General features: G+C 31.7%; 6 protein-coding genes across 7 annotated transcripts; 5 read left to right on the top strand and 1 right to left on the bottom strand.

Moving 5' to 3' along the window:
- Positions 1-39,972: 39,972 nt before the first annotated feature.
- On the bottom strand, positions 39,973-47,463 carry LOC111318119 (protein CHROMATIN REMODELING 19-like). Its single transcript, XM_022920780.2, has 12 exons — positions 46,643-47,463; positions 46,125-46,242; positions 44,985-45,025; positions 44,654-44,904; positions 44,373-44,553; positions 43,651-43,836; positions 43,348-43,521; positions 43,093-43,245; positions 41,332-41,409; positions 41,099-41,235; positions 40,657-40,875; positions 39,973-40,515 (listed from the first exon to the last, which is right to left on the bottom strand). The coding sequence occupies exons 1-12, from the start codon at positions 47,144-47,146 to the stop codon at positions 40,353-40,355; spliced, it is 2,205 nt and encodes a 734-aa protein (XP_022776515.1). The 5' UTR covers positions 47,147-47,463; the 3' UTR covers positions 39,973-40,352.
- A 1,177-nt stretch (positions 47,464-48,640) lies between these two features.
- LOC111318118 (plant UBX domain-containing protein 7-like) lies at positions 48,641-53,881 on the top strand. 2 transcript variants are annotated; one of them, XM_022920778.2, is made up of 10 exons: positions 48,641-49,066; positions 49,464-49,591; positions 49,688-49,798; positions 50,050-50,245; positions 50,774-50,851; positions 50,972-51,040; positions 51,574-51,717; positions 51,878-51,980; positions 52,363-52,631; positions 53,245-53,881. In XM_022920778.2, the coding sequence occupies exons 1-10, from the start codon at positions 48,965-48,967 to the stop codon at positions 53,407-53,409; spliced, it is 1,365 nt and encodes a 454-aa protein (XP_022776513.1). In that variant the 5' UTR covers positions 48,641-48,964; the 3' UTR covers positions 53,410-53,881. The 2 variants fall into 2 exon arrangements, with proteins under 2 accessions (XP_022776513.1, XP_022776514.1); XM_022920779.2 differs by having other exon boundaries at positions 48,818-49,066; positions 52,372-52,631.
- Positions 53,882-56,860: 2,979 nt separating this feature from the next.
- LOC111317537 (uncharacterized) lies at positions 56,861-59,073 on the top strand. The gene is made up of 2 exons (XM_022919970.2): positions 56,861-57,697; positions 58,582-59,073. Exons 1-2 carry the CDS (start codon positions 57,055-57,057, stop codon positions 58,890-58,892), a joined length of 954 nt encoding a protein of 317 aa, XP_022775705.2. The 5' UTR covers positions 56,861-57,054; the 3' UTR covers positions 58,893-59,073.
- A 1,422-nt stretch (positions 59,074-60,495) lies between these two features.
- LOC111317536 (defensin Ec-AMP-D2-like) lies at positions 60,496-61,562 on the top strand. Its single transcript, XM_022919969.2, has 2 exons — positions 60,496-60,655; positions 61,161-61,562. The coding sequence occupies exons 1-2, from the start codon at positions 60,592-60,594 to the stop codon at positions 61,328-61,330; spliced, it is 234 nt and encodes a 77-aa protein (XP_022775704.2). The 5' UTR covers positions 60,496-60,591; the 3' UTR covers positions 61,331-61,562.
- Positions 61,563-65,031: 3,469 nt separating this feature from the next.
- On the top strand, positions 65,032-66,594 carry LOC111317535 (lignin-forming anionic peroxidase-like). The gene is made up of 4 exons (XM_022919968.2): positions 65,032-65,344; positions 65,462-65,653; positions 65,753-65,918; positions 66,010-66,594. The coding sequence occupies exons 1-4, from the start codon at positions 65,111-65,113 to the stop codon at positions 66,402-66,404; spliced, it is 987 nt and encodes a 328-aa protein (XP_022775703.2). The 5' UTR covers positions 65,032-65,110; the 3' UTR covers positions 66,405-66,594.
- Positions 66,595-69,336: 2,742 nt separating this feature from the next.
- Positions 69,337-70,973, top strand: LOC111317534 (lignin-forming anionic peroxidase-like). Its single transcript, XM_022919966.2, has 4 exons — positions 69,337-69,645; positions 69,770-69,961; positions 70,092-70,257; positions 70,359-70,973. The coding sequence occupies exons 1-4, from the start codon at positions 69,433-69,435 to the stop codon at positions 70,751-70,753; spliced, it is 966 nt and encodes a 321-aa protein (XP_022775701.2). The 5' UTR covers positions 69,337-69,432; the 3' UTR covers positions 70,754-70,973.
- The last annotated feature ends 848 nt before the right edge of the window (positions 70,974-71,821 follow it).

The raw sequence follows: 71,821 nt of genomic DNA, 5'->3' as shown, positions 1-71,821 counted from the left end.
ATCTGGTAGAACTCTTTAAAAAATATTTTTTCACTTCAAGAGTATTCAAGAATCTCATTTGACTATTTGAAGAGGCTCTGTCATCAAAAAAATATTAATTTTTATTTTTTTTATTTTTTAAATTTTTTTATTGAAAATATATCTAATTATTCTACAATTTAGGCCAAAATAGAAATATTTTCTCTTTTAAATTTCTAAATTTTTCATCATTTGAGCCTATTTAAAATTTTTTTTCTTTTATTTTATTGGATTTCTAAATTTTTCACCATTTGGGTCAATTTAGAAATATTTTCTTTTTTTTTTTAATTTCTAAATTTTCTATAATTTGAGCCTATTTAGAAATTTTTTTTATTTCTTTATATATATTTTTTGTTTTTGGAAAGAAAATAATATGATAATTATTTTTTATTGAAATTTCATTTAAATTCTTTCACTATTTAGAATAAATTTAAAAAAATTTCTCACATAGAGATTTTTTAGGAATCTACCATTTAAAATTTCTAAAAATATCATCATTGGATAATTATCAAATATTTTCAACCAAATTTGGAAAAGAATACAATTACTTTTATTAAAATTTCATCTAAATTATTTCATAATTTGGGATAAATTTAGAGAAATTTCTCACCTAGAGATTTCTTAAAAATTTAGTATTTGAAATTTTTAAAAATCTCATCCTTGGGTAATTTGTACTTAATTCCAAAATTTTTATCAAAATTTTTTATTTTTATTTTTTTTTTTGTTTTGAAAATAAATATTAATTATTATTATTAAAATTTTATTTAAATTATTCCACCATTTGGGATAAATTTAGATAAAATTTCTCACCTAAAAATTTATTAAAAATTTACCATTTGAAATTTTTATAAATTTCATCATTGGATAATTAATATTTATTCCCAAAATTTATTTTTTTACCTTTTTAATTTTTATTTTTTGCTAAAATTTAATCACGCAAAAATACTCAAAAAAATAAATAAAGTAAAGTGAAAAAAATACCAAAAACAGGAGGTGACTTGACTTGGCTCAGTTGTAGGAAGAAAAGCTAGAACGACTCAAAAAGTGGCTGGCTTGGCTCGGCTTGAGACAAAGACTGAAAAAAGTCACTAAAATCTAGGAATTTTCTAGATTTTTCTAAAAAAAAAAATTTTTTTTTTAAACCTCGAAAAATCTTTGAAAAATTTTCTTGATTGCTTTCTCTGATTTTTGCCTTTCTCTTTATTTTTGTTTTTTTTTTTTTTTTGTGTTTGTGTGATCTATGTGGGCATGTATTTTTAGGGTTCTGAATTTGAAAACTTGAATCCAACAAGGAATCCCAATTTTCTTTGAATTTCGAACTTAAATCCAACTCTAACTTTACAACCAATTATAATAATTTCACACAAACTCAACTACTTTTTTCTTATTTTTTTTGTTTTTTTATTAGCAAAAATTAAAAGTAAATCCTTAGATAGATTGGGGTGTCTATAAGAAGTTTTAACAGTAAAAAAAAATCATAAATTTTATTTGTGTTAATGTGATTTTTCATCTAACCATCAATAAAACACTCTTAATATTGAAAAAAAAGATAAGCCAAATCTTTGTTTAAAACCCTTTTGCTATGAGTAATGATAATATTAATCACGTTAACCCAAACATAGCACTAGATAGTTATTAAAACAGTTTAATGACAAGCTAGTCTACCAATTCATTAGTAATTATAAGTATTTCAATTCACAATAATAGTATTCCTTTAAAAAAAATCACAATAATTGGATATTGCAATTAAACCAACAATTATTATTCGGTCGGTTAAGTAGATCAGTAAATGGTGCATTTCGCCTCACAAATTTTTAACTAGCTAGTGTGTTGATAAAATAATTTGTCATAATTTTTTTGTTATATTAAATAATTTCTAATTAAAACTTTGTGTAGATGCTATATTCATATTGATATTACTTTCTTATCTTTGATACAAATTATTCATAACTTATTGAGTTTATTAACATGTCATTTTTGTTCCTAATTGTAGTTTTTTATTACTCTTAATTAAAAGTTTATGAATTTATTTATTATGAACATATGGGCATCATGCATTTAATTTCTTCTTTGTTTTGAGATCTTGTAGAAAAATATATATTGTACGTATACACATACACATACTTATATTGGGGTACAAATATTTATAGCATAATATTTATTTATTTATTACTATAAACCATTCTTTTGATCAAAAGAATACTATCTTAGGATTCATTGACAATACATTACATGAACTACACTAAATGTATAAGGGATCACTACCCTATATATTAATGGAGTTTGTAGATTGGACAAGTATGTATATGGGGTTTTGACATATCCAAATTAATAGTTATGTTAATTTATTATTGTTTATATTAATTAAGAGATAATGAAGACTTCAACCTAGTTCTTTGAAAAGAAAGAAATATACACAAACGAGTAAGATGATTGGATGTACTAATTTATTTAATCAATACGTAGAATCATGTAACGATGTAATAAACTTTAATATATGTGATAATTTTTGTAGTTACCTAATTTAATTCAGGGTCCAAATTAATTATATCTGATTTAATTTCAGTATCAAAGGCACAAATCAATTGGGCTTAGATTTGATCCAAGCCTAATTATCAAATTTATGTTTTTACTTTGTTTATCTATATATTTTTTATTTATCCTTATTATTTTATTTTATTACTTATTTTACCTTACTTATTTATTTTTTTATCTTTAATTGTATTTGATTAATTTTTTTATATTTATCTAATTATTTTAAATTTATCTGGTTATTTCACAAAAAAAAGATAATTGCAAAAAAAAGAATGAATGGCCATAAATTAAAGAGGATTGACTAGTGATAATGTAATTTTATTATGATTAAATTTAAAGTTAAACATTTTAAAGATAAATTTTATTTTTTTCATGATAATCCTAATTTTTGGAGTTAGAATAAATATGAAACTCTCCTTATTGTGCCCTATAAATAGACTTTTAAATCACAAAATAAAGGACATAACAATCAAAAAGTAATTGGAAAGAAAAATAAAGGAAAAAGTGATAGCAAGAGTTTGACAGCAATTGTGTGTTTTGATTCGGGTAAAAATTTTGTTTTAGGAGTAGTTTTGAGTTTAATTCAAAGAAGATAGTGGGTCAAATGGATTTGAAAGACTGAAGTTCGCAAGAAAGGAATTTTTGCAAATTTTCTAAAATCAGTTGAATTTTTTGATCAAGTTCATATTTTTCGATGAAATTCTAACATAATTATCTAAATTCCGATGACTAATCTCAAAATCTAGCAACCCATGCTTAAGTCGAGCCGAGTTGCTTTCTAAGCCTTTTCAACTAGTTTTGTGCCTATAGCTGAGCTCTGCTTTAGCCACTAAGCTGAGCTGTGGTGTTTTAGTATTATTTTCTTTTTTTTTTTTATTTTTTATGAGTTTTGTTTATTTAATTTTTATTATTTATTTATTTATGATATATTTCATTTGATTTTTTTAAGAAAATTGTTATGGAAGTTAATTTTAAATTATAATAAATATAAAATAAAATTTTAATAAGATTTTGAGAATAAATAATAATTATCCAATGATGAGATTTTAGAAATTACAAATAATTAATTTCTAGAAAATTTTTAGTTGAGAAATTTTTTTTCTAAATTTGACTTAAATTGAGGAAAATTTTGGATAAAGTTTCAATAACAATAATTAATGTTTATTTTCAAATTTAAATAAAAAATCTAAATAAATGTAATAAAATTCTTAGAAATGAGTTAACAATTATTCCAATGATGAGATTCTTAGAAATTTCAAATGATAAAGTTTTTAAGAAATCTCTAAATGATGAATTTTTCAAAATTTAACCCAAATGGTGAAATAATTTAGATAAAATTTCAATAAAAGTAATTATATTCCTTTCTAAATTAAAAATTAAAAATATGACTTTAAAAAAAGTTGGCGTGAAAATATATAATGATTATCCAAAAATGAAGTCTTAAGAAAAATCATAAATGGTTGAATTTCCATAAGATTTCTAAGTAAAAAGTTTTTTTTTTTTTCTAAATTTAACTTAAATGGTGGTAGGATTTAGATGAGATTTCAAAAAATAATTATCATGTTATTTATCTTTTTTAAAGGATAAATGATGAATAAATAGAGTATAAATTTTAGGAAAGATATTTCTAAATATGGCTTAAACAGTGAAAAATTTAGACATAAAACTAGTAAAATAAAAAATAAATCCCAAGGATGCAATTCTTAGTAACTGTAAATGGATGATTATCTAAGACATTTCTAAGTGAGAAAATATTTTTAATTTATGCCCAAATAGTGAAAAAATTAGATATATTTTTAATAAAACAAAATTTTAACAAAAAAAAAAGTAAATGATTAAATTTTTTTTTATGATGGAGCCTCTATAATAAATAGAATTTTTTAATACTTTTAAGGTAAGGAAGCCTTTTTAGGATTTCTGCTAGATTGATGGAGAAATCTTAGAAATTATTTTTAATATTTTAAATACTAAATTTAAAAAAAAAAACCATTATAACCAAAAATCTTTAAGATAATTTAAAATCAAATGATACTATCATTTGGACGGCATATGGGGGTGCTATAACTTTCTTTATGCATAACAGAACTTTCGAACCCTATTTTGATTAGTAAACTAGAACATATTCCTTAGGAACCCTTAGTTAAGCTTAAGATATCTTAAAAAGGATAAATTTACCTAAGTGACCAATCACACCTTAATAAAAGGTTGCTAACAACTCTTTTAGGTTGTGTCTAGTTATAAGCCTATAAATTTATACGTTATGACAGTTTAGCAACTCCATTAAGGACTTTGAAAGTCAAGTTATTAATTAATTTTGAATTATCCTAATTTTTGGTTTGCTTAGTTTTAAATTATTGATCGTTTTTGTTTGCATTTATTTTTATTATTTTTTATTCTTTGACTTGGTTTGTGAAAATTATGAATAAAGACTGTCGTAACGTCTAGATCCGGGGATCTATCGCTAGACATTGACTTTAGGGAGTCGCCACCAATCTTTTTTGTCTAGGTGCGATTGGCCACCTAAGGAATCTGTCCTTTCAGGGAACACCTAAGTTTAAGGGCCCCTAAAAGAATAGGTTCAGGTCTACAAACCAGAACAGGGTTCGGGAGTTCGGTTACGTGTGAGGAAGGTTATAGCACCCTCACAACGCCCATCAAAAGATGGTACCAGCTTAAATTTGTGTTATCCAAAAGTCTTAAAATTTTACCAAGTAATTAATTATTGGAAATTTTCTCAATTGACTCTAATACTTTTAGCAGAAAATTGAGAAAATTCCCTCACCTCAAGAGTATGCAAGAAAAACTACTGTTTCACTTGCAGAGGCTCCGTCGTCGGATTATTTAAAGAAAAAAAAAAAACAAAATCAAAATTAAGATAGAAAAGAAGGAAAGAATGAATTTTTTTTAGGGAAAATTGATACTTTCAACTTTTCCCCAAAAATATTTTTTGGAAATTTCGATTTTCAAGGAAAATTGATACTTTCAACTTTTCCTTAAAAACCCTTTTTTTGAAAATTTATTTCTAAGGAAAATTGATACTTTCAACTTTTCCCCAAAAATACTTTTTTTGGAAATTTATTTTTCTTTTAAGGAAAATTGATAATTTCAACTTTTCCCTAAAAATATTTTTTGGAAATTTATTCTTAAGGAAAATTGATACTTTCAACTTTTCCCTAAAAATATTTTTTTTTTGAAATTTTTTTCTGAGGAAAATTGATACTTTCAACTTTTCCCCAAAAATATTTTTTGGAAATTTATTTCTAAGGAAAATTGATACTTTCAACTTTTCCCTAAAAATATTTTTTTAGAATTTTTGTATTCTTATTTAAAGAAAATAAAATGATAAAAAATAAATAAAAAGAATATTACATAAACCTAATCTAATAAATAAAAAATAAAAAATAAAATAAACAAATAAACAAAGAAATAAAAAAAAAAAAAAAACCTGGAGCGGCTCGGATCGCGGCTCGGCTCGGCTCGGCTCAAGGAAGAGAAAACGGCTCGGGGGAGCGGCTTGGCGGCTTCGCTCGGCTCGGCTTGGAGGGGGCTGGCACGCGCGGGTCAGAAAGCGGGTCGACGCCCGGGTCGGGTCGGGTTGCGGCAAAACGCGCGGATCCTCTGGGTTACTTAAGGCCAAAACGACGTCGTTTTGGGAGGGTATAAAAGGCACCTTCCTCCGTTTTTCGGCAGAACGCTCCTCCCCCTCTCTCTCTCTTCTTCCTTTTTCTCTCCCTTCTCTCTAGAAACTGAAGAACACCGGTGCCGGATTCTGGAAAATTTCGCCGGAATCTAGAAATTTCACCGGAAGTTGGTCGGAAAGTCGCCGGTTTCTGGGATTCTTCGCCGAAAACTAGGCAGGTCACCGAAAACTTCAATGTTGGCCGGAATTTTCGCCGAAAAATTCAAACTTCGCCGGAATCTGGAAATTTCCCAGAAATTTCCAGAAAAAATTTTCGCCAAAAATTTCTAAAAAGTTTTTCTCACTCCCAGAACACTCATAAACTTTTCCTAGCTTCCTATACGCCTCCTTTTCTCTTAAATCAGTAGCTTTGCTTACTGTTTTCTGTGTTTTTGAACTGTTCCAGGAGGTGCTTTATATAGGGATTGATCAGGAGTTTCTGATCAATCCCAATTCCTCCTTGGACGGGAATTCAATCTTTAAATCCCACTGGACTCTTCTGATTGAATTTCCACTTCCAATGGGATTCTTCAGCCTTCAATCTCAGCCCTCCAAAATCAAAATAAAAAAAAAACTAGATAATTAGAAAAGAAAATCAAAAATTAAAAATAATATCAGATAATTCAGGAAAAAGAAGATAGAATTAACAGATGATAAAAAAAATAATAATAACAAATAAAATAAGATAAACCCAAAAATATATTACACAAAAAAAAATAATAATATATAACTGTATAAATAAAATACATATAAATCTAATCTGAATAAAAATAAATAAATAAATAAAGATATACATAATAATAATAATAATAATAATAGAATACATAAAATACAAAAGAAGAAGAAAAAAATATACAGGATTGAAATGGGCCTTACCCATTTGGGTCAGGCCCAATTGATCTGGGCCCGGACCCAATTGGATGTCTACAGCTGCCCCTCTTTGCACATTTTCTGTGAAAAAGAAATTGCTCAAAGACGTAGACACCCAATCAAGACTCAACTCGACATTTTTATTTTTGATTTTTTTTTATTTTTGTTTTTATTTTTTTGATTTTTTTGATTTTTTTGATTTTTTTTTGTTTTTGTTTTTTTGTTTTTTTTTTTGGCCGAAGCTCCTCTAAACAGAGACTCAACGACTTTTGAAAGTAAATTGCTCCTCTAAACAGAGGCAACGAACTTTGAAAAGTAAATTGCTCCTCTCAACAGAGGCACCACGACTTTGAAAAGTAAATTGCTCATCTCAACAGAGGTACCACGACTTTGAAAAATAAATTGCTCCTCTAAACAGAGGCACCACGACTTTGAAAAGTAAATTGCTCCTCTCAACAGAGGTACCACGACTTTGGAAAGTAAAATGCTCCTCTAAACAGAGGCAACGGAACTTTGAAAAATAAATTGCTCCTCTAAACAGAGGCAACGGAACTTTGAAAAATAAATTGCTCCTCTAAACAGAGGCAACGAACTTTGAAAAATAAATTGCTCCTCTAAACAGAGGCAACGAACTTTGAAAAAGTAAATACTCCTAGACGATCATGTCCGAAGGAGTTGAAAGTTGTGTTTGAAGGGATTTCAGGAGATTATGCCCAAAGGTCTTATAAATCAACCCCGATACCAAGAGACATCCTATTTCAAGGATTAGGAACTTACCTGACAAGTTTCTTCTCAAACTTGCAAAGTCTTTTCATATCTGTCTTTTTCATGTGAGATGTTGGAACACCCCTGCTTCTTGAATTTGTACACTATATTCTCCTGAAAGTAGTGTATGCTGTGCAATGCATATGAATTTCAATGCATGCCATGCAAATGTTGGCCAATTAATTCCTGTTCAATGTATGGTACTCAAGTTTCTCAAGCTCTTTTTTTCTTGGGTGTCAAGCCCTTTGATTCCTCAAGGATCCAATTGCACTGCTCTTTTAAGATCGAACCAGTGTAGCTCTCAATTGTCTCTTCCACTCACATTCTTCTTGTAAGAAATCTCTTCCTAGATTCAATTTCCTAATTAGGAACTGAACATGTCGATTCTGCCTTTTTCACTCTTGACTCATTCAATGTAATGTAAAAATCTTTCCTGTTGTTATTCATTCATCAATCATTATTTCAAATTCAAAAAGTAAGAATGCATTTGCACATTTCTTCAATGGTGGGGTATTAAGAAGAAAAGAATCTGAATGTTGGGAAACAGTCATAAGAAAAAAGACACAAAGAATGGAATAGAATGTCTCTTATTAGCAAAATGTTGGCAAACTTTGGTCAAGAAAGAATTACAAGGATAGGTATGGGGACAAAGCCCAAAATGAACAATCAGATAATCATGATAACACATCTCAAAGTCTTTTCTGAAAACTCAATCCTCTGATGTATTTAACAACTTGGAACTCTTCCGAACTTGCTAGCCCCTATATCAGCAGACTTTTAAATTCGATGCCGTATCCTCCTTATCTAAGCTGCCTTTTCAGGTTTTTAACTTAGACAACCCCCTATGACTCAAACCGCCCTTTTTGGGTTTTCGCCTTGAGTCCTCCTTTTTCATTCACTTTTTTTCTTTTTTTCCATTTTTTCCATTTTTTTCATTTTTCATCATTTTTCTTTTTTTCCATTTTTTCATTTTTTTTTATTTTTTTATTTTTTATTTTTTTTTGTATTTTTTTTTTCAAGCATAATATTTCTTCACAGCATCAGAATTTACAGGATGGGGTAAATCGTTTCCATCCATCTCAGTCAGTATCAATGCTCCACCCGAAAAAGCCCGTTTCACCACATACGGCCCTTCCCAATTCGGAGTCCATTTTCCTCTACTATCGTGCTGGATTGGGAGAATTCTTTTCAAAACCAACTCTCCTTCTCGAAAGCAACGAGGCCGAGTCTTCTTATCATGAGCCCTCATCATTCTTCTTTGGTATAACTGACCATGGCACAGTGCAGTCAATCTCTTCTCTTCTATGAAATTTAACTGCTCATAACGTTCACGAATCCATTCGGCTTCTTCTAACTCAACTTCTTTTAAAACTCTCAAAGAGGGGATCTCTACTTCCACTGGTAGTACAGCTTCCATCCCATAAACCAAAGAAAATGGGGTTGCCCCAGTAGAGGTGCGAACTGACGTTCGGTATGCATGCAATGCGAATGGTAACTTCTCATGCCAATCTTTGTAAGTCTCGGTCATTTTTTCCAAAATCCTCTTTATGTTTTTATTGGCTGCCTCAACTGCCCCATTCATTTTTGGACGGTATGGTGCCGAGTTATGATGCTTGATCTTATACTGAGCACATATTTCTTACATCATCTTGCTATTCAGATTCTTGGCATTATCTGAAATGATTTTCTCCGGAAGTCCATATCTACAGATGATCTCATTTTTTATGAACTTGCAAACCACAGAGTGTGTCACATTTGCATATGAAGCTGCTTCTACCCATTTTGTGAAGTAATCTATCATCACAAAAATGAATCTGTGCCTGTTAGAAGCCTTTGGGGTAATTGGACCAATGACATCCATGCCCCACATTGAAAATGACCATGGTGGTGCCATAACATGTAAAGCAGACGACGGAGCATGAATCTTATCAGCATATATCTGGCATTTATGGCATTTACGAGCATAATCAATGCAATCATTCTCCATCGTCAACCAGTAATATCCCGCTCTCATAATCTGTCTTGCCATCATATGTCCACTAGTATGTGCCCCACATATTCCATCATGCACCTCTTCAATGATTTTTTTTGCTTCAGTCTCATTTACACACCTCAATAGTACTTGATCCTTGCTTCTTTTGTAAAGGATATCCCCATCCAGGAAAAAGCTCATAGCCAATCTTCGGATGACCCTTTTATCATTTTCTGTTGCATGAACTGGATACTGCTGATCCTTGACATATTGTAAGATGTCATAATACCAGGGTTTTCCATCTTCTTCCCCCTCTACATTAGAACAATACGCTGGTATATCCTTAACATCTAACTTGATGGGCTGAATGTCGGTGTCATCATTAATTCGAATCATTGCAGCCAGAGTAGCCAATGCATCAGCAATCACATTTTCTTCTCGAGGTAAGTGATCGAACTGGACATCTTCAAATTGTTTCGTCAACTCTAGAATATACTTATGATACGGAACGAGTTTTGAATCTCTCGTCTCCCATTCTCGTTTCAACTGGTATATAACTAGAGCTGAGTCTCCGAACACTTTCAGTGCTTTTACTCTTCTTTCTATAGCAGCTTGCAAACCCATAACACATGCTTCATACTCAGCAATGTTATTTGTGCAATTAAAATTTAACCTCGCTGTTACAGGGTAGTACTGTTCTTCTGGAGAAATCAAAATTGCCCCAATTCCATGCCCCAAGGCATTGACAGCACCATCAAAATACATTCTCCAACATTTTTCTCCATGCTCCCTTTCTTCCAGTTGAGAAATAGCCATCAAGTCTTCATCAGGAAATTCTAGCTTCATCGGCTCATACTCTTCAGTAGCACGATCTGCAAGAAATTCTGCTATAGCACCCCTTTTTATTGCTTTTTGGCTCACGTATATAATGTCGTATTCCGAGAGCATTACTTGCCATCTAGCGATTCTCCCAGACAAAGAAGGCTTCTCGAAGATGTACTTAATGGGATCCAATTTCGCTATGAGCCATGTAGTGTGATAGAGCATATACTGTCTGAGTCTTTTGGCAGTCCACGCTAATGCACAACACATTTTCTCCAGTGAAGAATACTTGGATTCATATTCTGTGAACTTTTTACTCAGGTAGTAAATAGCTCTCTCCTTTCGGCTAGCTTCGTCTTGCTGCCCCAGCACACATCCCATTGAACTTTCACATACAGTTAAGTATAAGATTAAAGGTTTCCCTGGAACAGGTGGCACCAACACTGGAGGGTTTGATAAATATTGCTTAATTTTATCAAACGCCTCCTGACATTCTTCGCTCCATTTCCCAGGATTATTCTTACGGAGAAGCTTAAATATGGGATCACATTTGTAAGTAAGCTGAGAGATAAACCGAGAAATGTAGTTCAATCTCCCCAAAAAACCTCGAACTTCTCTTGATGTGCTGGGAGGCGATAAATTCTGGATGGCCTGTATCTTATCGGGATCAACTTCAATTCCTTTTTCACTGACCATGAAACCTAGCAACTTCCCTGACCTTACCCTAAAGGTGCACTTGGCTGGGTTTAATTTTAACTGAAATTTTCTCAACCTCTCAAATAACTTTCTGAGGCTGGTGACATGATCTTCATCCCCACAAGACTTTGCAATCATATCATCTACATACACTTCGATTTCTTTGTGCATCATATCATGAAAGAGTGTTACCATGGCCCTTTGATATGTTACCCCAGCATTCTTTAACCCAAAAGGCATGACTTTGTAGCAGAAAGTTCCCCACATTGTTACAAAAGTAGTCTTTTCCATATCATCTGCAGCCATCTTTATCTGATTATACCCTGAGAAACCATCCATAAAGGAGAAAATCGAATGCTTAGCCGTGTTATCTACTAGTGTGTCAATATGAGGCAAAGGAAAGTTATCCTTTGGGCTAGCCTTATTCAAGTCCCGATAGTCCACACACATTCGTACTTTTCCATCTTTCTTAGGAACTGGGACTATATTGGCTACCCATTCTGGATACTTGGCCACTTGTAGAAAACCTGCATCAAATTGTTTCTTCACTTCCTCTTTAATCTTTAGCAGCATTTCGGGCTTCATCCGTCTCAGTTTTTGCTGAACTGGCTTACATTCTGGCTTTAGGGGCAATCTGTGCTCCACTATCTCTGTGCTCAGTCCTGGCATATCCTGGTAAGATCAAGCGAATATATCTACAAATTCACGAAGTAGATCTGCCAACCGTCGCCTATCTTCAGATGTAAGTGAAGTACCTATTCTGACCTCTTTCTTATTCTCTTCATCTCCTAGATTCACTAAGTCCACTACCTCCTGATGGGGCTCAATTGGCTTATTCTCTTGTTCAACCATCCTCATTAGGTCCGGAGGCATAACATATTCTTCAAAATTCTCTTCATTATCAAGTTCATCAGTATTGATTGAATTCTCAAAGCTAACCTCTTGATTGTTATCATGATTATCTTCATGTTCATTTAAAGACCTGCAATTGAATGAAATGGGGATATGTTGGCAAGATGTGCTTGGAGAGATGAAAAAAATGAAGACACAAGAAGAAATGAATGAAAATGCATACTTCCTAATTTTTATTAAAAATAATAAATGATGAATGGCCCAAACAAAAAAGATCACCTCATAGCCTTGGGCAAAAGCTATTGAGATGTTACTATTACATTGAATCAAAATCAAAAGTCAGAGGCATTTCAATGGCACTCCAATTGTTCAGCTCATAGTCTTGTGGACAAAGGCGAACCCACTCCTCTTGATTAGCTCCCATTTCATCTTCAACAACATTAATGGCTAACTGGGCAAAATCGTCTTCCACACTTTCCTTTGCAACTGGGTACATGAATCCTCCAGGTCTGAAGGTTTCATACAAGTGTGGGATAAACATCAGTCTAGCTATTTTTCTTGATGGCCTTCTTTTGACTTCCCACTCTGCCATCTCATAGCCTAGGCCCACCCTGTCGCTATTGTCTGCTATTGTTGGAGGTTCTTTGATTCCTTGTAAATTTTTGCCTAGCCCTAGTCCTGGACACCAGCCTTTGTTGATGACTTGGCTCACCACTATCTTTGAAAAAGGCTGACTTTGAAATCCTTCACCTACAGTATTGACCAATTCAAAAGATCGATAGGAGCATTCCAATGCTTCTTCGGCAGCTTCTACATATGGAGTGTTCAATGGTTGGGTCACTAGCATGTCTTCCTCCCCAACTACCATTACTAATTGACCTTTCACATTGAATTTGATCTTCTGATGCAAAGTAGAGGGTACAGCTCCTGCCATGTGAATCTATGGCCTTCCTAACAGACAGCTGTAGGATGGAGAGATATCCATCACTTGAAATTTTATATTGAAGGTGCACGGCCCAATTTGTAAGGGCATCTCAATATCCCCCAGGACTTCTTTTCTGGTTCCATCAAAGGCTCTCACAATCATCTGACTATCTCGCATATGAGAATAATCGATGGGTAGCCTTGCCAAAGTTGACATAGGCATGACATTGATGGCAGAACCATTATCGATAAGGACTTTAGCTATGATATGGCTCTGGCACTTTACTGTGATATGCAAGGCATTAGCATTTCTCTTTCCCTCTAAAGAAATCTCATCATCACTGAATGAAATGTGATTTGGCATGACTAAGTTTCCAGCCAAGTGATTCACATATTCGACAGACACGTTATGTGCCACGTATGCCTGATTCAACACTTTCAGCAAGGCATTTCGATGTGGCTCTGAATTCAGCAACAGTGATAACAATGAGATTCGAGCTGGCATTTTATTCAACTGTTCCACAACTGAATATTCACTATGTTTTACCAGCTTCAGGAATTCACAAACCTCCCTTTCTGATACTGGCTTTGGCTGATCTTTTTCAGGCTCTATCTCTGGATTATTTCGTCTTTCTCCTTCTTTAGCCTTCTCTCTTCTAGCCTTTTCTAGCATTTCTGGGGTGTAACATCTCCCACTTCGAGTAATGCCTCCTACACCAGTAATGTTAGAAGCATCGGCTTTGGAGACCTCTTCTTTTTGCCCCTGCACTACAGCGTCACATCCATATCTCCAGGGTACAGCTTTATCATCTTTGTATGGGAAAGGAGTCGGGACTTTAAAAGTTACCGGCCTAGGGAGGAGCTTGTCTATGACTGATTTTGGTTTGTTTCCACACCGAATTGTCACTGGTTTGGGAAACAGCTTTTCAGGCCTATCAGTCATGCACACCTCAGCATTCTTCAAGCTTTCTTTTTCTTCGTAGACCTCCATCTGATGTGAATTCAAAAGTTTTTGCACCTCTCGGTGAAACTGTTTACAGGTCTCAATGGAGTGGCCTCTTGCCCCACTATGATACTTACAACTAGTACCGGCTATATATGCTCCATGATAGCTGTGTGGACTTACCAGTTGTATCATGTCTGCTTTTCGTAAGACATCAAATAATTGATCGGGAGGTGTCTTAATATCTACCACCTCTTTCTTCACTTGGCGTTCATGCTCTTCACCTATAGCATTCACATTATGATTTGGCAAAGGATTGCCACTAACATTTGGTGCAGTCATCCCTCCAGTGTCAAAGCAGATCATCCCATCCTTGATCAAACGTTGCACTTTATATTTCAAAGTAGTGCAATTTTCGGTGGAGTGACCAGTAATCCCATAATGGTAGTCACAGTGGGCAGTGGGATCATACCACTTAGGGTAAGGTGGCTTGAGGGGTTCCAATTTACTTGGAGCAATCAAATGATTGTTGTAGAGCTCCTTGTATAATTCCGTATAGGTCATGGGAATAGCGTCAAAAATAGGTCTTTCGCGAATGGTTCGTTGCTCCCGCGAGCCACCAGCAGGGTTAGTTGGGCGAATTTGTGGTTTTGGGGTAGGTTGAATGTTAGAACTGTACATGGTGTTTTGGGGTCTATGAGAGGTTTGATAGGTTTGGGGGTATGGTGGTTGGTATGGGTGAAAAGAAGTGTTATTTACAGTGGAGTGATAGGGCAGATATTCTGGTGGGGGGTAGGGCGAATAACCCCTAAGTTGCTGTCTATCAAAGCTCACAGCCTGAGCTTCAGTTTCTTTTTTCTTTGGGATTCTTTTGCTAGATGCTTCATTCCCTTCTAGCTTGCCATTCTTGATGGCACTCTCAATGATTTCTCCCGAAATTATCATATCGGCAAAATTCTTTGTTGCATTCCCTATCATCTTTTCATAATAGGGAGGTTTTAAAGTGCTAACAAATAGCACTGTAGTTTCTTTCTCGGTCAGAGGAGGTTGTACCTGAGAAGCAATATCTCTCCACCTCTGGGCATACTCTTTAAAAGATTCGTTTGCCTTTTTCTCCAGATTCTGCAAAGACAAACGATCTGGGGCCAAATCGATGATATGTCGGTATTGACTGATAAGTCATGTGCCATATCGCTCCACGAGCGAATGCGAGTCCTGTCCAGCTGAACATACCATCTGGCCGCAGAGCCAGTAAGACTGTCTTGGAAAACATGCATCAAGAGTTTCTCATCCTGTGCATAAGTTGCCATCTTCCTGCAATACATGGTGATGTGGGTTTTGGGGCACTTTGTACCATCATATTTTTCAAATTTTGGTACCTTGAACTTATGGGGGATAACCACATCAGGAACTAAGCAGAGCCCAGCGGCATCTACTGACCCATAGAAGCTAAATCCTTCCACAGCCCTTAGCCTTTGCTCTAGCATGCTAATCTTGGAACTTTCTTCAGCCTCTACTCTCATCTTTTCCTTCTCTTTCTCTTTTAAATCATCTAGATCAGGAATTGGTTCTACTGCCTTTTCAGTGAAGACAGGATTTATATAGCTATTATACTGCCCGGGGTTGAAAGTCGATGGCATTCCAGGATATGTTGGATATGCGAAGTGTTGTGGTGGGACCTCTTGAGCAGACTGAACTTGAGGTGGGCCAAAACCTGGAGGGTACAGGGGGTCAGCTATTTCTTGTAATGGGGGAATTTGCTGGCTTGTACTTCCTTCAACTCCTTTTCCTTTGTTCATGTTATTAAGAGCCTCCAGAATCTTGCTTAGCTCACCCTCAATCTTCTCTTGGGCTTTCTCTATCTTTTCAAATCTTTGGGAATTTTCCTGCTCCATTTGCCTTACTCTGAATCTGGTGTTGAATCGATGAGTAGGATTTTCGCTAGACGGAGCTATCCTGGAACCTTGAGTACCATATCTTAGAATCAGTAAATTGGCATGATCATCACATGGTTATTTTGTAAGTGTAATGAATGAGAATGCAATGAATGAGAATGTAATGAATGAGAAATGCATGTATGCAAAGAACATTTGCCTCAAAACGGTATTCAACTAAAAAATTTCATTTATTCCAAAAAACTTTGGTCTACATTAAGTTTATCATCCTAGCATTATAGCCATAAAATTGTTTGATCTGTTCATACTGAGCTTTGGCTTCTTCTATGAAGTTCAAGAGACGCTGTCCATGTTCTCCTACTGGGGCCACCACTTGTCTTAATGCCTCTGCCTCTTCCACCATCTCTCTTGCCTTACGCACCCCTTTATGAATTTGGGCTGTTAAGTGCTCAATGTATTTCTGCCTCCCTAGGTTCTCTCTTTTACCACACCAGACTTGGTATGATAATTCTCTATGTTCTCTAACCAATGCAGCAATGTGGTCTCCTTGTTCATCCAACCTTTGACTTAGCCCGCTCAAATAACTGTTTAGCATGTTAATTTCTACCTGTGCTTCAGTACTTTCTTCTTCTAATTCGGCATACTCTTGCTTCAGTCTTGTGTTTTCCTCAGTCAGCTCGACAATGGTTATCCCTTTGGCCCTTTCTCTCACACATAGCCTCTTATGCTCCTGGTGTAACCTTGCTAGATCTTCAGTAGCTGCATCACGTTCTCTAGCAATCTTATGAACTTTAACTTCATAATTTTCAGCTCTACCTTTCCACTGGGCTTTTTCTTCTTGAAGTTCTTGAATCTCTTTCTTTAACTTGATCTTTTCAAATTCAAACTCTTTTGTTGCCAGCTCTAACTCTGATGGTATCTCTTCAAGCTTTTCTTCTGTCGGTGGTTGAGAGACTTCATAAGTGAATACCATTTCCTGTTTTCTCTTTGTTCTCCAAACCAAGTAACCTGGAGTGACTTTTTCAGTGAATGGTCCAGGACTCACTCTTTGGGGATTTTTTCATGCTTTGATCATCCCATTCATCATCTGAAATGCTTTAGGCTCACTATAAGAGAAATCTAACTGATGAAGCCCATAAGTCATAGGAATAAACTGTTCTCCTCCCAATTGTCTCCTCACTAAGAGCGGTGCATAATTCGTCACTCCCCATAAACCTAGAAGTGGAACCACTGTATTATCTCCACATTGGTATAACATAGGCTCTCGATTCATCCATGGGGCTAACCATCTCACCTTGGCACCTTCCAACTTTTGCAAGAAAGTTATCCATTCTTGTTTAGACTTCTGCTTTGACCACCCACTTTCACAGAACTCTTTGATCGGAAAGCGATTACGGACATAAATCTTCGAGAAAGCCCCATTTCCTTGTTCAAAATGGCTTTTCATCCATACGTACAATAGCTGTATGCATCCTATGAAGCGCCCTCCATTCCGACGATAAAAACTCAAAGATCTGATAGTCTCTGCTAATATTACCGTTGAAGGATTACAGCCATTGATCACACTCTCAAAGAAATCAATCACTGCTATCTCAATATGTCCCAAAACCTTTGGAAAGATTACCAGTCCGTATATAGCCAAGGCAAATATGTCTAACCCTCGTTCTTCATTGATGTGTTGCATCAGAAACTCATGAAAGAACTTCCAAGGTAAGCAAACCTGTTCTTGTTTCTTCTTTGTATGAGAATCCACAACTTCCTTGTCTATCCCCATGAGTTGAGCCAGACTTTTACGAAATCCTGACTTATGTTTTTTGACATATATCTTGTCAGGAGTCTTTAGATGGAAACCCAATAAGACCGAATATTCTTCTATGGTGGGAGTCATATCAGCTTCGTTAAAGATAAAACACCTGTATGCAGGATCCCAAAATTGTGTTGCAGCTCTAATTAGTTGATCATCAACAGCCACTGCTAGAAGGTGTACTATATGCCCATGCTTCTGACAAAACTGCCCTTGTCTTGACAGACTCATCTTTTTTCAGATGTCAACCAAATCTTCTAAATTGTTCTGTTTGAGGAGGACAGATGTTTCTTGAGACAGAGTAGACTCATACCCAATTGGCAAGCAATCTTCCATCTTCAATTGAGTCTTTTCTGATAGGGCCCTTACTTCATTAGGTGTCCCACATGGTGCTAATACTGATGAAGAGCAAACTAGGCGTTCATTGGTGTCCATGAAAAAAATTTGTTGAAGACCGTTTTTCAAGCAAATGTTCTTTTATGCAACCTTATGATATGCGTATGAACCAATGCAAAAGAAATAAGAAAAAGGTTAGTATACCCAGAAAAAGAACAAATAACTAAGTAATTTTACACATCACACATCACACAAAGTAAAAGGGATGAATCCTATGCTTTTGGTCAATTCTAAAAAGGGAGAGTGATAGCTCTATCTATAGGTTAGGCATTCTTAAGGTTCACTATATGTGGTTTTAGGGTCAAAGTCTAAAGGTCCTCAAATTGTTCCTTACATCCTTGTCCATCACAGACTAGTAAGGCACCCTAATCCTCACCCATTACAGGCTACAAGCGGAAAATGTTCAATTTGAGTGGGAGTATTTCGCTAGCCACTGCGGAGGCATTAGACCTCACGAAAGCAATAGGTACTTTACTCCCTCCTAGAGGGACGGAGCTCGGGTATAGAGCTCATGTTATGCACATGCACATGAATGACATAATTAACAAGGTAAATAAACAGGAATGAATAATAACACATATATACAAAAATGGTTCAATTTTATTAGGCTTTTGGATAACACAAATTAATTGCTGGCCTGACTCTCAAAGTCCCCAGTGGAGTCGTCAAGCTGTCGTAACGTCTAGATCCGGGGATCTATCGCTAGACATTGACTTTAGGGAGTCGCCACCAATCTTTTTTGTCTAGGTGCGATTGGCCACCTAAGGAATCTGTCCTTTCAGGGAACACCTAAGTTTAAGGGCCCCTAAAAGAATAGGTTCAGGTCTACAAACCAGAACAGGGTTCGGGAGTTCGGTTACGTGTGAGGAAGGTTATAGCACCCTCACAACGCCCATCAAAAGATGGTACCAGCTTAAATTTGTGTTATCCAAAAGCCTTAAAATTTTACCAAGTAATTAATTATTGAAAATTTTCTCAATTGACTCTAATACTTTTAGCAGAAAATTGAGAAAATTCCCTCACCTCAAGAGTATGCAAGAAAAACTACTGTTTCACTTGCAGAGGCTCCGTCGTCGGATTATTTAAAGAAAAAAAAAAACAAAATCAAAATTAAGATAGAAAAGAAGGAAATAATGAATTTTTTTTAGGGAAAATTGATACTTTCAACTTTTCCCCAAAAATATTTTTTGGAAATTTCGATTTTCAAGGAAAATTGATACTTTCAACTTTTCCTCAAAAACCCTTTTTTTGAAAATTTATTTCTAAGGAAAATTGATACTTTCAACTTTTCCCCAAAAATATTTTTTTTGAAATTTTGATTTTCAAGGAAAATTGATACTTTCAACTTTTCCCCAAAAATACTTTTTTTGGAAATTTATTTTTCTTTTAAGGAAAATTGATAATTTCAACTTTTCCCTAAAAATATTTTTTGGAAATTTATTCTTAAGAAAAATTGATACTTTCAACTTTTCCCTAAAAATATTTTTTTTTTGAAATTTTTTTCTGAGGAAAATTGATACTTTCAACTTTTCCCCAAAAATATTTTTTGGAAATTTATTTCTAAGGAAAATTGATACTTTCAACTTTTCCCTAAAAATATTTTATTTTGGAAATTTATTTCTAAGGAAAATTGATACTTTCAACTTTTCCCTAAAAATATTTTTTTAGAATTTTTGTATTCTTATTTAAAGAAAATAAAATGATAAAAAAAAAATAAAAAGAATATTACATAAACCTAATCTAATAAATAAAAAATAAAAAATAAAATAAACAAATAAACAAAGAAATAAAAAAAAAAAAAAAACCTGGAGCGGCTCGGATCGCGGCTCGGCTCGGCTCGGCTCAAGGAAGAGAAAACGGCTCGGGGGAGCGGCTTGGCGGCTTCGCTCAGCTCAGCTCGGAGGGGGCTGGCACGCGCGGGTCAGAAAGCGGGTCGGCGCCCGGGTCGGGTCGGGTTGCGGCAAAACGCGCGGATCCTCTGGGTTACTTAAGGCCAAAACGACGCCGTTTTGGGAGGGTATAAAAGGCACCTTCCTCCGTTTTTCGGCAGAACGCTCCTCCCCCTCTCTCTCTCTTCTTCCTTTTTCTCTCCCTTCTCTCTAGAAACTGAAGAACACCGGTGCCGGATTCTGGAAAATTTCGTCGGAATCTGGAAATTTCACCGGAAGTTGGTCGGAAAGTCGTCGGTTTCTGGGATTCTTCGCCGGAAACTGGGCAGGTCGCCGGAAACTTCAATGTTGGCCGGAATTTTCGCCGAAAAATTCAAACTTCGCCAGAATTTTCGTCGGAATCTGGAAATTTCCCAGAAATTTCCAGAAAAAATTTTCGTCAAAAATTTCTAAAAAATTTTTCTCACTCCCAGAACACTCCTAAACTTTTCCTAGCTTCCTATACGCCTCCTTTTCTCTTAAATCAGTAGCTTTGCTTACTGTTTTCTGTGTTTTTGAACTGTTCCAGGAGGTGCTTTATATAGGGATTGATCAGGAGTTTCTGATCAATCCCAATTCCTCCTTGGACGGGAATTCAATCTTTAAATCCCACTGGACTCTTCTGATTGAATTCCCACTTCCAATGGGATTCTTCAGCCTTCAATCTCAGCCCTCCAAAATCAAAATAAAAAAAAAACTAGATAATTAGAAAAGAAAATCAAAAATTAAAAATTAAAAATAATATCAGATAATTCGGGAAAAAGAAGATAGAATTAACAGATGATAAAAAAAATAATAATAATAAATAAAATAAGATAAACCCAAAAATATATTACACAAAAAAAAATAATAATAATATATAACTGTATAAATAAAATACATATAAATCTAATCTGAATAAAAATAAATAAATAAATAAAGATATACATAATAATAATAATAATAATAATAGAATACATAAAATACAAAAGAAGAAGAAAAAAATATACAGGATTGAAATGGGCCTTACCCATTTGGGTCAGGCCCAATTGATCTGGGCCCGGACCCAATTGGATGTCTACAAAGACATATATGTTCTTTTACACACATTATCACATACATGTACATCACATGAGCTCTATACTTAGGCTATGTCCTCCTTAAGAGGGAGTAAAGTATCTATGCTTTTGTAAGATGATAATCTCTGCAATAACTAGTGAAATGCTCCTACTCAAATTGAATTCTTTTTTTTTATAACCTATGACAGGCGAGATTGGAATGTCTTGCTAGTTTGTGATGGACAATGATATGAGAAAAATTTAAGAACCTTTAGATTTAACCCAAAACACATATAATAAAACATAAGAAACTAACCTTAGGTTAAAGCCATATTTATCCATGATTAGAATATAATCCTAGTTAAGACGTATGCATGGACTTTTTAGCTTCATTTATATCAACTTTATGACAAAATTTATTTGGTCCTTTATTTATTATTAAGTTGTTGTGTGTTTGTATGTTATATTTTAATCCAATATCATTAACATATGTATTCATTCACGTATTGTAATGTGACAAACATCAGTACATGCATTCATACATTATTGTGCATATATTCATGTGTTTATGTATCATAGTTTGTTGTGTCAAGCATTCAATGCATTCATTCATTCATGCATATAGGATTCTTAAAAAATTAGGTTAATTTTTAAAACTTTTTGGCATACACACTTAGTAACATAAACATACTAATTGTGATACATAAAGTTTAAAGATAGCTCGACTATCCAAGAACCTTGCTCAAATAACCCACCATCAATATAACATTAGAGCTTGAACCAAACAAATGGAGTAGAAAAATATAAATCGTTTGGAAAAAATAAAGAAAGCCCAAAAAAAACTCGAAAGAGAGTTGAGTAAAATTTTAAAAGCTTTAAACAAGTTGAACAAAGGAAATGCCATAAAAAAATATGCCAACCCAAAAAACCATCCATCACAGGATATTGTTGATCATTTTTATCTTCTTGGTTATGGCTTATATCAGGTTCAGTCTACCCAAAGCATTCTTTCGTAGTAATTATCATGCCCATCAGGATATACCTACCCAAGAATACCTTATGTATTAACTTAAAGGCATTTTCAAAGCTATGTCAATTATGTATTTATGAAAAAAAGAGTAAAATCAATACAAGTCTCCAACTTAGATGATCTGAAAAAGAGATAAGCTGAGGTCGAAGATGGTTGAGACTTTAGAAGACTCAAAAGCTAAACAAAAGATGAATTTGTTAGAGAAAATATTACAAGCCGCTAAAGGGATGGATTTTTATGGCTCAATAAATATAGTCAACCTTTGCTTAGTGTTGGATGTAGTGATCCCATCAAAATTCAAGGTTTTTGAGTTTGAAAAGTATGATGGTACAAAGTATTTGATAACTCGTGTTATCATATACTATCAAAAAATTACTTTTTACATAAGCAACAAGAAGCTATTAATGTATATGTTATAAGACAGTCTTACTGGTTTTACAGCTAAATGATATGTCTAATTGGACAAAACTCGTAAAATTTCATGAAAAAAATTGACAAAGGCATTCATTATTTAGTACCGACACATTATAAACTTAGTTCTAAACCACATCTCTTTGCAGAGTATAGAGAAGAAAGTCATAAAATATTTTAAAAAATATGCCAAGAGGTAGGGAGATATGGCTGCTTAGGTCTAACTACCTCTTATTGAAAAAAAAAACTATCGTCCTATTTGTTAGCACCCTGAAAGCTCTATATTATGAAAAGATGATAGGAAATACCATTCAGAACTTTGCTGACATGATAATCTTGGGTGAGATTATTGAAAATGCCATTAAGAATGACAAGCTAAGAGGATAAAAGTCAGCTAACACGAAAAAAAGTGAAATGCCTTGAAAGAAAAAGAATAAAGCTCAAGCCATGAGCTATGATAATCAACACCTCAAAGGTTTTCCCCAATACTTACCATCGATGTATCCAATCCATTATCCATTTATGAATAATGTAGTGCCTTGCCTTTATCAATGTGTCCTACCATCTAGTTATCCATATACTTTTTCGTTAACTCATAATTACAACCCCACCATTACACCTATTGTAAAGTTTACCTCAAAACCTGATAATCAGAACAACAATTTGAATGGATCATGAAAAAATAAAAAGAAAGCTTTTTTTTTATTTAATTCATATGACATACAAAGACTTACTACCACTACTAGTGAAACATCATTTGTTAGTCATGTTCATATTAAATCAATGAAACCTTTCTACTTGAAATGGTATGATGTTAATGCTTAATGTGACTACCATTATGAGATCACAAGTAATTCAATAAAAAGTTATGTTGCACTAATACACAAAATAAAATGTTTCATTAATGAGGGGTTGATCAAGTTTGACAATAAAGAAGGGTTGAGCAACAATGAAATCTTTTCACCCAATGATATAGGGTCATGATTTTAAGAAGATATTCTGAGACTTTTAGAAGTAATGAGCTATGGGGCAGTCTTTTATGTTTATCTTGTATTTACCTCGCATTTCAATAAAATGATAGTGCATTTCATTACATATTTTTCTTTTTCTTTTTTTTTATCCCCATTATTATGAATATCCCTTCATATTTCACTCATTCTTACATTTCAAGTAATGAATGTTCAAAAAATTTTAACAATAATTTAAGGTTTAATCTTAGAAATTTTATTCATACTGATAAGATTGATGATTTAGATTCTTAATCTATTGCGGTGAATTAAAATTGGTATGCTAAAGGTAGAAGTAAAGCCATTTTAAGAGAATGTGATCCCTTATATCTAAAAACTTGCTTATATTCAGTATAAGTTTTTCAAAAAAAGTATTTACATTTGAAATGAAAAATGGCCGTCTTCTTTTACCTTTCACAAAAATCAAATCATTCATTTTGCTACCCTTTTCTAGCCTATTATAATTTCTTTGAAAGAAACCCACTAAAGATCACCCTTCATATTATGAGGTAAAGTTTGAAAAAGATCTATTAAAAAAAAGTGAGTAAAAAATGATTGTAGAGGTAAAAAAATAAAAAAAAATCTATTGTGCATGAATCCTTTTTAAAAAGGAAAATTGAAAGGAAAAAATGAGATGAAAGGAAAAATGAAAAAGAGAAAAAATATGAAGGCACTTGATAAATAATAGGGTAAAATGTCAAGGTGCTTTAAGTAATGAGAGATGATCCTTTGGTTTATATCCTTTCAAATATATATTTCCAAGCTTATGTTATCTTTTTTTTTAGCCTTTTACCATAGCTTTAGTTACATGCCTTAAAAGTATATTTTGATCAAATATAAATGCTAAAATTGAAAAATTATATATTGAATTGAGGCATGCTTATAGACAATAAGATTTTGTATTTTTGGGGATTCATATGAAATTGGATGGAATGTAAATGAGGAATGAAAGGAAAAAAAAGAATGAAAAAAATAAAAAAGAAGACTTAAATTAAAAACCCAAAATGATGATTTAATTAAAAAAAGATATATTAGCTGATAGCAAAAATTAGACAGCTTAAGAGTATTCAAAAGTCCAACAGGCTAGGGAGCAAGATTTGGATTTTAAACCTAAGAAGATCAAATGTGTCAATAAAATGAGTTTATAAGAAAAAGTTTTGAATTTGTGTTAAAAATTATCTAAATATTCATTATTTTGGATGTTCAAATCCCATCCAAACACGTATCCTAGTAATATGCTTTGATATTGGCCATCTATCTATGATTTTTTATTAGAGTTGTTCTTGTATTAAGTATCTTTTTTTTTTTTAAACCATTTTATTTCTTGTCATTGTTGTTTCTTCATAACAAGAAAATATGTGATGAATTGTATTTTTCATAAAATTGGAATGATGAGAAATAAATGAGAAAAAACATAACAAATCCTTACATTACTTCAAAATGAAAATCGAATGAAGATATTGTAATGAAAAAAAATTATGAAAATGTTGATTCGCAAAACTTTCAAGAGAAGAAAGTTGCATTTTAGCAAAAGTTTAGGATATTTTGATTCATAAAATGGTTGATAGAAGCTGTGAAAGGTAACTAGTCTTAAAGATTTTTAAGAACTCTTTTTTTTACCACAATTATGGGTGCATTCATTATATCTCATGCATTATATTCATGATATTCATTGCAAATAAGAAGTTTAAATTAGCAAAAGGATAAGAGAATTTTAAACTAGTAAGTCCTTGATCGAGAAAATTTTTTCAAAGATAATCTTTGATTGAGAAAATGATAAGACTTAGTTGAAAAGTTTTCAAAAACATTCATCTATCTCACGAAATGAATAGGATTTATAAGTCCCCCGGGCATAATCTCAAAGTCCTCCAAGTACAATCTATAGGACCTCTGAATATGATCTTTAAAACATGCAGTTGTTATTTTCAAGAACGTTTGATTTTTATTTTTTACCTTAATTCAATTCAGTCATTTTTATTTTTGACTTAGGCTTAGACCTAGTCATTTTTTACTCTGGTTCAGTCTTATCACTTTTATTTTTCTACATTGGTTTAGTCCGATGACTTTTATTTTCGATCCTGGTTCAATCCGTTCATCTTTATTTTTTGATCTTGGTTCAATTCGATCACTTTCATTTTTTATCTTGGCTCAGTCTAGTTATTGTCATTTTTTACCTTGGTTTAGTCTGATCATTTTCATTTTTTATCCTGGTTTAGTTCGATCACCTTCATTTTTTTATCTTAGTTAAGTCCAATCACTTTTATTTTTTATCTTGGCTCAGTCCGATCACCTTCATTTTTTACCTTGATTTAGTTAGATCATCTCTATCTTCAACCTTGGCTCAATCCAGTCACATTCACATTTGGCTTTAGTTTAATCCAAATTATATAATTTTTTTGATTTCGACTAAGACCAAGTCATTTTATTTTTTTCAACTTCGGCTAAGACCAAGTCATTTTGCTTTCCTATTTCGACTAAAATCAAGTCATCATTTTTTAACTTTTGACTCAGTTCAAGTTATCATTATTTGACTTTTAACTCTATCCAAATTGTCCCATCTTGGACTGATTTCACCTTCAAATTCAGACGTAATAAATGTCTATACTTTTGCATAATTTTTATTACACAAAAAATGTGCAAAGAGGGACAATAATAAACACCTAATTTAGTTTATGGTCTAAATCAACTGAGCTCGATTTAATTTCAGAGCCAAAGACATAAATCAACTAGGCTCAGATTTGATATAAGCTTAATTGTCAAATTTGTGTTTTTACTTTGTTTATCGATATATTTTTTATTTATCTTTTTATTTTATATTATTATTTATTTTATCTTGCTTATTTGTTGTTTACCTTTAATTTTATTTATTTAATTTCTTTACATTTATCTAATTTTTTAAAAATTTATCTAGTTATTTAAAAAAAAAAGATAATTGAAAAAAAAATGAATGGCCATAAATTAAAGATAAGTGGCCGGTGATAATGTAGTTTTATCATGATTAAATTTGAAGTTAAACTTTTCGAAGATAAATTTTATTTTTTTCATGATAATCATAATTTTTAACGTTGGAATCAATCTAAAATTCTCTTTATTGTGCCCTATAAATAGACCTTTAAATCACAAAATAACGGGCACAACAATCAAAAAGAAAAATAATGAAAAAAGTGAGAGTAAGAGTTTGGCAACAATTTGACGTTTTGATTCAAGTGAAAATTTTGTTTTAGGAGTGTTTTTTAGTTTAATTTAAGGAGGATAGTGGGTCAAATAGATTCAAAAGATTAAAGTTCACAAGAAAGGAATTTTTTGTAAAATTTTTAGAAATTTTGAGAAATCGATTGAATTTTTTGGCTAAGTTCATATTTTTCCTACAAAATTTTGGCATAATTACTCAGATTCCGACAGCCAATCTCAAAATGTAGCAACCCATGCCTAAGTCGAACCGAACCACTTCCCAAGCTTTTTCAGCCAGTTTCGTGCCTACAATTGAGCTCTGCTCTAGCTACCAAGCCAAGCTATGGTGTTTTGGTATTATTTTTTTTATTTATTTTTTATGAGTTTTTTATTTAATTTTTATTATTTATTTATTTGTAATATATTTTATTTGATTTTTTTTAAAAAAATTGTACGAAAGTTAATTTTAAATTATAATGAATGTAAAATAAAATTTTAATAAGATTCTGAGAATAAATAATAATTATCTAGTGATGAAATTTTAGAAATTACAAATAATTAATTTGTAAAAAATTTCTATGTGAGAAATTTTTTTTCTAAATTTGACCTAAATGTAGGAAAAATTTGGATAAAGTTTTAACAACAGTAATTAACATTTATTTTTAAATTTAAATAAAAAATCTTAATACATTTAATAAAATTCTTGGAAATGAATCAACAATTATTCTAATGATAAGATTCTTAAAAATTTCAAATGGTAAATTTTTTAAAAATTCTCTAGGTAAGAAATTTTTCTAAATTTAACCCAAATGATATAATAATTTTGATGAAATTTTAATAAAAATAATTGTATTACTTTCTAAATTAAAAATTAAAAATATAACTTTAAAAAATTTTGGTGTGAAAATATATGATGATTATCCAAAGATGAAATTTTTAAAAAAATCACAAATGGTTGAATTTTCATATGATTTCTAGGTAAAAAGTTTTTTTTTTCTAAATTCAACCAAAATGGTGGAATGATTTAGATGAGCCTTCAAAAAATAATTGTCATTTTTTTTCTTTTTTAAAAGATAAATGATGAATAAATATGGAGACTAAAATTCAGGAAAGATATTTTTAAATTTGACCAAAACGGTGAAAAATTTAAAAATGAAACTTGTAAGATATTTCTAAATTAAGCCCAATTGTTAAAAATTTAGAAATGAAACTTGTAAAATAAAAAATAAATCCTAAGAACGAAATGTTTAATAATCATAAATGGATGATTATCTAAGACATTTTTATGTGAGGAAATATTTCTAATTTAGGCCAAAATTGTGAAAAAAAAAAATTAGATATATTTTCAATAAAACAAAATTTTAACAAAAAAAGTAAATAATTAAAATTTTTCGATGACAAAACCTATTCAAGAAGATAAATGAGATTTTTAAATACTTTTGAGGTGAGAAAGTCTTTTTAGAATTTCTGTTAGATTAATAGAGAAATCTTAAAAATTATTTTTAATATTTTAAATACTAAATTTTAATAAAAGGCCATTATAACAAAAAATCTTTAAGATAATTTAAAATTAAATGGTATCATCCTTTGGACGGGCTAGTGGGGGTGTTATAACTTTTTCCATATGTAACTAAATTTTTGAACCATGTTTTGATTAATAGATTAGAATATATTCCTTAGGGATCCGTAATTAAGCTTAAGATACTCTAGAATGGATAAATTTGTATAAGTTACCAATCACACTTTAATAAAAAAATTGGTAGTGGCTTTTTATATTACGTCTAGCTATAGATTTATAAATCTATACGTTATGATAATTTTCAAATGTATAAATTATTAATACACATACTAGTATATTTTCTTATTTTTCTAGCAACAAAGTATGGTCAATTACTTTGTTAGTCCCTGGAAATTTAGGGCCATATTCTCATTTTAACTCTTGAATTTTTCAGACTTCCATTTTAATCCTTGAGTTCCGCTTGTTCAAATTTAAGGTAATGTCATGCTTTTTCTTTTTTATTTTTTCATGACCAAATGGATATCTTATATGAAAAAAAAATACATACAAAGTTACTTAAATGAGATCCACATGTTCATAAAAGGCTAATGATAAAGATAAAATATCAATTTTGTATAATTCACAATCATTCCCAAATTCACTTTCAAGAGAATTAAAGAGTTTAAATACCAATTATTAAATCAAGATAAAAGTTTCATATGTTCAGGTTTGATTTACATCAATGTATAAAAGTATGAGAAATAAATTTAAATAAAGCAATTGACCAGTAGTTCATGAGGTGCAGGTATGGTTGACCTAAAATTTCCCAAGAGCTAATGGCAAAGCGAAAAGTGTGTACTTAATTATATGCACCTTATAAATTCAAACTTTGTTCATAAGTGGTAATTTATGCAAATAAATTTCTTTTCAATTAGTAGCATATGTTGGTAATTTACTAAATTCATAAATAACGTTGTATGTGTCAACATCTTCACCAAAAAGCATCAAAATTTCATAGGCATTTGGAAAGGAATCTATCCATACATGTGCATGATATTGAATATCTAGCCTACCCTTCAAAGTTGAAACACAAAATCCAAAGAAAATATTCTTAATCTAGGAAAACCACTTGAAGTCTCTCGTCTCAACTTGTTTTGTAGTTTTCTAAATAAAAATCACTTATTAATGCTTGTAATTAATAAGTTAACTTGGTAATACAATAAATGTAATTGTAACTAATAATAAAGGTGGAGATAGGCACTCAAAGAAGCAAGAGGTAGTTGAGTTGAGAATGATTATCTTCAATAGCATTAATACATGGGACACTTACCAATGTCTATTGATTTGAGTGATAAAAAGTTCAGTTTCTCTTAAGTAAGATCTCGACTTCAAGTCTTATAAATGGAGAAAACAAGCTTACAAGAGCTTATCCCCCTTATGGGGTCAAATCCAGTTTGACTTCAGATTAGTCGGATCTCAAAGTGACTACTAGACATGGGAGGATCTTAAACCCCCCCCCCCCCCCCCCCCCAAAAAAAAAGGGACATTTCATTAACCCATTCATTCTAGCTGATCGGGGGCTTCAACAACTTAAAACGTAGACAGAAGACAAGATTTAGATGAATTCTCAGTCTCATACCAGTGTTGAAACTAGCCTTATGTTTGGTTCCATTACCAAACCATAACACAGCATTAATACAAGAGAAATGATAAAAAAAAATGTTCATAAAATAGTCTGAATAAGACAAAAATCAGTATTTTCCTATAACTAATGAAAAGTAAATTAATAGGTAGTTGAGACAAGGAATTTAATTGATTATACGCATTAGGGATGGAATTTTTTATCCAACAAAAACACCAAGTATATAGTTAAGATGAGATCAGTGTTAGGTCAGCATTGATCCTATTTGATGTCATCAAAACACCTAACACTATTTTCAGCTCTTTCTCTTTAAAGGAAACATTCTTCAGCTTAGTTGATTGTCTTTGGACTGTTAGATATGCATGTCAAATACATTTTAATTTGATCAAGGGTTCTGTTTTGAAAAGAAAAACAAAGTAGAAAATATAATTAAAAATAAAGAATTAGTAGATTAACCAATTGTCAATGGATAAAGTCGTTGGGTTTTACTAATCGGTATTCTAATTATTATTTTTATTTCAAGTGATATTTCCATACGATACATTAATGTATTGTAAATCTTCGTATTCATATTCAATGATCACTTAAGTTTATAAAAAAATTATATTTGTCGCCCGCCGTTAATGAATAAGCGAGGATTCTTTATGCTACCAAGCAAGATTATCCTTGCATGGCACTTGATGTAGAATAAAAAAAAATTAAAGAAATAAGTTGAAGTCGGCCAAAAAATTAAAAAAAAAATAGAGAGAAAAATAAAAAAATTTTAATTTTTTTATTCAGTTTGAAAATATTTTGATATAGACCCGGCCTATTATTGATTCAAAAACAAAGAAAAAATAGTTTTTTTGGGAAACAAAATAAAAAAACAATTATGCAAAAATGACATCTAGACCGGTTAAACTAGGATTTGGCAATTTACTAAATTCCTTGAATCCATAAAAATACTAATTTTTGGGAGCATATTCTTTACAATCATTATATTGTAATAAATTAATTATAATTCAGAATTGTACGAGTTTCATCAAAATTCTTTCTGAAATCTACAATCATAAATAATAAAAGCATTTACATAATTTTTTATTTTAATTGGACAATTGTAAAATTATTAAATTCCATAAGAATAGTTACAAAGGAATGTTCATATCCTAGAGAACAACACAGTTTCCCTCCAAGCCAATGTCGTACTTATTAGTCGTATACTCTCCTGAAGTTCTTTTCTTCCGCAATCCCTCATGCACTCTGATAATTCTTAGGGACTCGAGTCATTTTTCCAAGACCATAATGACTCATGGATAATTGATAAGTCATGTAGTTTTCGAAGGCAGCTTCCTACTCAAGTCTGTCTTGCCGTTTTAGCTTTTTATCTCGTACAAAACTTATGTGAAATTTGTACACATTTGCCTAATCCTAAGGTTGCATGGTTGGGAAAGAAAGACAATGATGATGCAAGAATGATTCAAACTCACACTTTTTTTTTTCTTTTCCTTTTCTTTGTTGCATCGTGGTTTGAGAGACTTGTTGTCATCTGCAAGGGAAACTTCATTGAGCTACTTTTACTACTCCTCCAACCCCCCAAAGTAATGAGTATGTTTCTAGTCATTTTATTAACTATTTCTCTGCGACAAAGACTATGTTGTTGGTATATGATAGAGGGCCAAATTCTTTCGTCTTTCCTCTGTCAACCTCAATGACCAAATCATGTAATTCTCTTTACATAAATATGTATGCGTTTCAACTATACGTGGGACCATAGCAGTACAAATGCCTCAATTCAAAAAAAAAAAAAAAAAAGGAGGGTCACAGCTCTGTGGGACCCCAGCGTGGGGCAGTGGAAATATCTGATCAAACGATCATATTTGATGGTGGTAAAAAATTTTACTATTTGAGGTGGGCGCTTGATAGTCATTTCAAGTCAAACAGATTCTTGTGTAACCACCATATCCAGCAACGATGCTTCATAATTCACAATTGTCACCCCAAAGGTGTGAAAAGAATGGCAAAGCAAAGCAAGTGGGCTGCGACTAACATGCACAGCTAGCTGTTTGGTTAGCATCCAAGACAATTATTCTCCCTGATCTGCAAAACACCACACCTGTTGCTGCCTTACACCATTTGTCAGAAATAATGAGATCATGAGAAACTCGTCAAAACTCGTCAAAACTGTTTGGTTAGTATATCCATGCATGGTCATGGTCATTCATTCATAATTGATATACAAATTAATTCATCCTACGAATATTACTATTAACCAAAGAATTAATCTTCATCATGTTGGTCTGATCTGGTGATTAGTGTTGGTAATTGCCTATGTATATATATAATTGAGAAAGGAAACATGAATTCTAATGTATGGAGCAATTCAAAATGTCAAATTTTAGGAATTGCTATATTTGGATTTCCATTATCTCCATCACCTTGTTAAAAGTTCTGATTCTGTGTCATTGTCAGTGTGTTCAAACATTTGCAATATTTAGATATGCTACTCCACCTAGACTACTCCAAATGATAAAAAGAAAAATTTTTTTGTCAATCAAAGCTCGACATTTTTGGGCAGCACTCCAAAAATAATTAAAATCTTGAATAAATCATATTTACGTAAGAGAATACGTCTTTAAAATCACAAAAAAAATATTAGATCAGGCAAAGCCCAAAAACACTCTTGCTTGTATTTTAAAAAAAATAGATATACATATATATATATATATATATATATATAACAATTTCACTTCACATATATATGACCAAAAGAAAAGGTAAGTAAAAAATGCTGTTAAAATCATTAATTTATTTCTACTTGTTGAAATTAATAAGTTCATTTTCAATTATGCTCATCAAAAACAGAAAATTAAGGGAAAAAGGAAAAACAAAAGATGGGTCATTGATATGATTGACTTCATGTCTGATTATCAATGATACTTTCACGATAGTGTTATGATTATGAAATCTCACATCTGTTGTACCATGTGATAAGGATGAACATGAGATATGTTATTGCTTAGTTTTGTGGTTTGTAAAGAGTACTCTTCTCCTTGGAGGAGAATCTTTATAAAGTTTAAAATTAAAAAAAAAAAAAAAAAAAGGTTTCTTCCAACACATGTACATAGGTTTCAGTCCAATAATTTCAAAAAGTAACCTTTCTTTTTTTCAAGTAGCACAGGAAATAATGGAAATATTGGACATGCATTATTAATTACAATTTTGATCATTACCCAATTCTTGCCATTCCTTAAAACCAAAAGTTGTTTTAATATTGAGTAATGAAGTAATATTTATCAGTAGTTAAAATGTCATTAATCCAACTGATTATATTTGGTAATTATGTTTATGACAACTGCAACATCAACAATAAAAGCATCATGTCAAATTGAAAGAAAACGTTAGAAATTAATTATGATTTTCTAGAAATAGAAAATTGAAGAACAGATCAATGATTTTTAATAGTATATAAAAGTTCATGTGAGTTGACAATATAAAAGATTCACTTCAAATTAACGGTGTGTTTTTCACTCTAGTTTACATTATTACAGGCAAGTCAACATCACATCTTCTTCATTTTAAGATAAACGATAGAAGAATTTGAACTCCTGCATTTTTACTATGGTTGGGAAAAAAATTTTATAGTATGTTGATGGATGAGTAAATTTAAAACAAATTTAAAAGATAAAAAAAAAGAAATTTTTATATTTTGAGGAAATTTAAATTTTACAATTTTTTTGGATTAATAATGAAATTTACTCCCAAACAACTTACATTCCAACTTGCAAATTTAATATACTATTAAGAATAGAATATTAAACCATGATTAGCATATACTACTTGTACTTTAAGCTATTATAACCTTATAACAATATTAAATTATCATGTCAAAAAAAAAATTCTTCCTTACATCAAGGTTTTGGATTATAAAAACACCAAAAGGTCACTTCAATGGGGTCTCGAAATCTTCTTTCAAGGATACATTTCACACTAATTTTTTTCCTTTGATTTAAAATTTGATTAAAATAGAATAAACTTTGCAACTTAAATAAAACCCAAATTAAAATGTGAATATAAAGATTAGATAAAGAATAAATACTAATTAAAGAGGGGATCGATAATTGAAGAAAAATCAAGAAGTGGGTCATCATTATCTTATAAGAAGGAGACTTTTATGGGTTTGTAGGGTGGGGATTCCCTATGTCCCAAGGTAGAGTGACAATGAAAGTGAGCCCCAAAAGAAATTGCATAACTTTCTTCTTCTTCCTCTAGGGAGGAGGGAATGGGCCCTAACTAATCGTACCTTGAAGAATCCTTGCCGGCACCCCAGCTATATAAAGGACACCATAAAAGACAACCTTCTTTCCTCCTTCCCTTTGTCCCTTTTCTCCCATATTCCTTTTCCTATGTTATATTATTATTTGCAAGTAAATGGTTTGAAATTTTTTTATAGGGCATGTTAGTTTACTATTCATCAAATTTTTATTTAAAATTATCATAATTTAAATTTTGATCATTAAACTTAAAAATTCTATCAACAAATTTTTTGATTATTTTTTTAATAATAAAACAACTGAAATTAATTGTCTATGATATATTGAAAAGTTAAGATTCAACCTCAAAGTGTATAGGATTTTCCCTAAAAAAAAGACATAAATTCTAGGTTCATGCACCTAAGCCAATTCATCAATAGCTATTCTATATACATATATATGTATATATATTTGACTTTCCACCCTAGATTACATTATTCAAAATAATATTATATTTTTTCTTACTTGTATTTTGGAGAATGCAACATATTTATTACAATATTGAGATATTGAAAACCCCAATAACTCTCCTTTCCTCTTAAATCTTCTTTTAAAGGTGCATGTTTAAAATTTAATCCGTTCATAGCCTAAAGCCTAGGCCCAAATTGCATTATTTAACAACCCAATTAGAAACTATAAAATTTTCCTTTTGAGCCACCAGACAAGGCGACAGCTCCCCGTCTTTTGATATTTAGATAAGGCCCTTTAGTTTGTATAAAATGTGAAAATAATACTAGATTAATTCTATTCTATTCTTAGTTTTCTCCAACTTATTTTTCATGAATCAAATGGATTTTTTTTTTCAATTATTTTTTTTATAAAGAAGGTTGTGTTTTGAAAATAAAAGAAAAGATTGTAAGAATTGGAAATTGAATAAACATACTAATAATATTTTTTAAAAGTGATTATATGAATCAATTAAATTAAATCGTATGTTCTCTTTTTAATTATTTTTGTTTTAATGAAAATGGTTCTAATTAAAGCTAATTGGTGCCCTTTTACTTTCAAAACTTATTTACTTAATTGATAATTAAGGTTGAAGTGTGGCTGTGTGCCTTAATTTGTTGGCCTTTCTCAATGCTTGAAACTTCAATTTCTTACGCCAATATTAGCTGCTTTCTTCAAAATTTTGAATTTCTATAACCTCCATTTTTTCTAAAATCTTCAAACTTTTGAATCTTTAGCAAATTCACAGTAACTGCCCATCACTGTCAAATTTTGTTCAGAATTTATATCTTGCAAGCATAATTTTAGCTAGCGTACGTAGCTAGCTAATTAATTTTTTTTTTTGAAGTATGTCTTTTAAAAGTAACCTCTCTTAGGCTGTATTTGTTTCATGTATATAAATTAAAGTTAGAGGGAAATTGTTAGGAAAGTGCAAGAATTACAAATAAAATTGATTAAAATATAGGTCCCTCATCTTACAATTTTACTTTTACTAGACATGATGATAAAAGTAATATATATGTTCTTAGAATTCTCAACTCATTTTGACATTAATTTTGAGTAATATATATAATTAATAAAATAATTACTCGTATATATTTAGCCAATAGTTGTGTAGATTGATGATAAAGAGTAAAATTTACCTATGTTTGGATACATATAAATAAAGGAAAAGAAAGAAAAGGAAAAGGAAAGAAAGTAATGTTTTTTAAAAGAAAAAAAAGAATATATGTACCCCTTATTTGGATAGTTAAAAATAATAAAAGAAATAAAAGAAATTCTAAAAATCATTATTTGGATAAATAGTGAAAAATAAAGAAAATAATTCATTATAATAATTTTTTTAATTAGAACCCTTTTTTTTATAAAATAACATATAATATAAAAATATATCTTTATATTACCTAGCTTGTTTAAACTAGTCTTTTTAAATAAAATTGAGCATGTTTAATATGGTACGATGTATTAGTTAATTATTGATTTACTCTTAATTTTGTATTTAATTCAGTCTTTTAATTTATTCTAATAATAATTTAGTTTGTTTTGTTGTTAAGACTTAAAAAATCATAAAATATTTATAAACTGTGATGTTGTACAAAATACTCATAAAAAATTATTTTTACAAGAAGTGTCAGTTATATAATTAAATCTAATATCATAATAAAAATATTAATATAATAATCTTTTTACAAAAATAAAATTTTTTCAACTTTTTTTTCTTCACTTTTCTCTCAAATTGGGACATTAAAAAAGTAAAGATTACAAATGAAATCAAAAGTTATTTAGTTTCCACCTCTTTTCTCTCCCCTCAATCAAAACATAGCGTTAAATTTCAATAATCAAAATTTAAAATATAATAATCTCATATATAAAATAGCATATATTTAATAATCGAATAAGAGTAACTTGGTATATAATTAGTGGTTGCAACTTTTTCTTAAGTATGATATGGATAAATAATCATGATACCTATTTATTAAAGTTGTCCTAGAAATATCTAATGTTGAATTAAATCATTTTGGACATGTCATAAAATCAACAGTAAGATTGGCCCATTTTACACTAAAAAATAAACCCTAGCCCATTAATACATTGCAGCAAATATAGCATAATTTTATTATTATTAACATCTACAACATTTTTTTATTTGAAATTTGAGTTCAACTTATTGAAGAAGAAATAATAAATTATGCTTTTTTTTTACAACAAGAAATAATTATTCTATTAAAAGTGAGTTTAGCATTACATTAGGTTGTCACAGAGCAGCTTTTGATAGCCAACATATTGACAAACATCGTCTAGTTTGGTTGTAACAACACTTTTTGACCATGATTTTTCTCCCACCATTAAATACATTGAGAGGTGCTTTTGCCAACCCAAGCTTTTCCACCAGGCCACCAATATCAAATTCAAAACCACCAGGCCACCAATATCAAATTCAAAACGGGTTTAAGTCAAACAATTAGGTGGCAAAATATCTTAAACTTTTATTGCATTTTTTTTTGGGTAAATGATTAATTTCATTCATCAACAACAAGATGAGATACAAAAGAATCTGGCCTTCCATACTACGAAAAAAAAAAAATTTGAAGAGGGAATCTTAGAAGGAAGGATAACCCACAGTATAATTTGGACTGTAGAATTCGACTCATGTAATATTTTAGTAGCATATATAAAAGGTAAAACCAACAAATTTAACTCTTTTCTATTTTTCTCTGTCAAAGTGGCGAAAGTACAATACTCATCTGCAAAAGAATCCATGCATATACCCTTTGAGAACTTCAAGAACAACGGAGCACACAATTGCCCATTTTTGAACTTGGAAACCTTTCACTGACACCATTAACAGTCGTCTACTTCAAAAAAGCTTGCAGGCAGTGAATGTAATTTGATCATTTTCACTAATGGCCTTTATAAGAGTAATATTGGCTTTTATCGCATTTTTCTATATATGTTTTTTCTTTACAAAAAAGAAAAAAAAAAAAAGAGCGATGTGCATAGAATATTTGGTTTTGTCATTGTTTTTGAAAAGTGAAATTGCAATAAGCAAATGTGAAGTGGACATAGACTAGAAACAAGAATGCAGGACGAGAGAAAGAGATAGCAAATGAAAACACAGAAACATGTGATTTGCATGCATTGATGCATATGAGACGATGGTGACATTGGAAGGACACTTGGTGTCGGGTCCCCTTTTTTCTACTGTGGTTATCTCTTGGATTTAAGCATTAAAGCTGAAACATGTTTTAACAACCACTGCGAGAAAGACCCTGAGCGGCCTCTTGTTAAGGGGAAAAGGGAAGGGGAAGGCCGTGCTTCCAAGAGCACACACAAATGAAAAAAAATAAAAAGAAGAAACCCAAACCCTCTCTTTCCTTTTGCAGGGAGTGGGGAGTGGGAGTACTGTTTGTTATGAGCAAAACAACAAGAAACAAGAAAATCTCCTTATTCTATGTGTGAAGAGGAGAGGGCTCACGGGCAGCCAAATCTTCATCGATCATCACCAAAACCGTAGGAAAGATTCTCTAACGACAGAGAGAGAGAGAGAGAGAGAAACAGAAGGAAAGATTGTCGTTTAGATGGGTGATGCAAAAAATATCTAATTAGAAATAATGGAATTATGATCAAAATGACATTCCAACTTTTGCATGTTTTTCCCATGGTTTTCCTTGATTGACGACGCAATTATAAGAAGTGCTTAAATTTCAGAAATGAAATTAAAATGATAATATGTCTTTTAACATATATTTAAAAAAATATAAAACTAATTTTAAAAAAATAAACTATTTATTATCATCTTAATCTTGCTTGTAAAATTAAAAAAAAATTTAGAATTAGTATATCAAATAATATTTTTTTTAATTATAAAGGTTTTGGTAATCCAAAATATATACTATAAAAAGCAACTTATTTTGATGTATTAATTTCTGCTCATGCATTCAACTATGGAGTATATATGGACCATTAGTTCAAACCATTACAATTTTCTTTCTGTCAAAATGAGAAGAATAAATCTCAAGATTGGGTTTGGACATAGAACTTAAAAATTTTTAAAAATTTTGGAATGACAGTATTTTAAAATGTTAGCATATGTAATTATTTTGTTTGGATAAATATTTTTTTACAAAAAATTTAATATATTAGAATTTAATGATATAAAATAATAATATAGAAAAATAATGATATTAAAAATATATATAAATAAAATATACAATATGAATATCATTGTATTTATAAAAATATATAAATATTACTAATAATATAAAAATAAAATACATATTAGATTTTTTTAAATTTCTAATTAATCCCCTATTCTCATACTTTCATTGCTGAAAAAGACATAACACATTTTTTTCTTGAACCCTCAACTCCAATATTAACATGACAACTGATCCAAATACAACCTAAGAATATGACAAAAATCTCAAATTTAAATTCGAAAAAACAATGGAAGAGGTCTATCCCCTTTATTTAATATCTATAAAAGAGTATATATACAGAGGGATAATAATATGTGAGATGGAAGAGGCAGGGGGATAACATGAGTTATGTACGAAAAGATTATTTGGTTTCCCATCCCATTATTATATATGAGATAGTTTTTAGTACAAAGAATTTGTTACCAACAAATTCATAAAACTAAAATTAGTAGTTAACATTATATAATTCAAAATCACATAATAATAAGATTAAAAAAAAAGAAACATTAAGCTATCATATGTTGCTAAAAAGGGAAAAAAAAAAAAAGCTATCACATGACTTGAAAAGAAACACATAAAAGAGAAATGAAATATCTTGGTATAGATATGGTCGTACGGTGCATGGAGATGGCAACCGGAATCTGGTGAGGTAGATGGGCAGTAATAGTTGTAGGACGTCCTAAACTGGGGTGGCCCGTAGCCCTGCCCCACCTCCAACCCCCCACAGGGGGGACTATCGTCTGTCCCTATCCCTTAAATATTCCCTCCCTAGTTCCTCGAATCAGATCCCACCCCTACCCAAGCTCGCTATGTGCCAAACTACACGATTTAAAGGCATAAAATGTAAATTGAACTAGATACTGTTTAGACATGAAAAAATCACGTGGGATGTTAGAGTCATTGCCCTAGTAATTTGCTTTCACTCGACTTTTCCATCCTCCAAACAAAATAAACTTGAAAGAAAAATATATCAGAATAGTAACTAGAACTTTACCATCTGCAAATCCAAATTCCCTAGGCTCCAATGCAACTTGATTGCTTACCATAAATTTCCCAACCTGCCAACTGCTAAAATTTGTTCAACTTTTTAAGCAACCTATATAATGAAAACTGATATAAATCCACCTTCACCAAGTAAAAGGTTTCTAAGATAATAATAGCAACTCTTTAATACACCAAATAAAAGATCACAATCTATTAATCTCCCTTCAGGGAAAGGATGGAAGATTTAACCATTCACGGGGTGGGGTTTTGACACTTTTAGTTTTATAGGCACCAAAAAGTCACTGGTCTCTTCTGCTAATAATTTTCTCACTGATTTTCTGCTACATTGATGTTGGGTAATTACTACCCATGTAAGGCATGCCCTAACAATTATAAAGGTTAATTTTCTATCAAATGACCCTAACTAATAGATCAATATAATTTTCTCTTTAAATACAACAATGGGTGTTACATACAAAGAATCAGCTAAAGTACATTAAAAAAAAAAAGCAAAAATCTATCACATACTCTCTTAGTTCTAGCTCATCAGTAGGGATGCCAGTATCTGTCCCATTGTTTTCTCAGATGTGTCACCTTCATTCTCTACATCCATGCCAGACTCTAGCACTGCAGCATCCAGAGTCAACTTCCTTTTCGCAATCTCATAAACGTTCTCATCAACAGTACCTTTGGTAACCAGCCTGCCAATAATTTGAGCATATTCACTAAATTATGTAAAATTTGCATCTGGAACATCACAATGTGCTCAAGAGAGACGAGAAGGAGATGAAATAGGGAGACGGGGAAAAAAGAAAAGCGAAAGGAAGGGTGTTTTCAAGCACCTGTATATGGTAACTGGCCTAGTTTGGCCAATTCGATGGCAACGATCTTCAGCCTGTCGGTCAATCTGTGGATTAAAATCCATATCGTGAATAACTACAGTATCAGCTCCTGTCAAGTTCAAACCCTGTCCTCCAGCTCTCGTGGACAACAAGCATGCAAATATAGAAGTGTCATTATTGAAATCATCAACTATAGTCTGCCTATCAGTCACCTGAGTACTGCAAAGTAAGATATATTTAAAGCTCAGCTGAAGTAAAAGAGAATTAAAGAAAAAAAACTGGAACACCAGCATTGTCTACAAGTAAAATTGCCAACTAAAAGTCCTATATCAGTTAACCTCATGGTAGACACCTAGAACCAGCCTCTTAAAAGAAAACCCAAACCTTTTCCCCCATAAGAAGGAAAAAGAAAAGTCTAACAAAGCAGAATGTAAAGCAATACCTTCCATCAAGCCGCCTATACGTAACCCCAATCACATCTAAAGTCCACTCTAAGATATCAAGCATTGATGTCCACTGGCTAAAAATCAGAACTCGATGCCCACTTCTCTTGAGTGAAGGGAGAAGCTCTGCTAATGCCTGCACCAACAGAAAAGCACACTCAATTGTAACTAATGAATAACAGTTAGGGGGGGGGGGGGGGAGAGAGAGAGAGAGAGAAGAAATAAAAAATACCTGGCATTTAGCTGAAAGCATAACATATTCGTCAGAAAGAGTTCCTTTACCACCACTAATTTCATAGCGAAGTAAAAGCTGTATTAATGATGTTTAACAAATATATGAATGCCAGAACCAGAACAGAACGAATTTATGATTTTTGTCACAATTAGATTTAAAATTGCAAAAAGCATTCTCCACATAAACTTGCAGTTACACCCTAGTCATTATGCAGAGAAGAATAAATGGTAATTGTATACACAAAGGTATGCACGGCAGTTTTCTGATCCACTTGTCACAGTTGAAATGGATTAACATGCTACTGGGAAAGATAAGTTCAAATATGAACAATCACGCTTGCATTTACCTTAATATCTAGATTAAAAAAAGGCATATTCAAATGAAAATATAGCATAACTGAGAGTGGCATTTAATACCCTATGCACTTAATGCTAAAGAAAGGGAGCAGGCTGAAAGAACCAAAAATAGTCTCTATATTAGATACCTGATATCCATTGGGATCTTCAAATTACTGAGCTATCATAGGGTATCAAAATTAGTAAGGTTTAAAAGAGCAAAATTGTGTATTAATAACATTTGGATATGGTATCAATAAAGCGATAATTTTGTAGTTTATTGGATTCATTAGGGTCTGATCAGAATTGAAATGAACACAACATCAATTCTAACTAGTACTTCATTGAATTTGTAACGAAAAAAGCCATCCAAAACAAAGCTCCACAAATAGGGTATGTATTTCATTTCTAAGTTTAACTCGTTTAACTGTGCTGTAATTAGAACTATACTCCCCATTATCTTCGACAAATAAGTAGGTATTAGCACACTGAACATTATAACATATATACGGATAACCAAACTTGGCTGTGGTGAATATCACAAGGCACCATCCATCAACCTAAGGATTTGGTAATTAATCCATTCCACAACATCATATTACCTAACATGCTTCAACCTTAAGCCTCAAAGGATAAAAGAGGACCCAAATAGGAAGACCATATAACTCTAAAATGAACATACAGCAAAGCCACCTCTAGAACATGTATGACAGAAAACGATGTTAGTCTACACTATTGTTGAAATTGTCAAGGATTAAAAACACATCTTTGAGCACTCACATAGCAAATTAAGTTGTTAGGCTGACTAGTTAAATACTATTCAAATCCTGAGATTCCTCATCTCGGTTTAAACATAAGGTCAATGATGGGCCAAGAACATGTTGGCATTTAAACACAAATTCAAGCACTCACCTCAGAACTTAAAATTTGGGGTTGAATCAATCTGGAAGTAATGTTATACTACAAAACAACTTAAAATATGTTTAATACTAAGGGAACTATTGCAGAAAAGAAAACTATATTATAGAGTCTTCATGTTGACTGGGGAAACTGAGTAGGGAACATTATAATAGAAGGGAGAGCAACTGCCAACCAACCCCCAACACTCATAATTCACAGATATTCTAATCCTTTTCTAGCACTTAACAGTCTCTCTTGTTAATCCTAATCTATCCTCTTTTTCAACTTTCACAAATATTTCCTTTTCCTATTCTAAAATATTTCAAATATGTCTCCACCAGCTAATGTCTTCATCACTCATAAAAGTTTCAGTTAGATGTAAATGTTGAATGAACCCCATTTTGTGAAAAAGAACTAAGAAACGAACACAATCAAAGAAAAAAAAATGCAAATAACAAATAATAATCATAGCAAGTCTGAAGTCTTGAAGAGGAAAAGGAAAATTCTTCTTGGTAAGAATTACCCGATGAATAGAGAAGTCATTGTAATTCTTTAGTTCCTCAATTACTCTGACCAAGGTACATTCAAAAACACCCATTGAATGTAACCTTTTAGCAAAGCGAACAACATCCTCATCATTATAAATTCGCCTCACTAATAATGGGTGATTTGCAATCTGGAGAAGTTCAAAACAAAGATATTAGGTTTAAGCACCAGGGGACCCTTTCTGAAATCAACTGCACGACAAGGGAAAAATAAGGAATATAAATGAAGCAACCTTTCGAAACTGAACAAAATAATTTGAGATCTGACGTTGAGGAAGAATTCCAACAATATTATTCATGTCAGACTCTGAAAACTTTGCTAAGCGTGCTCGTGAAATTGTACGATACTCCTCTATGGCTTCCCTATAAGCATCTTCTTGTTGCTTTTCCATAATTACATACTCAACCTGCAGAAGTGATACTTAGCTCCTAGAATACTGAAACAGTTAATGCTAGACAGGAATTTTCAAATCAAAGTCCCTAAGAAAACAAAACTCAATATCTGATTAAAAATCTAAGAGTAAGAAAGCATCTACCCGTTGTATCTTTGGGACGAGTTGCTGCATCACATCTGATTTCAAGCGCCTCAAGACGAATGGTCCCAAAATGGACTTCATACGACCGATCAACTCTCTATCTTCTGCATTTAGTAGCTTCTTCAAGTCTACATCCTCAGTGGCAAAAAGATCAGGCATCATGAACTCTAACAATGACCACAGCTCCTGCAACAAAAACCTATCCACTTAGCAACAACAATATAACATGTAGAAGACTCAGAAGCATATTGAACAAAAATATCTTCTAATGCTTTTGATACCACCACCATTTTATTGTGACCAAAAAAAAAAACTTATCAGAAGCTTTTATGATAACAGGAGATGTATTTTTTACAAAAATAGAGATTCCATTAACAGCAAAAAAATATATATGAATGATTAAGGTACAAAAGACTTTTTTTATCTAATTCAGAAATTCAATGCATGATCCATTGAGTTGAAATACAGTTGTCATAATGCACACTTTGCACTCTTCTTTTTTCCCTTACTAAATTTCGGTTATCTTTGACAAAATAGAGCTCATCAAGACTGGTTTTTAATTGATAAAATTCCATGCTTCAGCACAAAACTTAACTTTTCCCAGTAACTGTGAACCATATGACTCACAAGTCGCACCATAAGACCACAATGCTCAGCAACCATTATTCAAAATTATTTCCGATTCTAGAATTATTTTAGGGCGGAGAAAAAGGTAATAGTACATGTAAATCATTTTGCAGTGGTGTGCCTGTTAGCATAAGACGTTGGTTTGCATTTCGAGCAACTGACATTAGATTTTTCCACCTAAAGCTGTTCTTGTCCTTTAAAGCATGGGCCTCATCCATTAGCACACAGCTCCAATGCCAACGTTTCAGAATTTTACGATCATCCTTCTGCTGCACGCTATAGAAACCACTAATAAAAAAGCCAAATACACACAAACTTGTACAAAACAAACAAAATAGAACATAAACATAAAAACTCAGTTACCAACAAATTTTACCTGTGTCTTTCAAAAAGTGAATAACACACAAGAAGGACATTAAATGGAGGTGGTAATCCAGCTTTGGACAAATAGCTCAACTTTTTTGAGTAAGCTGCTCGGCCAGCACCATGATACTGAAGTACAGAAAATGATGGGCACCACTTCTTAAGTTCTCTTTCCCAGTTTTCCAAAAGTGAGGCAGGACAAACTATTAAATGAGGACCAGGATCATTTTTCAGATGTTTCAGCAAAGTTAGATATGTAATAGCCTGTGGAGAAAAGAAATTTAGTCTGATAAAAATGAAATACATACAGGATTATCTAGGGAAACAAATTAGACTTCAGGTACCTGAATGGTTTTTCCAAGACCCATCTCATCTGCCAATATAGCTGCAAATAGACAAAAAAATTGTAAGCAGTCCTTACAAACTATAGAAATGATCTAAAACATAGACAAATATACACTTAGAGACTTAAGTTACAAACTATGTGGACAAATATTTTCATACATATATATCTTAGTCACATGACTGCCCCAAGAGGCAGCACCGAATAAAATGGGGCAAGAATTTGAAAAATAAATAACAATAATAAATTAGCTCGATGATGGAGTTTCAAATAAGTGAAGAATTGGATCAGATCAACAATGATCCAACAATAAGCATCCAAAACCATGAGAGAAATATCTAGACAAAGAGGCATCAACAACTAATAGAGACTGTAGCAGCAAAAAAGTATTGATGTACATGTACCATACTAATAAGCCAATAAGAAAATCAGAAGGCCAGATTACTTTAGTATTAACATCAATATATGGCAACAGAAAGCAAAAAAAAAAAAAAAATCCCTGTTTGGTCGATTCAACATCAGATGCAGCAATAAGACCCAACCTTGCCAAATTCTTGTCAGAATTTTTTTATCAAATTGGAAACTAATTGATACAAGCATGAACCGCAATGGATCCTCTTTGTGGGCTTTCTTAAACTACACAAGTTCAATACCATTCTCTTAAAGTTAAGAGTATAAAACCTTAATATTATCTATTCCAGAAAGCCCTATTACTCAAGATTCTTCTCTTTTCCTTCTCCTCCCTTTCCTACAAAAGTTATTGACGCATTTCAGGAAAGTGATTGACAAAGGTCAATGCAGTTATTATGCAACACAAAAATTCAGAACACCAGCCATAGTTGTGAATTTTATGTTTTTTTCTTCATCTTAACTTTTAATCACCCAATCATGATTAACAATCTCCAACTATACATGAGAATCTAGGCAAATAAAGGCACTTAGGAATGAGCATTGAGGTTTACGGAAAACGTTTGTTATTGCTTCTCATATTATTTCTATTAGATATTGCTTCTCATATGCTTATCAAATCCCCAGCAACAATTACAATTTCTTATTTGGAACCCACATCAATAATTGAAAAACTGAGCAATATAAGTCCATATATAACAGAACATGGGAGTCAAAAGATTAGAACAAGTACCTCCTCCAATACCCTTACGATGCAAAAGAAGAAGAAAGTTCACACCAACCAGTTGATATGGCTTGAGAATTGGCTGAAAATCCGAATCCACCACCCCACATGCTACATCAATATCATTCTGCAAGAGTAAGAGATATGCCGATTTATAAAAAAGCCTATTTGAAAACAAAAAGTTAATGTAGAAAAGATAATGCATTCAAACATTCCCCAATTTTCCTTATGTAATATCTGAAAACAACTGGATCCCCTAAAATGAACATAAAAATGAAATTTCAAGCACCATCAATTTACAAGTATTGTGGTGATTTTCATTAAACTAAAGCTTAGACAAAAAGCATTATCGCAAATATTCACCAAATTCAGATCACCTGACCTTGCGGCAAAGTTTAGCAATTTCATAGAGCTCTTTTCTAATTAAAAGAATTAAAATTCAAGTGATCAAGGCCTTCCCTGCCTCATTTTTCTCAGTAACCAAACGGAAAAATACAGTGCTTTCAGTTTTTTTAAATAAAAAATACCTGTGTAACGATTCTCACAGAAGAAGATTCTACTTCGGCGTATCGTTCACAAGAAGCGCCGGAACTCCCGTAGAGCTCCTTCCGAAGCTCAGTCGATATTTTCGCACACTTCTGCAACGCCTTCCCTACCACGTCATCCTCTTGCACTTCCTCCTCTTCACTCGACTCAACATCATACACCTTCTCACAACCATTTTCACCGCAGTCCTTTTCATCATCTTCCTTGTCGTCGTCATCATCAACCACGAACCGACGAGCACGGTTGACAGGCCCGGCGGTATCCTCGGCTTCAACATCGTGGTCATCCAAGTTGGAGTCGTCCACCAATTGTTCGACTTCGACGCAATCGTCGCTGCTTTGGTAAGAAAAACTAGCGTGAGTTTGGGAATTGAAAGCGAAAGATTCAATTGGACGAGGGTTAGGGTTTTTCTTTAAAACACGAGAAGGCTTGAAAGAATGGTTCTCCCATTCTTCGTCTGAAATTTCGTCGAAAACGCGCTTCATTTTAATTTCAATTTAAAAAAAAAAAAGAATTCCTTTTAATTTATTTTTTCTTTCTTTTTTTTTTGTTTCACTATTTTTGGGTTTGGTGTGGAAAAAAGAAGCGAGAGAAGCAGTGAAGGAACAGACCGAGGTGTGGGTGAGTGGTGACGAAAGAGGACCCAACCTTTTAAAGAGAAGTGAAAGTAAAGACAGGACAGAAGAGAAGAAACAGAAAGAGACAGAAAGCGGAGAGTTAAAGCGGCCATTTGTACCCTTTTTTTTTTTTTCAAACGAATCGAACGAAATAGAAGCAAAAGTCAGAATGGGGGACTCACTGCAAAGCGAGACCGAGAAAGCGCGGGTCTTGAATCTGTTGGTTTGGGGAAATTTTCGGCTTTTTTGTAAGGAAATATCTATATTATATTATTTTAAATTAAAAAAATATTTACATTAACAAACAAACTTGGGAAAATAAATTTCAATCCGAATTCGAAAATCAGATCAATTTGATCAAAATATTTTTTATCTGATATTTTAAGGGGAATTCGTAATATTGCTTTTGGATCCTTATTATTGTTTATAAAAATACTCTTGCCATTTATTATTTAAAACACTATTATTTAAATATTCGGATTCCTTTATTTAAATTTTTTATTAAAATATAAAATAAAAAAAATTAATTTAAAATTTGAATTTATTTTTAATTAATAACAAATTAAAATTATTTTTTAAGATTTAAAATCTTTTATAAATATAAAATTTTATATGTATATATATAAATGAGTAACAAATTTAGATATAAGTTCGATATTTATTAAAATTTAAAAATATTATATTTGTGAATATTTAATAATATTATCAATATTTTATTTAAATTTGTTATAAATAATAAATATTTTATCCCAATTCAATATAAACAAATCGAACAAGGACAAATATATAATTATTTAGCCATTAATCTCACCATCTTGAGCACTTGAATCCGTCAGTTGAGCAAAATAAATTAGTAATTTCATTCTCAAATTATAATTAAGGAGTATTGCTAAATGCATCCTATTTTTTTTTTTTCACACCTCAATTTTTTTTAAAAAAGTTTTGTAAGTAAAATTATTTAATTATTTTTTAAAAAATACATTTTTAAAAATATATTTTTATAAAATTTTAAAAGTTATTTTTACTTTTTGAAAATATAATTTTGAAAGTTCTGAAATGTACAAAAACATTTTAACATAAATTCATATGAAATTAAATACGTAATAAAAAAAAAGAAAAAACAAATAATTTGAAGTTTTTTAAGGTAAAAAAACATTTAAAAATTTTACTTTTTTAAAATAAAAAATATATAAAATTAGAAGTAAATTATTTTTTTTGTTTAATTTCGTATTAAATTTTGTAAAATTTTATATTAAAATATTTTTAGGTAATTCTGAATTTTTTAAAATGAATTTTTAAAAATTTATTTAAGAGAAAAAGATAATTAAATAATTTTTATTATAAAAAAAATTTAAAAAATTTGGGTGTGAGGAGAAAATAGGCGGATTCATAAATTAGATCTCTCTTCAATGAGGACACGGACCCAAAAATTGAAATAAAATAGATAAATGATTATTGATTTAAAAACATAAAAAAGCCCCTTTGTCCTTTGGTTTTCCTTCTCCTAACAGCGTTTGGGGTGTAAATCTATAAATATCAGTAAATCCTCGTAATGAAACCCTAAAAATTTGCTGACACACTCTCCCTTTATCTCTTTTTCTGCGAAATTGAGCTGAATTTATCTATCTAGGGCTTTGGATTTGGGAATTTGATTGGGAAATTGAGGAACGAAAACAAGGGGGCCACATGGAGGGAATATTGTCCGCGAGTGATAAGCAGAGCATGGTCTCCTCCTTTCTCGAGATCGCCGTTGGTCAAACTGCCGAAACCGCCATGCAGTTTTTGCAAGTACCCTTTTCTTCTCTCACTCTGTTTTTTGCATTTATATCTTAAAGTTTGAAGCTTTTTGAATATTCAAGGTTTTCCACAATGTCAAATTTTGTGATTTTTTTTCCATTTTATGCTAGTTTTGGTTTCTGGGTTTTAACTGAAAATCTTGGATTTTTATGTTTTTGACTGAAGAATTTTTAGGATTAGTTAAGATTCAGTAGTTGCTGGATTGGGTTTACTATTTTGATCTTAGATTCTTAATGGGTTTGGGATTCAATGGGTAATGCTGAGGCAATCTGTTAATAAATGTTGAGTTACTGGGAATCCTTTGTCTTTGGTAATTTGTTTATTTCCAAGGTGACTATTTTTGTTTATTTCATATGGAACTTAATTGTGGAATATTTGTGGAGAACAGGCTACAAGTTGGAAGCTTGATGAAGCTATTCAGCTGTTTTATGTTGGTAATGAAGGTGGTGTAGCTGCATCGGCTTCAGAGTCTCCAGCAGTGGAACACGTGGATTCTTGGGTCGATCAAATTTCTGGGTTAGATATTTGCATTAATTTTTACTCTAAATGATCACCTAATAGTTTGTTTTAATATTTTTTGATGTAGTTTCTGTCATTGGCTTATATTGTCAGGGAGTTGAAGGAGTCTGGAAATAATAATGTTGGATCCATCGATGGAGAGGAAGTACGCCCTCCTTTGCCTGTAGTAAGGGAGACACTTTATGATGATGCATTGCTATATGGGTATGTTTGGTCTTTCTGCTTTATATTATTAATAGCTTGCTGGTTTTAGTGGTATTTTATTTTCTTTTCTTTATGTGAAGTGGCAAAGGCCTGCTTTGATTTTCTTTTTTGTCATCCCTTTTTGTGTGTCTGCCATTCTTGCATGCATGCTTATATTGTGTTTAAGTGTTGTATGATTTGGAGATATATTCTTCTGCATTTTCCTAACAGTTCATCATGTGGTAAAATTTCATTTTCTAATTTTCATCCAGATCATCAAGGTTGGGATATCCTCCCCAACAGTCGAGTTCGGTAATTGCATTCCGTAATTTTGATGAGGAAATGAAACGCCCCGGGGTTTGGGAATCAGATGAAGGCTCTTCTTCCACAGTAGATGCTCCTCGAGATAGTCTTGCCTCTTTATATCGTCCTCCTCATCATCTGATGCTCCTGGGACCATTTGAAAAGGTATATTGGTTTTCTTAACAGTTTCTTTTCTATATGATTTATACATTTCTGTTATTGTTGAATGAATGCAATCAGAATCATTAAGTTTTATTTTTATTTTTTTATGAGAAGTATGATGATATAAGTATCACAAAATATTGAATCCTTGAAGATTTTAAAGTGTATAAACTGACTGAAGTGCAAGTAGTGGAAAGAAAGAAAAAAACTTTCTTCTGATAACGTAATTTTATTGGCTAAATGGATCTCATTAAGAGCCCCTGCCTGCCCCACTTTCTCTTTTATCTGCCCTGTATATCAAACTGAAAACATTTTCCTCACCTTTTAAGTGATGATCTCCCTTGTTCGACCTCGTAGTGCATAGCACAAGACTAGCCATTACATAGAACCTTGTTTTGAAAATAAACAAAAATAATACTTCAGCAGTTAATACTGGGTGAGGAAATTTGGGTTTTAAGACTGCCTTTTCTATTATTTTTCTCCTTAATTTTTAAAGTCCATTTAACCAAAAGCTATATGTCTATGTTTCAGGCAAAAGCTACTGCATCTGTTGAGGACAAGTGGCTTCTTGTGAACTTGCAATCTACCAAGGAGTTCAGCTCACATATGGTATTGTTTGAATCTTCTCTATTTGCTCTAGTTAAACCTATGAAGTAGTTACTTTGTTCTTTAGGTTTGACGTAGCTTAAAAAGTAATCTATTTTCATGATGTTGCTTGTGTTTTTGAAGCTTAATCGAGATACATGGGGAAATGAAGCAGTTTCTCAAACCATTAGCACCAACTTTATTTTCTGGCAGGTTAGTATGATGAATTTGTTTCCTTTCCCTTGTTTGCCTGTTCTCTTCATAGACTGTTAATCTTAGACCATATTCTATTTCTTTAGCTTTAATTTCTTTTCTTGACAGATGCTATTGCATCTTTAGGAATGTTGTTTGCCATTTGATTGTGCTTAGATTTACAAGATTCTTATATAATATAGATTATAGTCTCAGTGTGTTTTGATAAGAAAAGGAGATATATAAAGATCAGTTGTCAATGTGTTCTAAATGCAGTCATTTTGTATTTTCTTTTGTTTTTCTTTTTTTTCTTTTTTTTTTTAAACAGGAATTGGTATGATACTGCAATTTTAATTAGCAAATGTGGATGTAAAAATCAAAAAAGTCCTTGAAGACAACAACTTAATTTTATTGTGTATATCTTAGGTGCTGCACCTTCATAAGCACTGACTGGCATATATATCCGTAGCAGATCTCTATATCATTATACTCTTTGAATCTGTATCTTGTTTCCTTGTATGCTTCATTTGATTGATTCTGTTCTATGGATATAGGTATATGAAGATTCAAGTGAAGGCAGGAAAGTTTGTACCTATTACAGGCTAGATTCAATTCCTGTAGTGCTCGTTATTGACCCAATCACAGGACAGAAAATGCGTTCCTGGTGTGGTATGGTTCAACCCGAGAGTTTGCTGGAGGTATATATTGGCAACATAAATTGCAAATAGCAATTCCCTAGGAAAATAAGCAAAAATGAAAATGAAATACTTTTAAAAGAAAGCTGTTAAAATTTCATAGTTATTTATAGTAGTTGGAGATGATTTTCAACATATAGCTTTTGTGTATTTTAAACTGTAGGACCTGGTACAATTCATGGATGGTGGCCCTAGGGATTATCATGCAACTCTCTCTCATAAACGTCCAAGAGGAAGCTCAGTTACACCACAACAAAAAATTAAAGGTAATCATATATCTTTCTTTCCTATGCCAATTTAAAGTTTACCGGTAGAGAACCGATAAACAGGTAAATGGAATTCCTGTGTACGGTGTGTGCTACTTTTTTCAGCCTGGATTTGGTTTTCTTAAGATACTGAGATCTGTTGCAAGAAAGCAAGTAAATCTAGGTTGACCAGATTTTGATGAAATAAATAGAAATTTTCAGCGAAGCTTTCAAGAGGGAGGGATAGATTGCTTTCTTTAATTGTTACTTCTCTATATGATACTGCATTAGCGGATAAAGAAAAGGACATTGAAAAATCGATCCACTATCACATATGCTGTTTTACAAAAATGTCTTGATTCATCTGTATGTTCTGTGTGTAATTTAAGTTCATTTGCTTCAGTGTCAACAGATGAAACCAATGAAGATGAGGAAATGATAAGAGCAATAGCAGCTTCTATGGAGAACGTGAAAGACGCTATTAAAACAACTTCAGATGATAAAGTTTTATCCACTGCTGACAAGGAGGAACCATGCTCGACTAAGCAGCCTATGTATCCACCTTTGCCTGAAGAACCTAAGGGTGATAGGAACCTCTTATGTAGGGTTGGAGTCCGTCTTCCTGATGGACGTAGGGTACAGAGAAATTTTCTTCGCACTGATCCAATACAGGTGAGCATATTTTGGGGAGCTTATGTTTCTCTTTCGTTTACTGTGATTTATTATCATTTATATATTTGAATTTGGCTTGTTCTATGTAACTATGGATATTCTTGGATGATCCCAGTCTGAGCAAAGAATTTGTATGGTAAACTATATTCCCTTTGGATGCTTGTTGTAAGTAGGCACACTATCAAAATGTGTGAAACTGATTTGTTAATGTTGTTGCCCATGACTAAGATAATGAAATCTTGTGATAAACAGTAGGCATCGATGAATCATTTGAACTAATCTTTCCCCAGATTTCTTCCCCCTCTACTCCTTGTTCTTTCTTTTCCAAAGTAATAAATTTAACCCTGTACATCCGAACCAAGTTAAGAGCATTGAGGTGTTGCTTTGACTGATAACTATACCAGCTTAAACTGATATTCATGTTTAAAATGGATATTTCATGTTATCACTTTTTGGGAGCAGGGAGTAGGGACCATTAGATTTAACTTTGAAAATTTGGGACAAAAATGTGTTTTGTTTCCTTGGGCAGAGTGATGGACTAGTGTCCTGTCCTCAGGACTGTCCTAACTGACGGGTTTATATACTTCTCTCATTGCTTTTTGTCATTTTGCAGCTACTGTGGTCATTTTGCTATTCTCAACTTGGTGAAGCTGAATCAAAGCCATTCCGCTTAACCCAGCCGATTCCTGGAGCCTCAAAAACTTTGGATTATGATAGTAAATTAACTTTTGCAGAATCAGAGCTCGCCAATTCTATGATCTCGGTTGCATGGGAATGAACACTGTGAAGTCGACACTGGTTTTCAAGTTTCTTCAACCAACCTACCGTTGAAGATTTTGGTTTACAAACTCTTATATCCCTGTTTGTTGCTTTGTGTTGGCTCTTCAAAGAAGTTTATTTGCGATGATAGGGGGCTTGGGATTAAGGAACCACCAACTTTATTATGTGTATATACTCAATCATGTCTTTTAACACTTATTGCAGTTTGTTTTTTTCTTTCAAAAATCAGACCCATAAGCTGCATACCCAGTGCCACTTCTTCTGCCACCAATATTCTCCCAAAAACTGAAATCTTGTGGATGGTGTTAAGGCAGATGGACTAGGCCTCATCGATATAGTCAATCGATAAAGTCAAGGGATTTTCGTATCCATTCACTTCAACCATCTTTTATCTGTATACTGTTTATGTACGTGGGTCAGACTCAGACTTTTGTTTCATGGACAAGAAAATAAACCCTTCTTTTGCTCAACATGTAAATCAAAGTATGGTGATGCATAGTTAGTTTGCTAGAACGTGTTTATATATATAGTATATATATATATATATATATATATATATATATATATATATATAAAGATTTACTTGTATTATGTTGGTGTTATCTAGTAAGCAAGGGAGGTAGCTTTTAACATCCATATGATACTGATATGGGGTTGAAGCAACTTAACTGGATTTCTCCAAAGGAAAAAAGAAAACTTCCAACCTTTTTGGGCGGGTGAAAACAAAGAGAAAAGAAGAGGAAAAAAATATATATGATATGGCAGAGCAAAAGGGGGGGAGGGAGCCCACTACAATGTGGGGGGTTGGAAGTGTTGGTGGTCCTTTCCCAAAACGTGTGGGGGCAACCAAAGAAAGTAAAGAAAGCTCCCACGCAATCCCTCGGCTGCCCCTCTCGAGGGAAACAGGATTGGGAGGAGAGAAGTGAAGATGTCAATCAAAGCTGATAAGGAAAGGGAAATGCTGTTTTCTCTCATAAAAATAAAACTAACTCAATCACTAGTAATAGTATGATATAGGGTTCATTTGGGAGCTGATTGAGGGGCTCCCGATGGTTGAATCTTCCAGCTGCGACGGGACAGATCTAAATGGATTGTAATATTAAATTCTGCTCAATATTTTGTGGAGCGAAGGAGGAAATGAAACTGTTAAAAATGTACTCCAAATCAAAACGACTTCGAAAGTAAAGAAAAAGATCTAACTTTGTTTTTTCATTTTTTTTATTACCATATCCCTCTCATTTTGTTTGCTATTTTTTTAATGTCTTAAAATTATATATTTTTTAACACTTAAATATTTTTATATTCTAAAATTATTTTTTATCCTTTTTTTATCAATAAAAATTATAGAACTTCAATTTTATAAAAAAATTTTTAAAAATCATAAAGCTTTCTTATTATAATTATAAAATTAAATTATAAATTTATAAAATTAAATTATTAATATATTTATAATTATTTATTATTTATCTCTATATTATATATTTTATTTTAATTTCTATTTTATATATTATCTATATTCTATTAGTCTATTCTATTTAATATTATATATATAATAGTATACTATATTAGTATAATATTACTATATTTTTTATTTTTTATTTTTAGTAACTCTGTGAAAATCAATTGAGAGCTCACATTATAGGACAGAGAAAGTATAGGACGGACGGAGTGTAATTTTATTTAATTTTTTTCTTTTAACTATTCTATAAATAGTTTTTTTTAATTATATTCATAATCAAATATTATATTTATATAATCAATTAAATAATTAATTAATAAATTATAACTTAATTAAATAATCAAACTCATATATACAGTAAAACTTTGAATTTAAAATCTCAATATTCTAAAACTTCCTCTCTACTATTAAATCCATTTTATTTGCACTAATAATTTTATTCGAGTTGTTAATAATAAATTTTATTTAGATATATAATAATATTATTTTGAATTACAAGATAAGAAATAATAATTATTTTTCATTCACATATCTCATAACTTTCACGATTTCGCCTCAAATAATTTGGATATGATTCATACTTTAGTACAAAAATCTCAAATTCTTATTGTTGTAATATTTTCTTTAAGATTACTAATACTTCTTTTAAAGGAAATTTAGACTACTAACAGTAAATATCTTTTATGATGATTCTAAATGCATTTAGAAGGTGTTCTGTACGCAAATTCTTAGGTTTTAGAAGGAAAAATAATTTCGAAAAAAAAAGTAATATTCAAAGAAAATAAATGATTCATGTGTTTTGTTAATCTCAAGGGAAGCATGATTTTTGTGTTTGATTTAAGTAATCTAAAATTATCTAATTAATTAATTTTTTATTATATTATTCTTAATGACACATGAATAACACGTAATATTTATAAAATAAATAAATAAATAATTTATTTATTTAACTTGTAAACAGTTTATTTAAATCAATTTATATATAACATGTAACTTATGTATATTTAATTTATATAATTTATATATGTATATAACATGTAACTTATATCATAGAGTATTTTTTTTTACCATCCAATTGAAAGTAATTTAGTAAATATTTTTTAAAAAATATGTAAATTTTTATAATCATATCATATACATACATATATATATCACATACATATAATATTATAAGGTTTAAAATTATCGAATAAAGTATACTGACATAAATATTTCTATGTTTAATAATTTTTTTATGACATTTAAGATAATGCATTCAAATTTAAATAAAATGTCAAATATTTTATATTTAAATTTTAAAATATCTAAATTTTAACTTACCAAAAAATCAAAGTCCAAATAGAATAAAAGATTATATCTTTCCAAATACTATATATTTAAACAAAATGTAGCTATTAAATTTAATTAATTTGTTTTATAATATTTTTAAATTCAAAATCATGCTTATTCATTTTTTCTCTATCAATTTAATTATAATCTTTTATTACCAATGAGGTCTTATTGTAGTGACAATGAAAAAGCTTTAAAATTTTGAGATTTTATGTTTAAGTTTTATTTTATGTAAATTTAGTTTAATTTTAGATTAAATTTATCTAATTATATCATAATTTATTAATTGATTATTCAATGATTTTCTGTAATATTTAAGTACGATTGTAATTTTATCATATAAGTGATAGTTTAAAAGAAAAATCTTTTATTATATAAGTTTTTCTATCATTAATAATCAATTCTTCTCATTTTTTTTCCTTATATGTTTGGATTTTTTTAGGATCAATTTTAATGTTTAGCAGCTAGCTAGAAGCTTAATAAATTTCAATCAAGTTTTAAAGTTTGATGATTTGAAGGCAAAAGAAAATTGTGACGTGATTCTTAGTTTAAATATTGAACAATTTGTTTATGTTTAAAATTGAATTATAACTTTCCCATGAATTAAATACCGAGCATCACCTCTATGATTTTAATTAAACTATATTGAATTATTAAAGAATTAATTTTTTTTCCATACTAAAATTTTTATTTATTTTAAATTAAAAAACAGACAATTTTCATTTTAAAATACTCTAAAGCAAAAAAATAAAAATAAAAAACTAAAAAAATTGCCCCCTCTCTGTATCACAAACCAACAAAGCCACCCAAACTCTACTTACACATTTCCCCTTCCCCACCTCTCATGCTTAAACCATGTCCAACCCTCCACCACCACCACCAACATCACCCTTACCTTCAAACCTCCACCATCAACCACCGTACATCACGGCAACAACCACCCTCACTACAACAAACAACCGTGAGTACCGCAAAGGAAACTGGACAATCCAAGAAACTCTAACCCTCATCACAGCCAAAAGACTAGACGATGAACGCCGTGCCAAACCTTCTACAAGCTCACCTTCAAAACCTGGAGAACTAAGGTGGAAATGGGTCGAAAACTATTGCTGGGATCATGGCTGTTGCCGTAGCCAAAACCAATGTAACGACAAGTGGGATAACCTCCTCCGTGACTACAAAAAGGTCCGGCAGTACCAATCATCCCAATCCCAACCCTCTGATCATCACCTCCCCTCTTACTGGTCCATGGAAAGAAACCAACGTAAGCTCCATAACTTGCCTACAAACATGTCTCTTGAAGTCTTCGAAGCCCTTAACGACGTCCTTCAAACAAAATACAACACCCACCAACATCAACAACAACAACAACAACAACAGCAGCAGCAGCAACAACAACAACAACCTCAGCAACCTTCGGTTTCTCAATCATCAGAGCAACTACCTGTCAGAACAGATCAACAGGCACCGGAGATTGAAGCTCCGGTAACAATTCCAGGTACTGTATTTGAATTTTTATTTTGTAGTTTTGCAGTGCTTGGGCTTGGGATGTAGCATAGTAGTAGTAACGTGTCAGAGTCACAAATGAGAAACTTTTTCATTTTTTTTGTCTTTCAGCGATTATATTTATTATAGTCATATTTTATATTTGGTCAAACTTGCAGGGTTGAAAACTCTGCTCCTTTTCATTTATTAGGGACCCCATTCTTTTCATAAGTTACATTCAATTGTATAGTCTTTATTTGAGCTTAAAGTAATAACCGTTGGATTCTCATACGTTTTTAATATTAACCGTCACATGGGTTTTTACCTGGTAATAATGTATAGAATGGGATGTGTGAGACCAAAGACCAAAGCAATCATGCACGCCAGTGTTTGAGGGCTGCATTCATGATTGTAGGGTGATTTTGGGCACTTAAACAGAGAGCTGCCATAGATTTATAGGATGGGAAATCATCCTAACGGCATAGACCCAAACCTTTTTGTTTTTGGGATTCATTTTCTCTAACTTTTAGATGAGTTAATTACTTATTTGAAGGGAAAATTAAGTGCACTCTTAATTTCTAGGCCATGTTACCCTTTTTTTTTTTAGTTTGGGGGTGGACCAAAGCTTGTGGCATTATATTACGGTCATGAGTTTCTGCAGATGCTGGCCCATCATTTGCAGAAACCTTTAAGACCTCAGGGTACCCATTTATTGATCTTTCCTTCATTGTCACAAAAAATATATATATCATATCTTTTAAGATGGACTATACAAATGAATTGAATTAAATTTGTAATTTTTTTAATGATTTTCCTTGAAAAAACTATTAGCTAGCAATGAGTTGATGAAAAGCGATGCCTAATTATGTCATTCTCGTTTACACTGTGCATTAATAGAAGAGTCGGATTCTTTAGAGACAGAATCGAGTACTGAAAATCTGGATTCAGAGACCAAACGAAAAAAAGTTAGGAAACTTGGTTCAAGCATAATGCGTAGTGCTTCAGTTTTGGCCCAAACCCTTAAAAGCTGCGAGGAGAAGAAAGAGAAACGACACCAAGAAGTGATGGAACTTGAACAACGTCGACTTCAAGTTGAAGAAACTCGAAACGAAGTGAACCAGAAAGGAATTAATGATCTTGTTGCTGCCATGACCAACTTATCTGGTGCAATTCAGTCCCTTATTGCCACTCATTATGATCAAACGTGAAATATGTGGAACTGGAATCGGCTTCGGGGTTTAAAATCTCAAAGTCGAACTTTATTACTAGTAAAATTTTACGTACTCAATTAATTATTTTTAGACTCTGCTCAATTCTTTTCTTGATATATAAATATAATATTGGCACACTGATTTAGTAGCTAGTACTGGAAAAAATTATATTTTGTGATTTATTAACTATTTTTATTCGTTAATTCTAGCTAGGTTTTTAATTAATTATTACTATAACGTTACTTTATTGGAGAGAGCGTATTTAATTTTGAAAATCATGGCATGCACTGTAATTTTTATATGCTTCTTTTCTAAGTGCTTGTGGGTACTATAATTATTTGTTTTTCTTTTCTGAATAAAAATTTATGTTCCTACTTTGCTTTTTCCTGCCATTAATGACTGCTACAGTGTATACAACTGAAATGAGAGAGAGAAAGATAGAGTTTGAGTTAGGTTTTCGATCTAATATTGCTGCATGAGGCTGTGGCCTTCTATCTACTATTCACGTATTTATGTGCCAAATATATCGTTGGGTAGGCACATTCTGGTCGGCTATGGGCTAGCTCCATGTACTCATCTATGTGATATGTTATCTTTTGGGTCTTAACCAAAATGGGCTTACGAGTTAGCATCTTCGATTATGGATAAGCATATTTTAATTTTAAATATTTTAAAAATTCGAGGTTCCATTATCATATTTTAAAAAGTTAGCATTTAGTAGGCTTAATAATTTGTATATTTATAAAGTATAAAATATTGATAATTTATATATTCATATCATATTTTATATAAAAATTACGTATCATAATTTGTATCGATACGAAAATATGAAATATATAATTTTATTTTATTGAATCTATTTATGATTTAATTAAAATTTTAAATTATTTTATTTTTGTATTTTTTATTGGTATTATTTTCATATTATATTTTAAATTACCAAATCTATCATTTAATAAGAAGAGCAAAATATTTTGATTGAATTATCAGTAATCCCAAGTCTTCCAGCCTTCTTAGAACAACAAATTCTTAACCAATTTACTTTTGCTATTTTCTTTTCCCCAAAGAAAAATCTTCGAATCTCATCAAATTTTCTCTTTAATTACAAGGAAATATACATAGAAATGATGAACCAAGGGTTGATAGATATAAAAAAAAATGGAAATGTCCATGGGCTGAGCTACCCACAAAGCTGGAGGACATTATTAGATTAATAAATAATATATTTTTATTTAATTTTAATTTAGAATCTATTTAAAATAATAAAATGTTAATATATAATTCTTAATATTTTAATAGTGAATATAAAACAAAAGGGCCTGGCAGAGTTCAAATTTAGAATTTAGAAATGTTAATTGGATTTAACCCGACCCATGTACATTTCTGGAAGTTAGAAGGGAGTAAATCAATTAAAATGTTGCCAAATTAAATTAGAAGAAGCGAAAAAAATATGCATATAGGGATAGTGCGGGCTGAGTAGTTCTGATGCAAAAGGATGGAATCTGATCTGAGATCTCCTTTTTTTTTGCTTTTTCCCCTTTTTCTCCATCGATCACTCTGGAAACAACATGTGAGTTCGTCCCTTTTTTCGAGTACTGCTCCACTCTAAACCCCTACATAAAGGCCTCGCAATGCTTTGCTTTCCTCACATCCAAAACTAATAACTGTCTCTCGCTCTGTCAATTGTGTTCAATTCATGGAGCCGTCCATTCGTGTATTTTCAGCTGCTTTCGTTCTTCTGCTGCTTCTTGTGGCAACAGGTTTTTTTTTTTCTTTTATCCTTTTTAATTTCTTCGTTTTTCATAAAGTATTCATATTTGATCACACATTTCTACGGACATGGACATGAACATGGACATGCGAACAAGAATTTTCAAATGTAAAGAACTAGTAGGAAAAGTTGAACGTACTGTGTCGAAAGTATATATGTATCAGACATACTCTCAATCACTCACCCAAGTAACATAGGCACGATCGTTTTTAACTTGGTATGAAACTAACCAGATAGCCAAGGGATGCCCGTGGGCTGTGGCCTCATTTCTATGCGTTTAAAATTGAGTAACCTGTAGTTTCAATGGGTTGGATCGATGATAAAACACATTTCTGTGTGCTTTATTGATTCCTGCACTAAAAGTTTTCAATTTTTAGCTTACTTCACAGAAACAATTTGATCGAAATATTCCGTATCGTTGTTATGCATTGCAATTTGCAAAGTAGTAAAGTAAGGGTTTTGCATGCTTTTGTTATGCGACTGTGTCAAAGCAGAGATAGGGCCTATGCCAGCGGAGGGTAGAACATGCGAGTCTCAGAGCCATCGCTTCAAGGGTACGTGCTTGAGGAAGAGTAACTGTGCTGCCGTTTGTCAGACGGAGGGTTTCCACGGAGGACATTGCCGAGGCTTTCGTCGCCGATGCTTCTGCACTAAACACTGTTAACCATATTTATGATCATCAATACTCTATTGTTTTATTGTCCTTGAAGTCCCTTTTTTGTGTGTGCTTGCCTGCTTGGGAATTGAAAGAATAAGATATCTCCGACCGACATATTGTGTAGGAAGAAATCTTTTTTATACATGTATCAGTTTCTGTCTCTGTAATGTTTAATTATGTCGCATGAAATAATTATTTTCTTTTCCTTATAAAAAATGAAGTCAACGTAATTCTCTTACTCTTTCATTTTTCTGAATCTGAATTTAAAGGAAATAAAAATTTATTGTCTCACATTTGGACGGATATTTTTCAAGCTTATCTTTGCCATTATTCAATAATGAAATCATAATAATCAGGCCGCCTGGTGTATTTGAAACTCTAGGATATAACGCAGGCGTGGCTATGTTTCTTGTTAATTTGGCTAAGATTTTCTTGAAAATTGATGAAAATCATAATACTCAAAGCTGCATATCTTCTAATAGAATATTAGGTTTGAATATTTAACTTAAAACTTTATTAAATATGCAATCTACCTTAATATTAAAATAAAGAAGCCTTCACTGACTCTAAATTTTATTGTAAAAAAGGCTGCATACTCAAGAAAAAAACACCATTGAGTATACAGCTGGAATATTGGTGGCAATTTAGATTTTTAAATGTTTAACAAATTATTCCTTTTAGACTAAGAAAACTGAAAAAGTGAGCATAGCCGTCCTCTCCTTTTTGTTAATGCCCCCACTCTAACGAAAAGCTTTCTTTCATTTGTAGAGTTCTAAATTTCAAAGTTACAATCTTGACGTGAATCAATTATAATCACTAAATTATTAATTCATAATAAATAAGTATTATTTAAATACTTTAAAGGGATGAATTTAACTTTTCTTTATAAAAATTTAAAAAACAATCAATTTTGATTTTAAAATTGATAACTTAATGTAAAAATGTAAATCGTGTTTTTTCTTCTATGCTTAGAAATAAGAAGGAAACTGAAAATTATGAAATTTTTAGATTTTACGGACCTTACCATCATTGTCAAAGTATTGAGTAATGACACTCATGAAAATAGGATTTGAAAATTGTAAATTTAAAATTTTCAAAACATATTTTTTGAAATTTTGATTTTATATTTCAAAAAACAATGATAAAAACTCGTTTAATAAAAAAAAAGGGATACAAATACAATTAAACAAAAAGATTAATTAATTTTTTTTTCCATTGTCACTTTGGTAAAAAGGAGTACATGGGAATAGCTAGCTAAATATTGAGATTCTACCAAATAAAAAAATAGGTAATAAAACTAATGTTAATTCATTTTCAAGATTACCACAGTGGTTTAATTACCATAATAATAAGATTACAAAGTAATTTGATCACCAATGATTTTAATTACAATATTTGATATAATATTATAAATTATTGTTATTTTTAAATTATTGTATTTGGTATTATGTGAAAAAATAAATCATATAATATAAAATATCTAAAATAATCTTTAAAAAAGTAAAATATTTAATACTTATTAAATCAATAATTTATAAAATAATTAAACTTTATTTTATAGAAAATAACAAAATATAAATCAATTTTAATAAAAATCATTTAAAAAAAGAAATAAATTCATTATCTTTTTCTAATCAATATAAATTTATAAATAAAACATTTTTTTAAATAAATGATTAAAAAATTAGTTTTTTAAAAATTTAATAGTCAGCTTCTTAAGATAATGTTAATAATATTTTTTGTGAGGATAAATTACTCAAAAATAATATTCAAAATTACTTTTGATAAATTTTTTTTATCCTTTATATAGATAATTAGATCACTCATAAAGATAATAATAAAGATAATAAAAATCATTTAAAAAAAGAAATAAATTCATTATCTTTTTCTAATCAATATAAATTTATACAAAAAACATTTTTTAAATAAATGATTAAAAAATTAGTTTTTTAAAAATTTAATAGTCAGCTTCTTAAGATAATGTTAATAATATTTTTTGTGAGGATAAATTACTCAAAAATAATATTCAAAATTACTTTTGATAAAATTTTTTTATCCTTTATATAGATAATTAGATCACTCATAAAGATAATAATCTTAGTGATTTAAGATTACTGTCATTAAAATTTGTAAATTATTATAAAATAAAGTGATATAATTGTTGAATATAGATTATCATAAATTTTAAACATATCATCCTATATTAAATACTCTTCTAAAGTTGATTTTAGCAAAATAAAAAATAAAAAAAAGTTAAAGTTGGCTAAAAATGCATATCCTCGCGTGACAAGGATTATATTTATCACCGTCAAAAGATGGCGCATATGCCAAGTATTCCTTGTGCCCCCAAGTCAAAAGCTAACCATTGCCTTTAGGGCTCCCGTTTTTAAAGATGGCGCATATGCCAAGTATTCCTTGTGCCCCCAAGTCAAAAGCTAACCATTGCCTTTAGAGCTCCCGTTTTTAAAGATGGCCCATATGCGAAGTATTCCATGTGCCTCCAAGTCAAAAGTTAACCATCCCCTTTAGGGCTTCCCTTTTTAAAAGGATTAAATCTAATATTTTTTGGTTGAATGCTTTGAAAATTGAGTACGGTTTTTTAATCCATTATAAGTAAAATTTTTAATTTTATCAGTGAGATTAAGAATTTGATGTAATTTTTATTTATTTTTTAATATATTTTAAAGAGTATAGATCATTTCTATTATTTTTGTTTGTAAAATTTAATAATTTACTTAAAGTCGATAAAATAATTTTTAATTTGTTGAAATATAATATTTTATACTACTATATTAAAATTTTTTAAATAATAATTATTGTTAATAACTTTTACCTAACAAAAATCTAATCTTGAAATGACAAAAAAACTTACTAAAATTTGATATGATCTCCTAAAACAACTCAAGAAAACTTAGATCTAAACAAATCTGATCTGAGACGTTGATTCAACTTGAAATGACCAAAATTTAGATGATGCAAAATTGAAAATGATTTGAATTCATTTTTAATTTATTCTAATTTTTTTATTATATATTTAGAGTTGTTTTGACATGACGAGAAAAAATTTTATGATGTCGCAGTTATATTTTATAATTGAATTTTTAGAAATTTAAATTATTTAATTATAAAATAATATTACAACGTGATGAGAATATGTCTCGCTGCCGTCAAAAAAATTTAATAAATATTTTCATTTACCATTAAAAAAAATTGTTGGATTTGGTAAAATAGTCATGTTTCGATCATTGGCAACTATCCTGTTATCACCAACGCCAGTAATAGACGCAACTACAATTTCAATGGATGCCCGTGGGTCCATAAGTAGTTCGAAAAAGCCATTTGACATACCGTATAGTATAGTATTATTTACTTTGTTCTTTGTTCGGGACAAATAAACTCTCAATTATATAGAGAAGGCCAAAGCATTTCATAAATTTAATGGCAGCCTCACTGTTTTATGAGTAGAATCGCGCTTAAATATTCGGAATTTCAAAGTCAAACTTTGTTTACTCGAATCCAAGCAGGCAAAATGAGAATGGGTCGTAGCTGGCTTGGGAGAATTTATTATTATATAATAATAATGTCGGCGGCTCCAAAAATTGAACATTGGCATTTGGCAACGCGCTATCGCGGAAAATAGTGACCCAGACGAACACCAACCATTGTAAACTGCCCTATAAATTGAAGAATTTGAACATGCTCTCACTCATCGTATCCTTTCTTCTCATTTTCTCAACCCTGCTTGTTAGCAAATCAAAGCATATTTTACGTGAAAGAACATAAAAAATGGCAACGATGGTTAGAAATTCTTTGTCATTGTTAGCAAGTACAGCTGCTGTTGTGGTGATGGTGTTGCTTTTTAGCAGTGCATGCCAAGCACAGCTTTCTTCTACATTTTATGAAAATAAATGCCCCAATGCACTGAGTACCATTCGCACGGCCATCAGAACCGCCATTGCAAGAGAGCGTAGAATGGCTGCATCTCTAATTCGCCTTCATTTCCATGATTGCTTTGTTCAGGTAATTTTGCAACAATTCATTGTCGTTTTAATTTTGTAATTACACCTAGATATCTATACCAACAACATATCTATGCACGAGATGATCTTAATGAATTCTCTCCGGAGGGGTTTATAGGGATGTGATGCCTCAATCTTACTAGACGATGCCCCCTTAATCAAAAGTGAAAAGAATGCACTGCAAAATAAAGACTCTGCAAGAGGTTACGAAGTCATTGACAAGGCAAAATCTGATGTGGAGAAGATATGTCCTGGAGTTGTATCTTGTGCAGACATTCTTGCAGTTGCAGCCAGGGATGCATCCGAATACGTGAGTAGCTGAACACCAAAATCTTCCTTAACTTGTCATCTAGTTCCCCATATTTATTGAATAATTCACCCTTTTAACTAACTCTCTTGAAACATTCAGGTAGGTGGCCCATCTTGGACAGTGAAGCTTGGGAGAAGAGATTCTACCACTGCAAGCGTAAGTTTGGCTGCCAGTCAACTTCCTCTTTTCACAGCCAGCCTTCGAAGCCTTATCGATCTCTTTGGAAGCAAGGGGCTTAGTGCAAGAGACATGGTTGCTTTGTCAGGTTTGTGAAGAGATTATTTAAAATTAAGAAATCCTCTGATCAGACTTCATTTTCCTTGTCATTGACCAATGAGCGCTTATCCATTTTGCAGGTTCCCATACCATAGGACAAGCTCAATGCGTTACATTCAGGAACAGGATATACAACAATGCAAGTGACATCGATGCTGGATTTGCTAGCACACGCAGGCGCCGTTGCCCAGCCACTTTTGGCAATGGCGATGGCAATTTGGCAGCACTTGATCTGGTTACGCCCAATTCCTTTGACAACAACTACTTCAAGAACCTAATGCAAAAGAAGGGTCTTTTGGAGTCAGATCAAGTCCTTTTTAGCGGTGGATCTACAGATAACATAGTCTCAGAATACAGCAGAAACCCTTCTACTTTCAAGTCTGATTTTGCAACTGCCATGATCAAAATGGGAGACATTGAACCTCTAACAGGTTCTGCTGGGATAATAAGGAGGATTTGTAGTGCTGTCAACTAGTTGATGCATCTGCACCTTTGTTTGGTTGATTGTTTCCTTTTTTTTCTTTTAATTATTTATTTATTCCTTTAATTATTTCAACTGTAAAGTAGTAGCCAATTTTTTGTTTATTTGTGTACTGTCCTATAAGTAAATTATTTTTTGATCAACTGAATAATAACAGTTTACTTGTTATATTATTACCAGCAAATTTTTCGTCCCCAATTATATAGAAAACGCCAAAGTCAGTGAAAAGTTAATCTCTGACCTTTGTGTATAATAACGTTATTTAAAAGTTCGGAATTTCAAAGTCAAAGTACTTTTTTAATCCATGAAAGCCAATTGCGAATGGGTCATAATCTGATGATTATAAAGAGAAGATAATAATGTCTGCGGCTCCAGAATTGAACATTGCTAGCACAACATCGCAGAAAATAGTGATTTAGACGACGACCTCAAATTAACGTCATTTCAAGTAAATTATAGATGGTAACGCCCAATTCCTTTGACAGCAAATACTATTTCAAGAACCTGATCCACAGATAACATATATAGTAGGAATCCTTTCACTTTCAAGTCTGCTTTTGCTACTGCCATGAACAAAATGGGAGATATTGAACCTCTAACAGGTTCAGCTGGGATAGTAATAAGGAGGATTTGCACCTGTGTTAATTAGTTTGATGCTTCTGCTCTTGTGTGATCTATCTGATCAATTGTTGATCATGTTTGTTTCATTTCTCTTTTTATTCATTCAAGTGTAAAGTTCTTTGTAATGGTTTTCTTCCTCACCCTGGTAATATATATATATATATATGTATATATAGTTGGTTTAATTGAATAAAATAACTCTTCGTGTATATTGCTGTATATTGAGACATTATTGTCTATATATTTTGCACATACCCTTTTTATTTTGGAGAAAAACTTTTGTTTAATTGAATTATTTTATATAAATTTTTTTAAGTGATATTTAATAAGTTTAAATCTTAATAGTTATAATTTATTTATTTATTTTTAAACTATGATCTTTTTTATAAAAAAATGAAGCTTTTGTAAAGAAATTTCCATTACTCTTTTGGTAATTAATGGTATTAATTTGAAAGTTATTAGATGACGAGGGTACATTACTAGAGAGCTAGAGCAAGCAAAATAAATTCAAGATCGTTTCTAACTTAATTTAATTTTAAAAACCAACAATTTAGAACTTGACATTGATTGAAAGCTGAAATACCAAACAAAATTTCATATAAATTCTATTAAAATTTTAATTTGATTAAAAAATGTAAATAGTATATAAATCCTTATAAAAATGACCTAAAACTACACAAATTTTGAAGTTTTTTTTTTTTTTTTAAATCAATTACCAGAATTGTAGAAATAAAAAATTTATCATCGAAGCATTGTTTTTTTATTAGAAAATTTTCCCAATTTTATATTCAAATCTGAATAGAAGTCCTCTAAGCTTTGAGCGTGTAACTGTCACATAAACAAACTAATTGGAGAGATAAAGCCTGAAAATAGAATGAAAATCGAAATAAAAAATGACTTAAAATTTAAAATGATCGGAATGGGAATAAAACCCAACATTTCATTTCATTTCAATTCATGCCCCAATCCAAAACTACCGAACCCCAACCTAACCCGACCTACGTACCCAAACAGTATGCGTGGGTGCAACCTAGAGGCTTGGTCTCAAATCTTTGACGCAACACGGTACAAGAAGAAAGTGGAGAAACCGCGGCATCTTCTTAAATTGTGGGGACGATTTTGCAAAAGGGGATAAGCACACCAAGTCCTAACTCCTAAAAGGTGAAAGGGTCACTACCCTTCCGTATAAACTGTTCTAAATTAATTATTTTAGTAGGACTTTTATAAGAAAACTTAGCTCGATTATTGAAGAAATTAAGGGAATGGCACATTGAATTTACACCAAGAAAATTAATTATAAAGACCAACAGAAAATGAAATAATGTTAAGGATAACTTACGTAACTTGATGGATTGAGCTTGTAATTAATGTGATGGACTTTAATAAAATATTTAATTTTTAATTTTAATAATCAAAGTTTAATTTTTGACTATTTCAAATATAAAAAAATTTATTGATATACTATTAGTAAAGTTTTTTTTTTTTTTTAAAATTTTACAACATTTATCTACCTTTTTTCAATATGACCTAATAGAAATGTGTAATTTTGGTAACCTTGTGAAATCTAAAAACTAGATTATTTGATAATTTTTTGTAAAAATATAATAAAATTTTGACAACTTATGTAACTATGGATTGAGCTTATAGTTAATGTGCTGCGAGTAACCTATTTAATAACTCCTTGAAATGTACCAAAAACTCGTGAAGAATTTGACTGATAAAAAGGATGAAAACAAGCAAGAGTCGTGTTATTTCCACTAAAACCTTAAAAAAGACATCAAGTTCAGTACTTCACTACAGAGTTTGGCCAACACAAGTAAACTGCTGTATATTCCTTTCCCTTTTACTTATCAAAATTTATTAGCATCTTCATAGTTTTCAACACTTAGGATGCCATCTTTAAGAGAAACGTGGGCTGCCAACACCAGACGGAGAGCAAGGCTAGGCCAGGCAAATCTCTTTTACAAAGATGCCTGGATGAAAAAGTGGCTAAAAGTTCATTGGTTGACCATTTTTGAGATTACAATTGAGTAGTACAAAGCCAAAATTGCTGACCGAACACCAATAACGACTTTTATTACATTTGATTATTATAACGATAATCTTAAAGAAACTTTTCTCGTCCAACTGTAACGCCATGCAAGCCAAATACGAAAGGGTCATATTCGTCATATGTCAGCGCCACTCCAAAATTGAAAATTCGTTACCGCCGAAGTATAGCAGAAACCAGTGACCAAGACAAACTCTAACCCTTCAAAGAAAAAACTCTATATATAGAAGTGAACCGCAAGCTCCATTTGTCATCAGCCTTTCTTCTCATTTTCTCTATCTAAGTTGTGTATTAACTCTGCCTCTTTTTGAACTAATTAGCTAGCTTTCGTTTTCTTGAGTGAATAGAAAAATGGTAACAGCTGTGGTTAGAGCTGCTACTATGGTGATGCTGCTGCTTTTGAGCTGCAGCGCATGCCAGGCGCAGCTTTCTCCTACATTTTATGCTAACACATGCCCAAACGCACTTCGCACTATTCGCACATCCATCAGATCCGCCATCGCACGAGAACGTAGAATGGCTGCATCTCTAATCCGCCTTCATTTCCATGATTGCTTTGTTCAGGTACATGTTTAGCATGTGTATATACCTATATTAAACAAATTATAATGTTGTTTAAATTCCATATTATTAAATATATGCATGGTTTTCAATTATTTAATGGAGTCTCTTGTATGCCTTTAATCAGGGTTGTGATGCCTCAATCTTACTAGACAATTCCCCTTCAATCACAAGTGAAAAGTTTGTAACTCAAAACGACAACTCTGTAAGAGGTTTTGAAGTCATTGATCAGGCAAAATCTGCTGTGGAGAACGTATGTCCTGGAGTTGTATCTTGTGCAGACATCCTAGCAGTTGCAGCCAGGGATGCATCTGAATACGTGAGTCATCGCTGAATAGACATAAAACCTACCTTCTGAGATTTATAGATATCTCACTAATTGTGAACTCTACTTCCCTATATTTAATAAATATTCAAAATGATTAAATTCTCTTGAAACAACTTATCAGGTAGGTGGCCCATCTTGGAAAGTGAAGCTTGGAAGGAGAGATTCTACCACTGCTAGCGCAAGTCTGGCTAGCAGTCAACTTCCTCGTTTCTCAGACAGCCTTCAAAACCTTATTCGTCTCTTTGGAAGCAAGGGCCTTAATGAAAGAGACATGGTTGCTTTGTCAGGTTTGTGCACAAGTTATTTTTCAACAAAATTTAAAAAACACTTCATTTTCCTTGCAAACAATCACTGATAATTGAGCTTAACTTAAACCATTCATGTTCAGGTTCTCATACAATAGGACAAGCTCAATGTGTTACATTCCGGGATAGGATATACAACAATGCAAGTGACATCGATGCTGGATTTGCTAGCACACGTAGACGCAATTGTCCGGCTACTTCTCCCAATGGTAATGGAAATTTGGCACCACTTGATCTGGTGACTCCTAATTCCTTTGACAACAACTACTTCAAGAACCTGTTGCAAAAGAAAGGTCTTCTCCAGTCGGATCAGGTCCTGTTTAGCGGTGGATCCACAGATAGCATTGTCAACGAGTATAGCAGGAATCCTTCAACTTTCAGCTCTGATTTCGCATCTGCCATGATCAAAATGGGAGATATCGAACCTCTAACAGGTTCAGCTGGGATAATAAGGAGGATTTGTAGCGCTGTCAACTAGATGAATATGCATCTGAAAACCAAAACTGCTACAATAATATTGAAGTTCACCTGATTATCTCCCTAAATTGGAGATCTTTTTTGTCTTATGTTTATTTCTCTCTTTTTGAGTCTTCTCTTATTCTTTCAAGTGTAAAGTAGTTATAATGCTTTCTTTCCTGCCTCCATAGTTGTACTGCGTCGCATGTGATCAATAAACAATATCTGAATTAATTTCCGTATCCTGAGACACTAGCATTATCTCCCTGAACTAAGCATTTTTCGCTTCTTACAACGTAATGAAGCGTATTAATTACAATTCTCTGCTCGCTCTAACGTATATGATGACAAGGAATTTTTCAAACAGTTAACGCGTAATGAATTAGTCATGCAGACAATAATTAACTTCTAGCTCATACTAGTTACTCTAGTCGTCCAACATATGACCTTGTTATGATCCCGATTCTTGATTTGGGTGCATACGCTTATTTGGACACGAAGCTTACAGCGCTATATAAATCTCTTTCATTACGCAGCCAATGATCCAAATGAAGCAATAATCAATAGTACTGAGGCGTAAAGTAGGTTGACATTATGCAAACAAAGGAAAAGGAAAGGTAGTAATCAGAACATCATAAGAAAGCAAAAGATATCGGGAATATTATAGATATTTACAAGGGTTCAATTTTATTAATTAAAAGTTTACAACTACATATGGGCGGTGATTGAGAGGAAATTCCACAACAATATATGAAAATAAGGAATAATTGTTTTCTTTTTCCCTTCTGATGGATAGGTCGGGCAACCCAACTAAATTAAGCCAATATATATGCGCGGCCCATTTTAGGCAATGTATTCAAGTCTAAGATGACTTGGTCCTACCTGAACTAATAATAATAATTCTTATTATTATTGAATGGTTAGATACTTATATTCTTTCATTTAACTCTAAGATTAAGTTTAAAAATAAATGCCTCCATATGATACTAACGTAAAGATTATTATTTTAGGCTAACATATGAGCAGTTTATTGGTAAAACATTAAACTCTGATTAAAGTTTAAATTTTGATGATTTTAAATAAAAAATGT

Source organism: Durio zibethinus, chromosome 2 (genome assembly GCF_047325235.1).
Source record: "Durio zibethinus cultivar Kanyao isolate XHJ-2024 chromosome 2, ASM4732523v1, whole genome shotgun sequence".
NCBI lineage: Eukaryota > Viridiplantae > Streptophyta > Magnoliopsida > Malvales > Malvaceae > Durio > Durio zibethinus.
This window is presented reverse-complemented; position numbering and strand designations above follow the sequence as displayed.

Coding starts and splice junctions, on each gene's coding strand:
- LOC111318119 (XM_022920780.2), bottom strand. CDS start 47,146: ATGAAGCGCGTTTTCGACGAAATTTCAGACGAAGAATGGGAGAACCAT. Junction 43,837..44,372: donor CACTGCAAAATGATTTACAT/GTACTATTACCT, acceptor TTTTTGTTGCAG/GAGCTGTGGTCATTGTTAGA. Junction 40,876..41,098: donor TATAGGCGGCTTGATGGAAG/GTATTGCTTTAC, acceptor CTTACTTTGCAG/TACTCAGGTGACTGATAGGC.
- LOC111318118 (XM_022920778.2), top strand. CDS start 48,965: ATGGAGGGAATATTGTCCGCGAGTGATAAGCAGAGCATGGTCTCCTCC. Junction 49,067..49,463: donor CCGCCATGCAGTTTTTGCAA/GTACCCTTTTCT, acceptor TGTGGAGAACAG/GCTACAAGTTGGAAGCTTGA. Junction 49,799..50,049: donor GATGATGCATTGCTATATGG/GTATGTTTGGTC, acceptor ATTTTCATCCAG/ATCATCAAGGTTGGGATATC.
- LOC111317537 (XM_022919970.2), top strand. CDS start 57,055: ATGTCCAACCCTCCACCACCACCACCAACATCACCCTTACCTTCAAAC. Junction 57,698..58,581: donor AGCTCCGGTAACAATTCCAG/GTACTGTATTTG, acceptor GTGCATTAATAG/AAGAGTCGGATTCTTTAGAG.
- LOC111317536 (XM_022919969.2), top strand. CDS start 60,592: ATGGAGCCGTCCATTCGTGTATTTTCAGCTGCTTTCGTTCTTCTGCTG. Junction 60,656..61,160: donor GCTGCTTCTTGTGGCAACAG/GTTTTTTTTTTT, acceptor GTGTCAAAGCAG/AGATAGGGCCTATGCCAGCG.
- LOC111317535 (XM_022919968.2), top strand. CDS start 65,111: ATGGCAACGATGGTTAGAAATTCTTTGTCATTGTTAGCAAGTACAGCT. Junction 65,654..65,752: donor CCAGGGATGCATCCGAATAC/GTGAGTAGCTGA, acceptor TGAAACATTCAG/GTAGGTGGCCCATCTTGGAC. Junction 65,919..66,009: donor AGACATGGTTGCTTTGTCAG/GTTTGTGAAGAG, acceptor TCCATTTTGCAG/GTTCCCATACCATAGGACAA.
- LOC111317534 (XM_022919966.2), top strand. CDS start 69,433: ATGGTAACAGCTGTGGTTAGAGCTGCTACTATGGTGATGCTGCTGCTT. Junction 69,646..69,769: donor TCCATGATTGCTTTGTTCAG/GTACATGTTTAG, acceptor GCCTTTAATCAG/GGTTGTGATGCCTCAATCTT. Junction 69,962..70,091: donor CCAGGGATGCATCTGAATAC/GTGAGTCATCGC, acceptor ACAACTTATCAG/GTAGGTGGCCCATCTTGGAA.